This window comes from Lactuca virosa, chromosome 2 (genome assembly GCF_052849685.1).
Source record: "Lactuca virosa cultivar CGN04683 chromosome 2, Lactuca_virosa_CGN04683_v6, whole genome shotgun sequence".
NCBI lineage: Eukaryota > Viridiplantae > Streptophyta > Magnoliopsida > Asterales > Asteraceae > Lactuca > Lactuca virosa.
In genome coordinates this window covers 309,702,409-309,774,497 of record NC_136427.1, presented here as the reverse complement: position 1 = coordinate 309,774,497, position 72,089 = coordinate 309,702,409, and the positions used below count along the sequence as shown (strand labels likewise).

The 72,089-nt window shown below is 35.9% G+C and overlaps 6 protein-coding genes across 9 annotated transcripts; 1 reads left to right on the top strand and 5 right to left on the bottom strand.

Moving 5' to 3' along the window:
• Positions 1-25,619: 25,619 nt before the first annotated feature.
• Positions 25,620-27,014, bottom strand: LOC145158774 (receptor-like protein EIX2). The gene has a single exon (XM_079077620.1). It carries the CDS (start codon positions 27,012-27,014, stop codon positions 25,620-25,622), a length of 1,395 nt encoding a protein of 464 aa, XP_078933746.1.
• Positions 27,015-40,809: 13,795 nt separating this feature from the next.
• On the bottom strand, positions 40,810-44,012 carry LOC145161646 (receptor-like protein EIX1). 2 transcript variants are annotated; one of them, XM_079081212.1, is made up of 2 exons: positions 41,341-44,012; positions 40,810-41,217 (listed from the first exon to the last, which is right to left on the bottom strand). In XM_079081212.1, the coding sequence occupies exons 1-2, from the start codon at positions 43,862-43,864 to the stop codon at positions 40,919-40,921; spliced, it is 2,823 nt and encodes a 940-aa protein (XP_078937338.1). In that variant the 5' UTR covers positions 43,865-44,012; the 3' UTR covers positions 40,810-40,918. The 2 variants fall into 2 exon arrangements, with proteins under 2 accessions (XP_078937338.1, XP_078937339.1); XM_079081213.1 differs by having other exon boundaries at positions 40,810-41,202.
• A 3,370-nt stretch (positions 44,013-47,382) lies between these two features.
• LOC145161644 (uncharacterized) lies at positions 47,383-60,126 on the top strand. 3 transcript variants are annotated; one of them, XR_013738579.1, is made up of 3 exons: positions 47,383-47,577; positions 56,002-56,487; positions 59,449-60,126. XR_013738579.1 is itself a non-coding variant. In XM_079081210.1 (2 exons), exon 2 carries the CDS (start codon positions 56,588-56,590, stop codon positions 57,530-57,532), a length of 945 nt encoding a protein of 314 aa, XP_078937336.1. In that variant the 5' UTR covers positions 47,383-47,577; positions 56,002-56,587; the 3' UTR covers positions 57,533-57,932. The 3 variants fall into 3 exon arrangements, 2 of the variants coding, with proteins under 2 accessions (XP_078937336.1, XP_078937337.1); XM_079081210.1 differs by lacking the exon at positions 59,449-60,126 and having other exon boundaries at positions 56,002-57,932; XM_079081211.1 differs by lacking the exons at positions 47,383-47,577; positions 59,449-60,126 and adding an exon at positions 55,801-55,911 and having other exon boundaries at positions 56,002-57,932.
• Positions 48,215-50,811, bottom strand: LOC145161643 (uncharacterized). Its single transcript, XM_079081209.1, has one exon. It carries the CDS (start codon positions 50,742-50,744, stop codon positions 48,432-48,434), a length of 2,313 nt encoding a protein of 770 aa, XP_078937335.1. The 5' UTR covers positions 50,745-50,811; the 3' UTR covers positions 48,215-48,431.
• Positions 60,127-65,456: 5,330 nt separating the features above from the next.
• Positions 65,457-66,176, bottom strand: LOC145158773 (receptor-like protein EIX2). Its single transcript, XM_079077619.1, has one exon. The coding sequence runs from the start codon at positions 66,174-66,176 to the stop codon at positions 65,457-65,459; it is 720 nt and encodes a 239-aa protein (XP_078933745.1).
• Positions 66,177-66,205: 29 nt separating this feature from the next.
• Positions 66,206-68,446, bottom strand: LOC145158771 (receptor-like protein EIX2). The gene has a single exon (XM_079077618.1). The coding sequence runs from the start codon at positions 68,444-68,446 to the stop codon at positions 66,206-66,208; it is 2,241 nt and encodes a 746-aa protein (XP_078933744.1).
• Positions 68,447-72,089: the final 3,643 nt, after the last annotated feature.

Genomic DNA, 72,089 nt, shown 5'->3' with positions numbered 1-72,089 from the left:
TCTGAACTTGAAAACCCTGGATCCACAGCTCCCTTGACCTCCTCTTGTTGGAAACTACTTCTCTTTTGCTAAAACACACAAGAAATGGTGAATTAGCCTTCCTCTTGCACCACAAACGTTCTCTTTCTCTCTCTAGGGTTTCTCAGGGGTGAAGTGGCCGCAATGGAGGCTATAAAGGCCTTTAAATAGGGCACAGGCCCCGAGAATTAGGGTTTCACTTAACAGCGCGGACTCGCCGAGTCCACGCATCGACTCGTCGAGTCCTTCATTAAATCAGACCAGAAATGCGCGATCCCACTTGGCGAGTCTGAGCGCCTACTCGCCGAGTCCCTCTCTAAAATTCAATATAAATACTTAAAATAAGATACCTGGGAATCCGGATGTTACAAATAGATTATTTAAAATAAATTAAAAATATTATTAGTTTAAATATAATATTAAATATAAAACATGTATCAAAAGATAGATTTAAAATTCATTAAAAATAATAAAGGTATAAATAAAATGTTAAAGGTAAAACCTACGTTGTAATTCCAAATTCATACAAAACCTATATATATATATATATATATATATATATATATATATATATATATATATATAATAGAGTCATTTTTACTCAAATCATATTCATTTAAACCTCCTATTTTAATTAATACCACTCAAAAGTCTCTTAATAATGATTAACATTTCAAAGGTTTTATAACTTATATAATATGTTTAATAAACAAGTAATGAACAGACTACTATAAAAATGCCAATCTCTTTGAGTAGACACACAAATACAAATCACATACAAAATTCACAAAGAAAACAAGTTTAAAGGTTTTTGTGTTGGTTTGAGGGCTTTGAACCATTTTTCGAGCCATGTTATTATGTTGAAGTTTTTAATTTGTAAGTTGTTATATACTAATTCTTTTTTATATTTTCTTGGTTTAAGTATTCTTTTAAGAATATCATTGTATGTTGTGGTTGAAATTTTAATGTAAATTAGAATAGATTCATGTTATCGATCATATGTTATGGAAGGTGATATATATATATATATATATATATATATATATATATATATATATATATATATAATATTTAATTAACTATTGTATACATGTTTGTATGTTCGTGTTGCTTCAAAGCATCAATTAATTAAAAATCATGAATATGTCATATTAATCCATATTATCCATGTAAGTTATTTCATGGATGTAAGAAAGCAATTGCAACTTTTTCAAATATAAATTAATGTAAACTCAAATTGGATGCATGTAAAGTTTTAGATATTAACCAATGTTCAAATTTAGGTATGTTTGTAAATGTATACTTGATATCATTTTTTAAGTTTATTTGTTATACATCTTTCTATAATCACAGGATGATGAAGTGGGACTGATAATTACTTCTCACGAGCTTTTGGTAAATCAACCATCAAGCTATTTATCATTTAGAGCAATTAACTTTGTTAACATGTATGTATCTTTATGTTGTCTCTCTCTTTTTTATGTTAAGAAAATATATTTTATGTACAAGAGAACATTATTCAACATGTATTTTATGCTATGTGTATACTATGTTAGTTTTTATCGCTTATTTTGTTGTAAATAACATCGATGGAGTTTTGTATAATTGATTATGATTAAAGGAGTTTACAATTATTATTCCAAATTGTTGGTGATAATGACGAATTAGAACGAATGATTTTTAATATGATGACTTTATTGTTGAAAACCAATAGTTATGTGTGTTATAAAAATGAATTCTTAATGTTCTATCAAAACTTATATGAATGTACCCAATTTTAAATGTTTTTATAGTAATAAAAATAAATTATCTTATTCCATTTGTCAATTTCTTTTTTCTCTATTCGTTCTTTATCGTAAAAGTAAAGTAAAATAAATAAAATATTAATATTTTCATAAGAAAATATAAGTGATAAAAATATACTTCAAGTGTAACACTCCTCCTCCCCTAACCCACTCTTAATATATATATATATATATATATATATATATATATATATATATATATATAAGATTGGTCGCAGTACATAACAATTATCATAGTTTTGAAATTCAAATCATCATTTTATGTGGACCATTCATTCTCTTCCAATATTTCATAGCTTTAAGGAAAAAAATGAAAGTACAATAAAAAAGTATGATAATTTTTTTTTAAATATAATAATGAAAATTTTCAAATAAATAGATTTTAATTAGTAAAAAGTAATAATTGTTTAAAGTAACGTAAAACTAAGGAATAGATTATACTAAAAAATTATTGTCATTTGAAATAATAATAATAATAATAATAATAATATAGGAAATAAAAAATATTCAATTAAATTGTTTATAAATTAGTTAAAAATGCTTATAGTTTAAAATAATTTTAAATCAAAAACTTAATTCAATTTGATTCAAACACAACTTTTTATATCTTTCTTATCGTATACATAAACTTATCATAATATTAGTTACAACTTTATATAAAAATTATTATTTCAATGATAAATACTTATAATATTGTTTTTATAACATATAATAGTTAATATTTATATTGCATTATTGAGCACAAATCAAGAGTTTAAAACTCCCACTACGACTTCATAGTTTTTTTTTATTTAAATGTAATTATGATTTCAAATTTACTGTAATTTGTCTTTATATTTTACACTACATTCAAAAGTATTTTAAACTAATGGTTATTAATGTGCAATGTTTTTTTATTTTCTACTTATTTATTATACACATTGTAGCTATATTAGTAGTATATAAATAAGTTATGATTAAAAAAATCATATGTTTGAAAAGATTTGTGATTCAAAATGAAAGAGTTGAAAAAATAAGTTTTGTGGCATCAATGGTTATTTCAACACAAATTTTTTATAACAATGTTTCTATATATCAAATGTATGTTGATTTCTAAATATTCATTTTGAATGATTTATAAGTGTTTAATAAGTTTTGTTTGATGTAAATGTTATAATGTTGTAGTGTTTTTATTTTACTAAAAGCTATAGTGTTTTTCATACTATCTGTTATTTGTTTTATATACAAATCGACATATGTTTTATATATAATTTCCAAAAATCTAAAAAACCATATGGACCATTTATGTAATTTTATCTTAATATTTACATAAAAATAGTAAAAACCTTTTACATGGGATATGTATCCCCTTTTTAAGAAAAAAAAACAGACAAATCCATCTTTAACCTTACCGACCTTCATCTCTTTTGATTTTCTCGCCAAAAGCATAGATAACTATATATTGTTTCTTGAATATCCTCAGCTGTTGGTGTGACTAAGGGAGATGCATAAATTCTCTATTAATGTATGTAGGCAGGGGAATGTTAACCCGTTCTTTGTATGGGGAAGGGGAACTCGCCGGTTGTTATCCGGATTCACAATGTTAACTCATGTCCTAATTTCTCTTTATCTGAATATTTTTTTTAACAACACAATCTATATATCGACACTTCTTACAAATAGCAAGAAGGAAAATTACACAAGGGGTTTAAGCCAATCATTCCAAGAAACAAGTTTAGAACATCTAAACTTAAAGTAAGTAAAGAAAAAAAGAACAATACTATTGAAATGTGCGTCTTTCCGTATATTGCAGGAATCGAACATTGTGTTATTCCAAATCCTCCATATGATCCACCACGTTCTAAGCATCACCACTCCCACCTTTTTTTGTTCTATTGTGACGTACGAGCATTAGCAACCCAAGACAATCATTCCTATATTGAAACATAACTTGACATTGTTATACCATACCATAAAGAAACTGACTTCCACAAACTCGATGAAACTTCATAGTTAAAGAAAACTTGCTCAAGAGACTTAACTCCTATATTACACACCGTGAAAGCAATCAGATTCAAATCAAGGCCTTTTAAAAAAAAGTTTAAACGAGTAGGAAGTCTATCATGTATGTCTCTCCAAATGAAAACATTTAGCTTTCTCGACACACCATAGCACCAACATGTAGCCACTCTTAAATCTGGCAACACCAATTCATCTATGTGACTCCTGGTAATTCCGATGGAAAACTCACGTATGCCACTTAAATACCACCACCAAGAATCCAGAGTCGAGTTGACTGTAACCAAACTCAAGCCGAAAGTAGGTCTTGGAATTGATCTTCAATTGCACGACTCCTCCAAGGCCAAATCTAACTCCAAAACTACATACCATTATGCCACCATCGATCTCTTACTCTGTACATTGGATTTGAGTTTATTCTAAACAACAAATTAAACTGATCTTTCAAAGGTTGAGCTCCCAACCAAGGACAAATCTAGGAACATGCCTTATCTCTCTTTCCAACTTTGTATTTTAGGGCCGGGATAGAAACAATATTACCATTATGGAGCTGGTTTATTGAACCCACGATACGTGACTACACACCTTGAATCTTGAATGTTTATCCCAGTACACCTGGCTTCATCACCATGTATAACATTTATCACTTTAACCCAAAGAGCACCTTTCATCATTCTTAAACCTCCATATCTATTTTTGTAATAGTGCACGACTAAACGCTTTTAAACTGCCTACATCTAACCCTCCATTTTTCAAACTTAGTCGCCAAATTTACTTGAACGTTTACGTTCATCATTACCGGTTATGATAGTTTTAAGTTGCCAAATTTATTTAATTTTTTTTCAAATTAACAAGGATTTAGTCTTTATTAGATATGATGTTTTCTTTATGTTTGGAAGATTATTTTACGGTTATTGTACAAATTGAAAAATATTGAAGTTGATTTAAGACTTCAAACTTGTAGGAAGCTTGTTTTGTTGGATCTATATGCTCAAGAATCATTATTTAGTGATATTGCTAATAACCTATAGGACCACACCTTAATCAAGCTGGCACATTTGGAATATTTATTGTTAATATGATTATTAATAATTAATCAACTCTTGTATTTAATTAGAGAATAATTATTGGTTTTTGTGAAAATAATAATTAAAGAGAGCATAAGTAGTTATTATATCATATGGTATGATTTAATAAGTCTTGAACAAAGTTTTGGACGCTTTGGCTAACCTTAGACTTGCTAGTTATTTACAAGTAGTTACCTTTATGTAACTAGAGAAATTAGATTATCATTTTGTCTCCACCCTCTTGACAAAACCGTAAGTTTAGAAGGCATGTGAGGTTGCTTGTCAACCTCCCACTTTTGCTCCCCATGCTTCTAAAGTCTAGCCAATACTTTATAGTATTTTATGGTGTAGCTTTGCTTTTGCATGAGACTATATAAAGGAGTGTAATGCTTGCAAAATGACCACTCTTTCCCATAGAAAAGCTTCATGGCCGAAAGTTCTTTCTTTCACTCTCTTCTTCTTGTCTTTTGAAGTCTAGTGAAGTAATGATGCTTAAAATGTTTCTCATTTAGTGCTTATTTGAGATAAGCACTTAAAGGCTTAAGAAGTACTTCATACAAGATGGGAACTAACATTCCAAATGCCTTAATTTTGATGGTGGATACTGTTGGATTAGTGTCTAAGTCCATAACTATTTTGGTATGTACTTGACCCGATTATGAGCATGGTCCTTTTGGGTTGCCTTCACCATAGCAATATGTAGGATGAATTAAAGAGAGAAAGGTTTAATTATGATTTATTAATATATTATAAGAATAATATATTAAAGGAGAAATCATATTGTTTAATTAATATTAGTCAAGAACTAATTAAGAATTAATTTTGTGACTAAAAGAGATTAATTAAACTTAGGGGACTGGAGTTGTAATTATAGGATAATTACAATTGGGCTATGGATCAGCTAATATTATATAGGTTGGACGAATTCTATGGGAAGCCCATAAGGAATTCGTCCAAGGGATATGTTAAAGGAGTCCATGGGCTGCTTAGGGCCTAAGCAGTCAGATTAGGGTTTCCTAGTTGAAAACCCTAATAGCCTACATGTATATAAAGGACCCCTATGCCCCAAAAACGTGGCTAAGTGTTCCTTTAGGGTTTCCATCCGTTTTTGGTGCCTCCTCTCTCCTCCCTCTTCATCCAAGTTGCTGCGTGGTGTTTGTGACTCCATTAGAGGTGCAACACTTGAGGCACTAAGCTTTCTGAAGCCAAGGATTGATTGTTATTGCTATATAACAATCGAAGGTAAGATCTAAACCCTATTTTCAGTTATAGTTTATTAGATCTAGGGTTTATGGCTTTGGATTATCAATTGCATGTTCAGACAAACTAGATCCAAAGCTATTAGGGTTTGCATGTACACCATATGAATGATGTATTGCTCGAAACCCATCAGTGGTATCAGAGCCTAGGGTTGTTTGTTTGATGTATTTGATGCTATAGTTGATTATTCATGCTTAAAATCGAAAATTTTTGGTTTCTGGGGACTGGACTCGCCGAGTTCATGGCTGAACTCGCCGAGTCCATAGTGAACTCGACGAGTCCAAGCTAGACTCGACGAGTCAGAGTCGTAGATGGAGCAGATTTCGGAATTTTGACCTGTTTTGGCTGTGGATAATTGCCTAAAACGTTTTTTATTAATAAAATCCGATTTTTATCAATATTTGGAGATTATCCTTGCCAAAATAGAAGACAATTGTCAAAATTTAGATAATCTTTTGTTTTATTAGATAAAGATTGATTATTTGTAATTTAGATTTGAATTATCTTGTGAACAAGTTTCAATTTTCCCCTTTAGGTTTTATAGTTTAAATTTGAACTTAAAAGTTTTGTTTTTGAAATTTGAATAGTTAAACCCTAATATTTTGAAAAGTTTCAAAACTTGCCCTCAAGTTTTGGAATTTAAATTTTTGATTAAAAGTTAATTTTGAAATATTTAAATTCTAATCCCAAATGTTTTGAAAAGTTTCAAAACTTGCCATCAAGTTTTGGAATTTAAAAGTTGATTAAAAGTTTGATTTTGAAATGTTAAATTCTAAAACCCTCATATTTTTGAAAAGTTCAAATTACACCCTTATGGTTTTGTTGATTAATTAAAGTGTATAATTAAAAGAGAGTTAATAAATCCATAAAGTTTTGGTTTACATTTAATTAAATTAAAAGTATAATTAATTAAATTAGACCACCTAGTATTTTAAAAGTTTAAAATACACCCTATACTATGTATATATGACATTAAAAGTCTAATATTATATATGTATAAGTAAACAGTCAGTCTTATCGTTAGTAGGCCTCATTCACAAAGCTGGTCTATAAGGGGTGTTTAAGGAAATTGCCTATAAAATGGCGATTGAATGGGTATCCACTCTTACCTACCGCACTCTTGACTAGTGGATGGTCGTTAGCCGAACGGGTAGGATAGGACGAAACCTTCCATTATAAGTATAATGAAGTACAAAGTAACTACATGCTTTTACAAATTCCTAAATTCTAGTTACTTTAGGCAAAATGTGAAATTGTATGCTAATCCATGAAATTACACTTCGTACCCTTGTCAAACGTTAGTGGAGCGTGTGTGGTTAACCGACACACTAATTTGGGATTGACATTGGTGGCGAAGGGTGGCTCGATGTTTATCATAGATCAATGGAGCGTGTGTGGCTAACCGGCACATTGATTAGGTGATAGTAGCATTAGGTGCACCACGTGATTCGTATGGTTATTCACACCTTGTTTGTGATCTTCGGCATCCCAGTCGCAAACTTGAAGGGCATAATCGAGATTAAACATGCCATTGGAAAGTTCAATGAATCTCAAAAGATCTAGGAGTTTCAATTCATTTAAAACTTAAATTTCTTTTTCGTTTTTCATGGTGGAAATTGGTAAATCGTCATTTACCTACCTTCAAATATTCTGCAACTAGATTACGACATCCCTCTTCTAGGTTGTAGAGTATTGTGTTGGATCCTAGCCTTGATGTCTCATTTGGGTGTTACATCAAGGATTCTTATCAACTAACTTGAATTTTCTCCCGGTTTGTAGATGTCTGAATCTAACAATGGTCTTCCCAAATCCATTGGAACAAGCTTTCCAAGTGAAGATGTCGTTCCAAGATACAATCAAGGAAATGAGAGTCATGCTTCACTTCCTCCACCTCCTCCAATTGTTCTCCCTGACCCACAAGTTCAAAGGCTTGAAAAGTTCAAGCTCACTCAATCCCTATTGGCAAGTAAGCACGAAGATGGGAAACCTGTGTGTGCACACGTCTTAGAGATGAAGTCACGCATTGATAGGTTAAGGCTGTTGGGTGTCGATATCTCAGAGATGTTGGCTATTGACTGGGTTCTTCAGTCACTTCCTGATTCGTATAGTGAGTTCGTAAGAGAGTACTATGCGATGGTTCATGACGTGACCCTCATTGATTTGACCTATTTGCTTATTGCTGCTGAATCAGCGATGATTTGGCGCACTGGTCAAGCAAACTTGATTGGTCGATCAAACTCCCATACTTCATTGGACACTAGCTACATTGGAAGTCCAGAAAAGGCTGAGATTGTCCCTTGCTATGTACCAAAGGAGTCCATTTGCTTTTACTGCCAAGAGAAGGGGCATTGGAGACGAAGCTGCCCAAACTACCTGAGAGATCTAAGAGATGGGAGAGTCAAGACGTATGGCTCTACTTCAGGTAAAATCCAATAACTAACTCTATAAGTTCCTATTCTTTGATTTTCAATACATGATGTGATAAGATTACATTTTGATGTTTTGTAGGATCGAAGAAAAGAGAGGAAAATTAAGGGAAGAAGTAAGCTGAATCTGCTCGTGAAGAAATGGATTGCGATCGCATTGCTTGAAGATCGGATTTTTGAGCTACTACTTTAGAGTTAGAATAGATTGCTTAGAAATTAAAATAACATAGTTTTTCATTTGAATTGCATTGTAAGGACAAGTTTTTCCGCAATAAAATGAATTTTGATTTCGTCCTATTTATTTATCCTTGCAATGGCATATGTGAAAATGGATGTTTATGTATTTCTAATTTTAGCAATGTTGAATTGGATGTGATTCTTGATTATGTTATTTGTGAAATGTCGAGAATTTACCAAATAGGGAGAGTTTCTCATCGCCCAAGTTTCAATTGGACAGAAACTTGGAATCATGCAACATGCATTGCGTGATGAATGAGAAACTTCATATTTTGGAAATTAGACTAATTCCTTGACAAAGAGTCAAGTGAAGGGCTAGGAATCAGGTACACTTGGTTGTGTGCTGATCAAGTCCACCACAAGAGTGATAAAGATATTCGTCATGATTTACTAAAGTTTAGTAAATATGATTATACTTATAAGACTAAGTGTAATTCTGAGTTGATTGAAAAGGTTTCAATAAATGGCAGAACGAATAAGAAGAATCAAGAAGGCAGAAAGATAAAAGTTTCTCTGTTCTAAGAAGAAGGGAGAGTACCTTTTATTATGTTTTATGATAAAGTATTAATGATTAAGAACCATGTCTCAATTGATCTCTAAGCGAGTCTTAGTACATTTGTATGTCTAAGAAGAGGAATCGGGAATTATGGAAATGGTTAAATCAAGAAGTCAATCATACTTCGTTCCAATATCGAATCTTAGAGTCATACTCCAAGATTGCGAATTGAGTGACACGTCTTTAGTAGGTTTATAACACTCAACAAATGTGGAATTGGAAAAAGTCTTCTTATTCCTGCACATTTGAGATTGGTAAGTTGTGATGTCTTGGATAAGACAAAGACCAACTAGAACCAATTATGTGAAGTGATAGTCTTGATAAAAACTACACTAACTCTTGAATATTTGTTTTGTCAAGGAATGTTTCTTGACAAGAGAATCTTATATGTCAAGGAGTCAGTGGGGGTCTTAATGGTCTTGAAAGGTTTCAAGAACAAATCAAGAGTTAAACCTAGTTGATCATCACTACACACGACTTGAGGTTTAAAGCCTATCGTGGATGACATACTATTTTTCTGTGCCATTCCAATTGAGTTAATTATGCATGTGAGTTCTATGAGTTCTCATGTGAATGCATAAAGACAAAGCACCTTAATCAATGGAAAGTACATTGATAAGTAAGGATGAGTTGCTAAACCACTTGGAAGACATGGTGGGCACTCGTGTTACCATGAGGCAAGAAATCGAGATTGAGCACGTTCGGTCCATATGAGTTTGGATTTGTCGCAAACTTTTGTTTTGGCAAATTCACATGGATAGGAACACATACACTTTAAAATCTAAGTGTCATGAAGTTTCCCTCCTTCATGAAAATGATTGTGAGGAAATGCTTTCACTAAGAGAGATTTTAAGAAGATAGCAATTGTGATAATTGTATTCTCAAATTCGATTATGATTACGACATCCCTTTTCATAGCTCGAATTGTGAGATTTGGCAATTGGTCTGAACATTTGGGACTTAGTAACATAAATTCTGAATTGTTTAGACACACATGTGAGCTATCTAAGGCAAAGGTGTATGAGCTTAAAAAAAGCTTAGATAAAGGATTATCAAAGCATTAGGTATTAGAAATATGAACTTAAGGAATTCAATAAGCATTGTTTTCTGGAAGTTCAATTGCTTTCTGAATACATGTCAAAGCTAGTGGGAGCATAAGTGTTATGCTGGTAAGAAAATAATCATCATGTTAAGTGGGAGCATGATTATTATGGTAAGTATTGCAAGTTAGTAATATTAATTATAGAAAACAAAGATTCACTTTGCAAAGTTGCAAGGGTTGAAAAGTTGTTTTGCTATAATTAAGGGAGAGAATATTATACTTCGTTTCAAAATTCTAAAGCTTAGATCGAGAAATGTTAATAAATTTAGTCAAGGATACATAGTGCATTCTCAAAATTCGATTATGATTATGGCATCCCTCTTCATAGTTCGAATTATGGGAACATGGCACATAAAATATTATGGCAGAAGGATGATAAAGTATCACGTCTTTATGTGAGACATTATGCATCGTGTCCAATACGCTTCGTGTATAGGATCGATTGCATATGCTATAATATTTGACCATTCTAAAATTTTCCAAATGCCTAGGGCATTAAGAAGGAAAAAGGACTAGAACTGGTTTTGACTAAAATAATTAAACAACTATCAAAGGACGATCTGAGGTTCACTGAGGATTTATCGCTTGTGAGTAATTGGAAGTATAGTACTGGATGGACTATATTGACATTATTATGAATAGATAAGATTCTATTAAGAATGAGTTGTCATATGGCAAATATGGAAATGTTTCCATTAATGGGAGTTGGATATTAAGAAATATGTCTAGATTAGAAACTTTTATGCGAGAAGGATGTTCAAAGGAATGTACTTTGAATGTGACACTTCACGTCTATGGAATTGTCTTGTAACAATTTCCGACAGAATACCTTGTAATTTCATTATCCGGGTCTTGGTGACTTTTGTGCTATGACATTACGAAAGAATCATTGCATAAAATGTTAGAATCTGACATATTCTAAAAGTGGCAAGAATTTGGTATTCTTATACTAATAATAAGGATTGGGGATTGTGAAATGAGTTTCATTGGAAAAGTTTTCAATTGATCTATTTCACAAAGTATGAACCATAGGAAACCAAAGTGTGCATGCTTGGAGCATGGGACAATTGTGGTTATAATTCGAGTAATAAGTTGATTTTCTGAAACAGTAAGCAATGATTAATGAGTAATCAATATGGTGTTTAAATAAAAGTGTTTTTATTTACGCTCAAAAGTTTTGGGGCCATATAGGATTAATATTATTATTGCGTTTCACTTTGCATGTTTTGACTTCCAGAATAACTGGGTTATTCAAACCTCCACAGTCGGTCATACGTTGGAAGTAGGTATGAAGGAAGACTGTCATGAATCTGTCTGCAGATTGTCTAAAGTGTTTAGACATAGCACTAGTTTGCTGCAGAGTTCATGAGTGCTTTGATAAGATTAAAGTATTGGATTAAACCCACGCTCACTTGAATCACTTCATGGATTTATCAAGGGTGATTAGTGAGACGATAACATTGTATATTCTTGAAACCAAGACGTGTGAGTTGTTATTTGCTGGTCGATTGCACATTGATGATAAATAAAAGCACCAGTACCTTGGTGTTATAAAACTTATTGTTGTGTGTGATTCGATTAGTAGGTGCAAGCAAGCATTTGAGTCGAAGTTTATCCATTCCTTTTACCCAAAGTGGGATAAAAGCGATATCTGTGGGCCCCTCGATGATTTAGTGATGACACCCTAAGTGCTTGGCCAAGCCGGGACTAAGTTGATGTGTTCAATTGTAGTCTGTTGTCAGTCGTCATAAATCAGATGTCGGGAAACAATACATAGACATAGAGAATGATTTAAATCCATGTCTCATGTCTATACGATATCTTGTAGAATGGAGGAATATATGATCCCTTATCTAAAGGACACGCGTATCTGATAAGATCAGAGTTGACAGCGGCTTTTGAAAGCAACGATTGCTGATCAGGTTCTGAAGTTATGCAAAATAGTTATTAGACTTATCCAAGTGGGAGACTGTTGGATTAGTGTCTAAGTCCATAACTATTTTGGTATGTACTTGACCCGATTATGAGCATGGTCCTTTTGGGTTGCCTTCACCATAGCAATATGTAGGATGAATTAAGGAGAGAAAGGTTTAATTATGATTTATTAATATATTATAAGAATAATATATTAAAGGAGAAATCATATTGTTTAATTAATATTAGTCAAGAATTAATTAAAAATTCATTTTGTGACAAAAGAGATTAATTAAACTTAGGGGACTGGAGTTGTAATTATAAGATAATTACAATTGGGCTATGGATCACCTAATAATATATAGGTTGGACGAATTCTATGGGAAGCCCATAAGGAATTCGTCCAAGGGATATGTTAAAGGAGTCAATAGGCTGCTTAGGGCCTAAGCAGTCAGATTAGGGTTTCCTAGTTGAAAACCCTAATAGCCTACATGTATATAAAGGACTCCTATGCCCCAAAAACGTGGCTAAGTGTTCCTTTAGGGTTTCCAGCCGTTTTTCGTACCTCCTCTCTCCTCCCTCTTCATCCAAGTTGCTTAGTGGTGTTTGTGACTCCATTAGAGGTGCAACACTTGAGACACTAAGCTTTTTGAAGCCAAGGATTGATTGTTATTGCTATATAACAATCGAAGGTAAGATCTAAACCCTATTTTCAGTTATAGTTTATTAGATCTAGGGTTTATGGCTTTGGATTATCAATTGCATGTTCATTAGACAAACTAGATCCAAAGCTATTAGGGTTTGCATGTACACCATAGGAATGATGTATTGCTCGAAACCCATCAGATACTTGTAGAGAAGATCATCCTCTTTGATCTTTCCATCTTCATCAACACCCCAAAACCAAGTGGGTTCAAAGGCTCTAAAGGTTGTCATTCTAAAACACCATATGTTTGGTTTTAATATCATTCTAACATCTTTAAAAGGATCCTTGGTGGTTTTGTTTTGAAATAATCTCGAAAATAATATTGTTATTTTTTAAAGCTTCTGTTGCGGTTTTTATGAAAAACACTCTTATATTTTGTATCAGAACCCATCATGTTTTTATTATATATCTTCAATTCGATTGTCACACATCAATTATAATTTTATAAAGTCCATAGCTTGCATACTTACAGTATAAAAATAGAAAGAAAAAAAAGTCAATTACTAGATAACTACTAACGATGACCCATTCCACCACCGGTGAACTCCCTTCTCCCACGGTCACAAGCCATGAATCATCGCCCCCTCCTACACAATTTTGGAGTACCGTTCATGCACCATATCCCTTCACCTGTGCATCATTTTATCAGTGAACTCCCATCCTCTGTATCATCGTTGAGGGCGGTTTTCATTAGGTGCCCACAGTTGCAAAAAAATTCTACTATAAATTGTGCCACCGGCAACACCTACTAACCCACATATCTACTGCTTCCACACCCCAGTAAATTACTTGACAAAATCACCCTTTTTACTATTTTAAATTCACTCAAAGCTATTAAACCAATTACTAAATGAAACCGAAAGGCAATTACCCCCCGAATGGTCCATGGCGGACCTTGTTCGGTCTATAAATGCGGACGATTTAAGTAGCCTAGTCAAACTACTTTTTAATTTCATCTATGTTCAGGACATGACTTGAACTTTCGACCTCAAAGATGAAGGAAAACACCTGATACCGCTAGACTACAAGGTGTTTGATTTTTCCATCTTCTAATAACCGGAGATGGATTCCATGTTTTCGATTTTGATAGGGGAATTTGGATCACCGTTTTTACCTTTAGATTTTCAATTTTTTCTAGAGTTTTACTTAGGGGTGGAATTGGTACGGTACCAATTCATTTTTACTTGAACCGTGTACCGTATCAATTATAATTGGTATAAAAAATTTGTTACCGGTACCGTACCAAGTATACTTGGTACCAATATATTTGGCTACCAACAAGTTTGGTTAGTACAAATTGGTAATGATATATACCGACTTCTTTTAATAGTCTATTGTAAGATTTTAAAATAAGCAAATACATCGGGTAATTTTGACGTTTAATAAAGAAATTAGTTACACAGTTCTTTTAATTTACAAAAGAATTCTATTGAAAGTAACGCTAAGATAATGTTTTAATTTTATGGTTTAACGTGGTAATAAGTATTGACTAATGCTACAAAATAACTTATATAACAATCTTAAATTGGTGGCCCCTTCTTTGGCGACTTACAGTGGCGACTTTCTTCCCTACCCATTCGGTTTGGTGGTTTGGGTTTATACTCGGCAATAGAGGCGACCTCATATGTTTTTGTTGCCTCCAGGGCCCAATCTTGGGTGTTGCAAGACCAGGGCCTAATCTTGGGTATTGCAAGACCACATCTTACGGGATAGCGGTATTTACGGTATGGATTCTGATTATGCTTGTGCCTTAGATTCTCTTCGTAACAAGCTTCCGGACATTGACCTTAGCAGTTTTACTACTAAGGACACCCCCCCTAAATCCCTGAATACACTGGCGAGTGCCCTTTTTAGTAAAATTATCCAAGATATGGAGGTGAATTTTAATATGACAGCTCGGCAGAAAGCAGTTTTCCAGTGTTTACGTGCACCACATGCTCAAGATTTTTTTCTAGCTATCCCTATAGATGAGCTTGGCCAACATATGTCTCCGGTGGAGTATCGTACCATCCTCAGATATCGACTCATGATTCTAATATTCCCAGCCGATTGGATATGTCCGGTGTGCTGCAAGGCATGTTTGGACTCTTTCGGCGAGCATGCAGTTCATTGCAAAGAACTCCCGGGGTTCAAATACAGGCACAATATGGTTAGGGATGTTTTGGTCGACATATGTAAGCATGCCGGGGTGTCCGCCAAGAAAGAGGCTCCAATGAATTTCCTGACTGACCCGACAGAAGGAAGGTCAACCCTTAGACCGGCTGACATTTTGATTTTTGGATGGGTTGGAGGGAAACACGCATGTGTGGACCTTACAGGGGTATCCCTTCTCGTAAGTTTGAGGGCCGGGGGTTTCACGGCGGGACATGCTGCATTAAAAGTTGATACATGCAAGATCACCAAACATGAGAAACCGTGCATGGAAAATCAACACAAGTTCATACTATTTGCATTTGATACGTTTGGTTTCCTTACGCCGGATGCGGTGAAGCTTCTTAGTAGACTACAACGGATCATGCATAGCAATGTTATATCCCCTAGATATATGGATGTAGTCTTCAAAAGAATTGGTTTTAACGTACAAAAGGGATTAGCGGCGCAACTTGTTGCCCGTTTGCCTTCTCATTCGTTGTATGATGATAACTAAAATGTTTTTGAATTAAAAAAATCAATCTTAAATATGAAAACATTAAACACAATTAACGATCTTAAATATGAAAACATTAACCTGCGATCCAAATTCTCTATCAAAATGGAAAACCTGGAATCCATCTCCCCACTCGCCCTCTGCTTCATATCGTTTCTCGTCGCCGCAGCCGCTGCTGTCCGCTGTACACCGCCTGTTGTGCAGCTATCGCCACTGCCGGCTGCTGAAACCGCCCAGTCGCTCATTTGTTTCTCGCTTCGATTCTCTTTCTTGGCCAACTGCTCGCCTGACTGAAGCAGTCTGCTCTAATTTTTTGTTAATATACTGGTTCGTGCGTGTTGCTAAAATCTTACCCCATTGTCTGTTGCTTCCTGTTTACAAACCAAAAGAGGTATTTTCTATTTTTTGTTGGCTGTTGCTTAAAACGTATACTTTTAATTATCTATTTAGTTATTGCTTAACGCTTAATACGTATATACGTTTTACTATCCGCCCTTTGATTACTTTTTTGATAATCGTATTAAGTGTAAACTGTTAAACTAGGGTTTGTTGAACGAACCGATTTAGTTGTTGCTTAACACTTGTACGTTAATCGGTTTAGTTGTTTATCGATTTCATATGTTAGGGTTTTATATTTTGTCAATCGATTAACTGTGAGATGTTTGTGTAATCTGTTGCATTCACGAAATCAAGTATTCTCGTTCACATTGCTTAACACTACACACATGTATGACGTACCTCAGAATGTCAAACTTCCATAAAGTTGATTATTTCCATGACCAACTATATATAATTATTAAAAACCAAAATCAGATGCAAAAAGGAAAACGTTAAAATGAAGCCTTAAAAACTTCTCACTACATTTGTGAGATGTAGTTTAGATGGAAGCATTAATATAATTTGTTTCTCAGTTTCACAGTTCCTTGCCGATCCAACCTCCCACATAATAGAAGAGAGCATTTCTCCATCTGTCCACAAGCGCCAAAATTCCCACTATTACCATAAACCCAGTTATGAAACCACTTGTTACACCATAAATCCACATCTTCCAAACATCGTCATCTTCTTGAATTTGATCATCTTCCTCGGTGTTTCTTCCAATTTGCGAGACTCGATAACTCTTGCACTTGTGTGGCAGCGGACCACCACAAAGCTGGCTATTGCCGGCGTATATGGATGGATCAATGAGCGTCTGCAGCTGATCTCCTGTTGGAATTCGCCCTGATAAGTTGTTGTGTGACAAATTGAGATGACTAAGAAACGTCAATCTAGACATGCTCTGAGGGATCATCCCTGAAAGATTGTTTTGAGAAAGATCAAGAGATATTAGGGAATGCATATCACCGATTCTATCTGGAATGCGACCCGTGAGGTGATTGTTTGACAGGTTAAGACCTAGCAATCCTGTAAGAAGTACCAACTCCTCGGGTATTTCCCCGATTAATTTATTGCTCGAAAGGTCCATGTTGACGACCATTCCTAATGTTGTTGTATATTCGAGCGGGACTCCTCCGACTACCTGGATCAAACTCTGGTCGAACCCGCCTGAAAAATAAAGATTGGAATCAACTCTGGTCATTCCTCTCATGTTTTGGAAACAAACCGGGATTGGTCCCGTTAAGTTATTAGCTCCAAGATCTATGATTTGGAGATTGGTGCATCCACACAACGCTATAGGAATTTGACCCTTGAAACTGTTTTTATGCAGCCTAAGAACTCTGAGAAACTCGAACTTTTCATGGATCCATTTTGGTATATTTCCGAAGAGTTGGTTTTCGCCCAAATCCAACACAGTTAAACTTGTGCAGTTTGCTAGAGTGTCGGGAAGTTGGCCATGGAAACTATTGTTGTTTAGTTGTAACCATTCTAGTGAAGAACCAAGATTGCCTAGCGAGCTTGGGATGACACCCGATAACCGGTTGGAACTTAATATCATAGCCTTGAGTATGCGAAGATCCCCGATGCATTCTGGAAGGATCCCAGATAGCATATTTCTAGAAAGATCTAGAATATTTAACTTTGTAGCGTTACACAGTGACTTTGGAATCGATCCGTTGAAGAGGTTGTTCTTTAGAACCAACATATCGGTTGTTTGGGTGAATGGCAGGTTTGTCAATGGTCCGTCGAGTTGTGGGAGAGATCAAAGTTTATAATGGCAGGGAGGTCGTGAAGCCAATCTGGAAGAGGTCCATAGATGCTGGTATTTGAAAGGTTCAGTAGGACAAGAGCTTTCTGTGTTCAAATCCATGGTGGGAATTCTGATTCGATTCTGCAAGATCTGAGGTTAATGCTGTTGGATTAATGTCTAAGTCCATAACTATAATTGGTAAGACTTGACCCGACCCGGCATGGTCCATTTGGGTTGCATGGCATCATGCATTTGGATAGACTATAATGAGAGAAATAACACTTAAGGTTGGTTAATATATTATAAGTTCTAATATATTAATAAGGTTATTTAATTAGTATTGATCAAGAATTAATTTGGAATTAATTAAGTGATCAAAAGGAGACTAATTAAATATATGGGTTGATTGTGTAAATCATTCATTCTTATATATGTGGGCTTGTGATCCAAGATTCCTTATGTTGGACTAAGTCCATGGGGTGACCCATGGATACTCCATGGAGGTTAAAATCCATGGAGCATAAGGAATGGGTAAAGTTATGAGTTACATGATGTAACCCTAATAGCCACCATATAAAAGAATCCCATGGCTCAAGAAATCGTACACTAATGTGTAAGTGTGAAGGCTAGACGATTTCAAGGAGTGTTCAAGTTTCTCTCAAGTTATTCCAAGTGTATTTGGTGTTGTGTGAACAATTTGAGGTGTCACACTTGGGGCACTAGGCACTCAAGCTTCATGAAGACATTCTACATCAAAGAGGTATGTATTCTATCTTGTTATATTTATTATTTTGTATGCTAGATTAGGATAATACCTTGTATGTTCATAATTGTATGTATAATAGAGAAAACATAGATCCAAGGTATTTAGGGTTGCATGTACACTTAGGAGTGTTAGAATGCTCATAACCCAACAGTGGTATCAGAGCCTAGGCTTGTTTTCTTGTTATACTTGCAAAAGTAGCTGAAAAATCGAGTTGGATGCATATATTCGATTGTTTTGGCTGGAATTGGACTAGGAACATTACCCTAAGATGTTTTTGGACTTATAAACTTGTTTTTGATGTGGTAATGTTCATGCTAATCCAATTTCTAAGATAATTGTCATAATTTCAAGATTTGTATTAGTTTGTATGTTCATGCTAATTTCTTGAAGATTGATGATTTGAATTATCTTGTTCTTATGAGGTTCTTAGATTAATAGAAAAGTTGTGTGAAATAGTTGTTTTCAATCCATTTTAATCTAAGAGTTGATTCCAAAGTGTGTTTTTGTAACTTGTCCTCAAGTTATATGAAAAGTCACATTTAAGAATCATAAAACTCATAAAAGTTGGCAAAGGTTACAAAATGAAGAGTCTAGTTCTAATTAAATGGTTTTATGACTCCATAACGTGTCCTCAAGTTATGGAGGTTCAAGAGTCTCTTCATTAAATTAAAAAAAAAGTGTAACCTTAATTAGTTCCATAAGTTACAATAAAAAAAAAGTTATTTTTTTTATTAATTAGTTTAAAGTCTTCCATAACTTGTCCTCAAGTTATGGAACTTGAAGAGTTTTTTTTTTTTTTTTTTTTTTTTTTAATTAAAACTACTTTAAACTCATAAGTTATGGAATTAATTAGTTTTGAATAGTTTCAAAACTTGCCTTCAAGTTTTGGAATTTGAAAAGTTTTCACTTATGAATACTTTAATTCCAAGTTAGCTCTTAGAATTTTAAAAATTAAAATTCAACCCTTATACTTTATAATATTATAAGTTAATAATATTTATATATATGTATAAGAGTAAAGTCAGTCTTACCGTTAGTAGACCTCATTCACGAAGCCGGTCTATAAGGGGGGTATAAGGTTACTGCCTATAAAATGGCAGTTTAATGGGTGTCCACTCTCACCCACCGCTTCCTTGACTGGTGGAGGGTCGTTAGCCGAACGGGTAGGACAAGGACTATAATTCTCCTTTCATTAAAAGTATTAATGATAAATACTAAGTAACTAAACTCTTATTAATACCCAATCTTAGTTACTTAGGAAAATGTGAATTTGGTGCTAACCCATGAAATTACACTTTGCACTTTGCTTAAGTCGTTAGTGGAGCGTGTGTGGTTAACCGGCACACTAACCTGGACTTAACAAGGTAGGCAAAGGGTAACTTAATATTTATCATAGTATCGGTGGAGCGTGTGTGGTTAACCGGCACACTGATTAAGGGGTAAATATAAGGGTACCAAGTATATTTGCATGGTTATTAACACCTTGTTTTGTGATCCTCGGCATCCCAGTCACAAAACCTGAAGGGCACACTCGAGATTGAAACATGCCTTTGAACAGTTCAATGAATCTCAAAGATCTAGGACTTTCAAATCCAATTAAAACCTAATAAATTATTTCGTTTTTCATGGTGGAAATTGGTGAATCGTCATTCACCTACCTTCAAATATTTTATAGCTTGGATTACGGCATCCCTCTTCTAAGTTATAAAATAGTTTGTTGGGTCCTAGCCTTAATATTTCATATTGGGTGTCATATTAAGGACTTTAAATCAACTATCTTGAATATCTCCCAAAAAGATGTCTGGTCTAGACATTTATGATCTTCCCAAATCTCTTGAAACAAGCTTTCCTAAATGAAGATGATGTCCCATGGATATCATACTTCTTTCACCTCCTCCAATTATTCTCCCTAACCCACAAGTTCCTAAAAAGTTTAAGGTCACTCAAGCCCTATTGGCAAGGCAAGGTCTAGGTGTGATCACATCTTGGAGATGTAGTCACATATTGACAAGCCGGGAGAGTTGGGTGTCAAAGTCTTGAGAAAGTTGGTGGCTCAACTACTTTCTAAGTCACATAGTGAGTTCTTTTGGGAATCCTATGAAACAGACTAAGACAAGACCCTTAATGATCTTATCTATTTGCTAAGATCAACTTCCTAAAACGCTATGGACATTGACAATGATGTCATTGGATATCCAGTAAAGCTCTCTCTTCCCAATGGAAAGGGATCGGCCATAGTCAACTCGGTTGACCCAATGGTAAAGAGAGAGGCGAAGTCTGAGATAGTCCCATTATCAAGGGTCCATAGGTGACTATTGCCAAAGGAAGGGGCATTGGTTGCGAAGCTGCCAAATTTACCTAAGGATGTTAAAGTCAATAAGTTTGGCTCTACTTCAGGTAAAGTCCATTGTCTAACTCTATTAAGTACATGCTGATTCTGATCGCGAAGATGGATTTCAATCGCATGGTTCGGTGATCAGAATTTTGGGCTATTACTTAAGAATAATAATATTTATATTGCTTAGGAATAGATAACAACAAGGTTTTCATATGGATTGTAAGGATAAGTTTTTCCGCAAAGTTTTAAAATAAAAGAAAAAGGTTTTGATTTTATTTATTTTAAGTATCCTTACAATGACATTTGTGAAAAGTTGTTGCTTATAAGATTCCATTGATAGCAATATTGGAAAAATGGATTTGATTCTTTCGGTTGTGGTAGTGTCTAATATTACCAAATAAGGAAAGATTCTCATCACCCAAGGTTCAATTGGACCGAAACTTGGAATCATGCAAGTTGTATAGTATGATGAATGAGAACTTTCAGCTTGGAAAATTAAGACTAATTCCTTATGTGAATAAGGAAAGGACTAAGGGATCGAGTACACATTCTTGTGCACTGGTCAAGTCCACCACAAAAGATCAAGAAGATTATTCGTCATGATTTATTTAAGTTCAGTAAATATGGTTATACTTATAAGTTTAAGTATAAGTCTGTAGCATTGGAGAAGTTTCAATGTGAGACAGAACGAATAAGAAGAATCAAAGTATGGCAGAAAGATAAAAGTTTCTCAAATCTGAAAAGATGGGAGAGTACTTTAGTATCATGTTTATGATCATCTTAATGATTAAGATACCATATCACAATTGGTCCTCTAAAGTCATCTTAGTGCATTCTTATGACTAAGAAGAGGAGTCATGAATTGTTGAAATGGTTAAATCAAAAAGATGAGTCATACTTCGTTCCAAAACAATTCTTAGAGTCATACTCCAAGATTGTAACTTGAGTGACATATCTTAAAGAGGGTTTGTTAACACTAGTCAAATGTAAGAGTAAAAGGTTATCTACTCTTGTACATTTGAAATTGGTAAGTTGTGATGTTTTGGATAAAACAGAGACCAACTTAGGCCAATTGTGTAAAGTGTTAGTCTTGATAAAGAATCCGCACTATCTCTTGAATATTTGACAAGGGAGTTTTATATGTCAAGAGGACAGTGGGAGTCTTAAAGCTCTTGAAAGTTTCAAGACTTAATCAAGAATAAAACCTAAAGTCCTTCACAAGCACATGACTTGAGGTTTATAACCTATCGTGTTGAAATTTTTGTGCCTATTCAAGTTGGCTTTGCATAGGAGTTCTGAGAGTTCTCAATTGGTTGCACAACTACTTGGAAGCAATGGCAGGCACCTGAGCTACCAAATGGCAAGAATTTAAGATTGCACAAGTTTAATCAATATGAGTTTGGATTTGTCACTAACCTTGTCTTGTGATTATGGTTTTGACAAATTCACATGGATAAGAACACATACACTATTAAATCTAAGTGTCATAAGGTTTCTCTCCGATTCATGAAAATGATGGTGAGGAAACACTTTCACTAAGTAGATTTTAGCTAGATAGCAATTGTGATATTTGCATTCTCAAAGTCGTTAGTGGAGCGTGTGTGGTTTACCGGCACACTAACATGGACTTGTGAGAAGTGGCAAAGGTCTAAACAATTGAGACTATGATTACGGCATCCCTTTTCATAGTTCTAAAATTGTTTAGACACACATGTGAGCTATCTAAGAGAGGTGTATGATTTTGATAAAGTTTTATCAAAACAATCTAGTATCAGAAATCTGAACTTTGGTAAGAAAGTCAGCTGATTTCTGAGTACATGTCAAAGCTAGTGGGAGCATAAGTGTTATGCTAATAATCATCATGTTAGTGGGAGCATGATAATTATGACAAAGGTTGCAAGTTAGCAATGTTAATTATAGAAAACAAAAGTTTCAATTCGTGAGGTTGCAGGGGTTGAAAAAGTTGTTTTGCTATAATTAAGGGAGAGGAAATTATACTTCATTTCAATTCTAAAAGCTTAGATTGAGATTTTAATCGTATTTAATCAAGGATATATATATATGTATATATATATATATATATATATATATATATGAATTTCATGTTGGAATGGCTCAACATAAGGAAATTCTATATATGGGTCCATTATTTGCGTTCTAAAATTCGATTATGATTACGGCATCCCTTTTCATAATCTGAATTTTGAGAACTTGGCAAATTGAAATGGAAATATTATAGCAAAAGACTGGTTTAGTCTTTATGTGAGACATCATGAATCGTGTCCCATATGCTTCGGATATAGGATCGATTACATGTGCTATATTCATCCTTTCTAAAATTTTCCAAATGTCTGGGGCATTATGAAGGGAAAAGGTCTAGAATTGGATATGACTAAAATGATTAAGCAATTGTCGAGGACAATCTAAGGTTTACCAAAGATTGGTTGCTCAAGGACAGTTGGAAGTATAATGTTAATTCTGGAAGGACCATATTGACATAATCTGTAAGGAGGCAACTCTTGTTCAGAAGTGATAGTCAAAATGGAATATGGAAATGTTTCAAAGTTAGAAATTATTCAATCTTTGTAAGATTAGGAAACTTAATGAAAGAAGGATGTTTCCAAGGAGCTGATCTCCTTTGGAATGCTCTGTAATGATTGTTGTCAAGTCTTTCTGACTTTGTGCATAATCATTAAGAGGATCAATGCATATAAGTTTAGAATCTAACAGATTTCAGTAAATGGCATGAATTTGGAATTCTTGCATTTGCAGTAAGGATTTGGGACTGTGAAAAGAGGATCATTGGAGTGATGTTCAATTGATCTATTTTACAAAGTAAAGAACATAGACAAACATAGTATGCATACTTGGTGTATGGCATGACTAGTGTTTAGAAAACATAGTGTACATGCTTGGAGCATGGGACAACTATTGTTTTAAATTCAAGAATAAAGTTGATAGCTGAAACAGTATACAATGAATAATGTGTAATCATATGGTGATAAATAAAAGGTGTTTTATTTATGTTCATAGGTTTTGATACCATATTGGATTCAATTATTATTGTGTTTCACTGTGCATGTTTTAACTTCCAGAATAACTAGGTCATTGTTCTGGATGACTAAGTTATTCAAACCATCCACAGTCGGTCATATGTTGGAAGTAGATATGAATCAAGACTGTCATGGGTTGGCTTGTAGAGGTCTAAGATGTTGGACAAAGGGCTACAACACTCATGAGTGCTCATAAGTTCTGAGTATTGGATTCAAACCGCGCTCACTGGGATCACTTCATGGATTTTATCACGAGTGATCATGAGACGATAATATCTTATATTCTTCAAACCTAGAGATATGAGTTGTTACTATGAGTTGGTTGTGCATTGATTGCACGAAAACGCATTCGGTAACTCGATGTTATAAAACGTGCCTTTGTGTATGATTCAACAAGTAGTAGAACAAGCCATATGAGTCGAAGTTTATCCATTTCTTTTACCTTCGGGATAAAAGCGATATCTGTGGGCCCCTCGATGATTTAAAGATGATACATGTGAGTGCTTGGCCAAGCCAGGACTGATTTGATCTGTTCAATCAGTCAGTCATCATGAATCGGAAATCGGGAAACAACAAATGGACAGAGAGAATGATTTTAATCCATGTCTCAGTCCATATGATATCTAGAATGGAGGAATATATGATCCCTTATCTAATGGACAAGTCATTGACAAAGGTCAGAGTTCATCGACAAGGTCAGAGTTCGACAGAAGCTTTTGAGAGCTATGATTGCTGATCGGTTCCTGAAGTCATACGCAATAATAGTTTTAGACTTATCCAAGTGGGAGACTGTTGGATTAATGTCTAAGTCCATAACTATAATTGGTAAGACTTGACCCGACCCGGCATGGTCCATTTGGGTTGCATGGCATCATGCATTTGGATAGACTATAATGAGAGAAATAACACTTAAGGTTGGTTAATATATTATAAGTTCTAATATATTAATAAGGTTATTTAATTAGTATTGATCAAGAATTAATTTGGAATTAATTAAGTGATCAAAAGGAGACTAATTAAATATATGGGTTGATTGTGTAAATCATTCATTCTTATATATGTGGGCTTGTGATCCAAGATTCCTTATGTTGGACTAAGTCCATGGGGTGACCCATGGATACTCCATGGAGGTCAAAATCCATGGAGCATAAGGAATGGGTAAAGTTATGAGTTACATGGTGTAACCCTAATAGCCACCATATAAAAGAATCCCATGGCTCAAGAAATCGTACACTAATGTGTAAGTGTGAGGGCTAGACGATTTGAAGGAGTGTTCAAGTTTCTCTCAAGTTATTCCAAGTGTATTTGGTGTTGTGTGAACCATTTGAGGTGTCACACTTGGGGCACTAGACACTCAAGCTTCATGAAGACATTCTACATCAAAGAGGTATGTATTCTATCTTGTTATATTTATTATTTTGTATGCTAGATTAGGATAATACCTTGGATGTTCATAATTGTATGTATAATAGAGAAAACATAGATCCAAGGTATTTAGGGTTGCATGTACACTTAGGAGTGTTAGAATGCTCATAACCCAACAAATGCCACTTATTTGGAAAGGAGGGTTCCAATCATGAGAAATCTTGAAGCTCAATCTATGGTTGGAGGTTGCATACAGGCATTTTAACATTGATGTGTTGGCAAAATGGGCTTCGGTGATTACACCAGATAAAGAAGCATTGGATATATATATCAAGAAACTCAAGTTTAGAAAGCTTTCCGATGGTATCTGGAATTGTCCCGTTTAAAAGGAGGTTGGACGATAAATCCAGTTTCTGTAACATCATCAGGTTTCCTAAAGACACAGGAATCGAACCTGTTAATTGGTTCTGAGTTAGATACAATTCCTGCAAACTCGTTATATATCCAAGAGCTGCTGGGATTTTTCCTGTTAACTTGTTGTTATCAAGATACAAACTTGTCAAGGATGTAAGCCTTTGTAGTGATGTTGGGATTTCCCCACAAAACCTGTTATAGCTTAGTCTCGGAGTCTCCAGAGCAAATCGGGAAACATTACTTGATGGCCCTGGCCCCACGAGTTCCTCTTCCATATCATTGAATGAAAGATCCAAACTTTTTAAACGACTGAAACTCCAGACCCCAACATCATGAATACGCGGAAATTTATTTTCCGAGAGATCAAGTTCGACGATGTTGTTCATGACTGGAATCGAAGAATTGAGTTTGTTGTTGGAAAGATCGAGAACTCGTAAAGAGGTCAAATTTTGTAAAAAGTGAGGGAAGTTGCCTCCGATGGAATTCAAATGAAGATCAAGCGTTTGAATGGTAGAAAGCGTAAGATTCAGATGATGATTGAAATGAGAATTAGAAAGCTTGCATTCCGACAAACGTAACTCTATCAAAGAAGGGATCATAGATAAGAGTACCTTGTCTAGATTTCGAGCTTTACCAATACCAAGGCTCAATCCGCTCAGATCAAGATGTTGGAGCGACAAAAGATTTGAAAACCATGCGAAATCATCAACCACCAATTCCAGGTTGTAACTGAGGTGAAGCACACGCAAACTCGACAGGTTTCCAATTACAGGAGGAACTACGCCAGAAAAACCCGCAGAAGAAAGATCTAGAAATCTGAGTTGTGTCATGGATCCAATGAAGTCAGGAATCCGGATGCCACGGAAATCATTCCCACTCAAGTCCATGTAACTCAAATGAGTCAACTCGGCCAAACACGAATCCAACTTGTTTCCATTTAACTCCGGTGTAATATCCAAAGGATCTCTTCCGAGATGAAGCCCGGTAACATGTCCGGTTGCATTATCGCACTCCACACCTTCCCACTCGCAACAATTCTTTTCTCCATTCCATGATGAAAGTAGACCAGGAGGTTCCGATGACACGCTGCGTTTGAATCGGAGAAGAGCCCGCCACTCATGATCAAAGCAACCAGAACAGGAACAACAACTGAGGTCTGTGGCCGCTAAAATGAACAAGAGAAAGAACCCATCAACCCATAATAGCTTCTGCATGATTATGTGTTCCTCTTGTTTATTCAAATTGTATGAGGCCGGAAATTGTAAATATAGATACAGACCTTTAAGCAAATCATTAATACAAGAGACCATATTGTCTTCAAAATGTACTCTAAATAGTAGACAATTATACCAATTCATTTCAATTAAACGCTATTGTATACAGTTAGTTACTCACAAACTTAACCAAAAGTTAGAGGTCATGTAACTTTTGAAAATTTTTGAGTTATTTTTTTTTTTGCGAAAACAATTATCATACTGTGTTTACTTATGCAACTAGGGAGGATGTTGTTGTGATTGAATCCATTCCTCCCTGATTCTATCAATCAATGTGTGACTTTTGAAAAGTTGCTTCATTCAGTTCTGAAGCTGCATGTCTTTGTTAGAAGATTTAGCATTCGTGCCGAGCATAATTTCTGTGCATGTCATTAATCAAATCCCACCTTTGATATTCTCTAGTGAGTGTATGCTTATTGAACAAAGGAGAAAAAATAATTAGTGAAAGTTCAACATATGTAACTACGGAGGATTTTTTTTTCTAATGAATTGTTAAAAAAAACCATAATAAACATATTGATGAGACGTTGACCATTCAGATTTCAGATCAAGCTTGATGAGACGTTGACCATACAGATTTCAGATTTCACATGCAAAAGTAAAGAAAAGAGGACAACTTAATGACAAAATAAAGCAAGCACCGAGGGGCGCATGGGACAACCATTCCCCTTTTTCCCACATCCAACTGTTGCCCTTGCCACCAAATAGTCGCCCACTCGTTTCTCTCTTCGTTTCTCTTTATTTCTTGGCCAACTGTTGAAACATGTATTTTTCACTTTTGTTGTTGCCTTGATGCCTGATGCTCACCCCTTGTAGATTAATCCATGTTTTTTCTTTCTTTCTGTTTTCTTAATTGATTTTTTGTTAATTGTTATAGTTATTGAACAATTCAATTTAGTTGTTGCTTATGTCTTATATGTTACTCCGTTCAATTGTTAATTGCAAATCGATTTCATTGTCAACTATTAAGGTTTTGTTTTTCTGTTGCTGCTTTGCATTTTCCATTTGTTAATGGATTTTTATAGAGAAATTTCATGAAATAACCCTATCTTAAAGGGTGTTTTCACATTCAACCTCAAGGAGGGAGGACAACACCGGATACCGCTGGGCTAGAAGCCCTTTGGTTGTTTTCACATTTTAACCATAAAATTTTGAAATTTGTAAAATGACCATCAGATCCGCAGAGGGTGCTCTGCGGATCTTTTTAGCCTTCTGAGGATCTTAGCACACCTCTGCGGAAATGGGGTGGCAGCACCAAAGGACAAAATTTTTCGAGGGTTTTTAAAGTTCTGCAGAGGTGGCTTTGAGGATTGCTTAATGGCTTTGAGGATCGGCTAATGGCTCTTGAGGATCTGTTCTTGAGCAAAACATAGTGCCAAAATCAACAAGTCTATTTTTTTAATAATTTTTGTTACTTAATAATCATTTTTAATAATTTTTGTTACTTAATAATCCTTTTTGCATATAAAATCAAAATAAAAAAAAAATTAATAATTTCGCAGAGATGAACATCGATCCTCAGAGGGGGATCTGTGGATTTGTTCTTCAGCAAAACACCTCGGCAGATTTGTTCTTTGCAAAAACGATATTTCCATGGCAATAATCGGGCAAAAATTTGGGATTTACTAATCACTAAACTATCATACATTCATACAAACTATCATACACCCTAACAACATATAATTAACTCAAAAAACGGGCAATTATGTTTTCATACCTAAAAATTTGGCACTATGTTTTGCTCAGAAACATATCCTCAGAGCCATTAAGCGATCCTCAAAGCAACCTATGCGGATCTGATGGTCATTTTACAAATTTCGAAATTTTATGGTTAAAAGGTGAAAACACCCCCCTAAGATATGGTTATTTTATGAAATTTCTCATTTTTATAGTGATTTGTCAAGTGTAATGGTTAATTACCCTGCTAAACCCTTCTATTGCATGGAATCATGTTGTTGCCGAATATGTAACCTTTCTGGAAATGTTGCATTTGAGTTGTGCTGTTTTTCCGTTTAGTTTCCACACATGCAGCTTTTCTTATTTTTGGCTTTATATTTTTTATTTTATTTCATTCTAAGTACAAAAATATCAAATAATAACGACTAATTAGATGATATTTAGGAGTCAGAAACATTCCTTATTTTTATGATTTTAGTATTAGGCTATAGGATTCTTATAAGACTATTATATAAAGTCATTTAGATGTGAATTTTTAATCATTTCTTCCTCTTCTTTCCCTGATCTCTCCTTGGTCATTTATACTCCTTGTAACATTCTCAATAAGACTGTTCGGTTGTGTATGTTTTCTGTTGATCTTTTTATAACAGTAATCTGTTGAATCCACCAAATCAAGTAGTCTTGCTGTTGTTGCATCCACCAAAACAACTAAACAAGTCAATTCTTGCTTAATTTGTTGCTTTCTGGATGGTGTAGTTTCGAAGAACATGAACCACAAGTGATCCTTCTCAAGATGTGTTTGATTTCCAGATCTATTTAGTTGTTCATACTTGTTAGTAGCTTATATTGAATTCTTAATTCTTCTAATTAATAGTTACGAGGTAATTGTGTATTATTTTATTATATTATGTATTATATAGATAGCTCATTTAGGATGGCAATTCCGTCAAGTTCCCATGGCGAAAGTCTTTTCACCTTTTATGTTTTATGTTTTTTTTTCTTTGCATACCAACCTCTAATGTCCCTTAATTCAAGTTAAGTCTTCTTTGATTCCATTAATTCTAGTTTAGTTTACACATATTATATAGAACATTGCAAAGCCCATTGGTGTTTTTTATATTTTTTCAGTCGATTCAAATCTTACTTGAGTTATTTGTGTATGCTATTGCATTCATGAAATCAAAACAAGTCAGACAATTCTTTTAACTTGTCCATTCTATGGATGGTGCAAGTAAATCCCGATTGATTCTTTGGTGGGTATAATTATAAAGTTGGTTGGTTCCATGACCATAATATAATATATGCAGACTATAACTATTGAAAACCAAAAATTTTAAATCAAGCCTTAAGGACTTGTCACTATATTTGTGGGAGTTTAGGTCAAAGCATTGTAATTCATTTCTCAGTTTCATAATTCCTTGCCAATGCAACCTCCTACAAAATTGAAGAGAGCACGTCTCCATCTGCTCATAAGAGCCAGGATTCCCAATATTCCCATAAACCCTGTTATGAAACCACAAATCCACATCTTCTCAACACTGTCATTGTCTTCATCTTCCTCAACGTTTCTTCCTAATTGCAGAACTTGATCACTATTGCACCTGATTGCTAGCGGGCCACCACAAAGCTGGTTATTGCCGCCGGTGTATATGGATGGATCATTGAGTGTCTGGAGCTGACTTCCTGTTGGAATTCTCCCCGATAAGTTGTTGTTTGACAAGTTGAGATGGCTAAGAAACGTTAGTGCAGACATACTCTGTGGGATCATCCCTGAAAGATTGTTTCCTGATAGATCAAGAGATTCTAGCGAATGCATATCACCGATTCTATCTGGAATGCGACCCTTGAGGTGATTGTTTGACAAGTTTAGTCCCCGCAATCCTGAAAGAAATTCCAACTCTTTGGGTATTTCCCCAACCAGTTTATTGCTCGATAGGTCCATGTTCACAACATATCTTAATGTTGTTGTATACTCGAGTGTGACTCCTTTGATGACCTGGTTCAAACTATGCTCGAAGCTGGCCAAAGAATCAAAATTGGGATCACCTCCTCTCATTTTACTAAAGTTCATAAAGCAGTGAGGGATGGTTCCTGTTAAGTTATTATCTCCTACATCCATGATTTGAAGGTTGGAGCTTTCACACAACTCTACAGGAATTTGACCCGTGAAGCTGTTTTTATGTAGCCTGAGAACTCTTAGCATCTTGAACTTTTCATCGATCCATTTCGGTATGTTTCCAGAGAATCGGTTTTCTCCCAAATCCAGCACATGTAACAATGTGCAATTTGCTAGAGTGTTGGGAAGTTGGCCGTAGAAACTATTGTTGTTTAGTTGTAACCAGATTAGGGATGAACAAAGATTGCCTAGAGAGCTTGGAATGACACCAGATAGCCTGTTGGAACTTAATATCATAACAACCAGTTCCCTGAGATTACCGATGCACTCTGGAATGCTCCCGGATAGCTTATTTTTAGAAAGATTGAGAATAACCAAATCTGTAATGTTACAGAATGAATCTGGAATTGACCCGTTGAAGAGGTTGTTCATAAGAAGCACTCTAGGGAAATCTGCAATCCTTGAAAGTGGAAGATTTGTCAATGGACCCTCGAGATAGTTGTGGGAGAGATCAATTGAATTGTTGATAGGGAGCTCGCGAAGCCAACCTGGAAGAGGTCCGAAGATACTAGTATTTGATAGATCCAGTGTATAAAGACTCCTTTGTGTTCGAATCCATTGCGGAAATTCTGATTGGATTGTGCAAGATCCAAGTAGAATGGCTGCTAACTGGAAAGGAGGCTTCCAATCGGGAGAAAACTTGAAGCTCAACCTGTGGTTTGAGGTTGCATCCAATTGTTTTAACAATGATGTGTTTGTGAAATGTGCTTCAGTGACTACACCAGACAAATAGTTGTCGGACACATTGAGAGCCACAAGTTGAGAAAGTTGTCCAATGGTATGTGGAAGTGGGCCTTTCAAGATGTTTGAAGATAAATCAAGGGACTGGAGTCGTGAGAGGTTTCCTAGCGATATTGGAATCACAGACAACAGATTGTTTTGGAGATTCAAGGTATTTAGATTCGACAATCGTCCCAGGGATAATGGAACTGTTCCGTTTAACATGTTATGAGATAAATCTAGCGTGTGTAACGACCTCAGGTTATCCAAAGACGTAGGAATCGCACCTGTTAGTTGGTTTTCAGATAGATCTAAAAACAGCAAACATGTTATATTTCCCAGAGCTTCCGGGATATTTCCGTTCAACTTGTTTTTATCAAGACCCAATTCTGTCAAGGCCGTTAGCTTTTCTAGTGATTTCGGGATTTCACCACCAAACTTGTTGTCGCTAAGAAACAGCGTCTCCAGAGCAAATTGAGTGCATCCGGAAACATTACTTGATGGCCCTGTGAGTTCCCCTTCCATATCATTGGACGAAAGATCCAAACATTTTAACCGGCAGAGTCTCCAGACTTCTTGAATACGTGGAAATTTATTTTCCGAGAGATGGAGTCGGACGATGTTGGACATGAAAGGAATTGAAGAGTTGAGTTGGTTGGTTGAAAGATCAAGAACTTGTAAAGAGGTCAAGTTTTGTAAAAAAAGAGGGGAGTCGCCTTGCAACGAATTCCCTCTAAGATCCAACGTATGAATGGTGGAGAGTGTAAGATTCGGATGAAGATGGGTGCGGCGGAAATGAGAATTGGAAAGCCCGCATCCTGACAAGCTTAACGATCGTAATGAAGGGATCATATACAACAATGCCTTGTCACCGACGCTCGATCCGCTTAGATCAAGATATTCGAGTGACAAAAGACTTGAAAACCATGTGAAATCATCAACAACAAGTTCCATGCCACGAAGGTCAAGTACGTGCAATCTTGACAGATTTCCAATTCCATGAGGAACGACGCCAGAAAAGCCTGCAAGAGAAAGATCCAGAATTTCGAGTTGTGTCATCGATCCGATGAACTCAGGAATCGGGCTGTCACGAAAATAATTCATACTCAAGTCCATGTAACTCAATTGAGTCAACTCGGCCAAAGATGAATCCAACTTGTTTCCCTCTAACCCCGGTATAGAATCATAATGATCGTTTCTGAGATGAAGCCTAGTAACATGTCCTGTTGCGTTATCACAGCCCACACCGTGCCATTCACAACACTTGTTGTTTCCGTTCCAAGATGAGAGTAGACCAGAAGGGTCCGATGCAAGGCTGTGTTTGAATCGGAGAAGAGCTCGCCTCTCGTGATCAAAGCAACCGGAACAACATAGGTGTGTGGTTGCAAAAGTAAACAAGAGAAAGAACCACCTACCAACCCTTAATATCTTTTCCATGATTTTGCTTGTTTATTTAAAAACGAGGCTAACACCTATAAATATAGGCACAGACCTTTTCCATATAATACATATATGCGATGTATAATGCTCTTGCTTTTGCACAAATCGTCCACCATATGTTGCCGCGTAAAAACATAATTTTTCTCTTCAAAATGTACTTTACAGACTACAATAGGCGCCTACCATTTTACACGTGACACGTTTTAATACTAATTCTTTTATAATAATTCATTTCGGTTAAATAACATTATATAGAGTTAATCACCAAAAAAAAAAAAAAATCAAATAAGAGAATGTCATAGTACAAAATAACTATATATTTTGAAATTTTCACAAAATCAACATTTATTGTTCGAAAAACACCCCCTAATTCACAAAATTGTTTTTTCAATTGTCCCCACTATTAATAACACCATTGATGACGTGCCCTCCAGCTTGCGCTCAGACGCGCCAAGAATTCCCCAAGACAGACTACGCCTGGTATAGCTAGCCTGGCGGAACCCCGCTCCCGCGCACACCCTTCAAGCATAGGGCCCCCCACGCCCGCGGAGAAGGCTCGGCCTCGACCGGGGCGCCTTCTATTCCGCGACAAAGCATAACAGCTCCAGATGACAAAGGGGATACTCAACGCATTACCACCTGAACCAATTGTTAGCTCTGACAGATTGAAGAGCACGATTGCCCAATCAGCATGCCCGGTCCTGTCGGGTTTGACGCCCTTGTCTCGTACGACAGTATATAAGGCCTCCTCCCGTGCCCGGAAGGGTAAGTCGTTTTTCCCTCAGCTCACTTCAAACAATCCAAGTGTATCTACTGAATTGACCGTCAGAACGTTTTTCCGGGATCCCCTCCCGGAGAACGGCTGACGGTTTCTCCCTGTTGCGACATTGCAGGTTCGCCTAAGTAATCAGAACCCTTGAAGAGCATCGTCGGAGAACCAGGTCACATCAATCATATTTTGCAAAATTGTATTTTTTTTGGAAAACATATCAACTTGAATAAAAAGAGACTAACAAATTGCTTTCTTTTTTAAGTGCACCACTTGACGAGTAAAGAAAGATGCCTTTCACCTTTTGTCTTCCTCATGCAAACTTTTTAGGCGAAAGATGTTATTTTGTAATAAATTTTCGAAACATGGTTGTTTTTTATTGTTTTTTAGAAAATTATAAAAATGGTCAAAATGAGGATCTCCTTTTAACAAAGAGTTGTCATTCTTTTAATTTCTTTTACACAGAATGACCATTAATTTCGTAATAGGGTCATCATATTTTGCAGCGAAATTGTTTTTTATACAATAAATAAATAAATAAATAAATATTACAATGTTTTTTTTTTGTATGTAAATATTGAGAATTTGTTTATATATTGCAAAATTGTCAAGTATATTGCGGAAATATTCATATTATTACAAATATAAAAAAAGATTCAAATTTTGTTTGTCGTGGGCCTTAAAAAACAAATCTGGTCTAGCTCAACCAAGAACCCACTCATTTGGAGGAGCAAGCACATTCGAATAAAATATCATTTTATACGTGAAGTAGTGCATATATAGTGGAGAAAGTGTTGAAGTTGTTGTCTGCAAGACTTGCCGACATCCTTACTAAAGTTTTGTAGGTTGGGATCTTTAACAAGTTCAAGGATAAAGTAGGTTTTGCAGCAAAATTAGGGGGTGTTAGGTATTGTTTTTTGAACTTTAAAAGTATTTTTGGACAAAAATGTTTATTGACTTATTATGGGAATTCAATTGAATCGTATATTGATTTGTGATAAGTACATTGATTTAAATACAGGAAGAACAAATTTGTCCCTTCTCTTCCAAAGAGTATACTCTGGATTTGGACCAGTTGTCGCCGGTATAGCAGCGACGGCAGGAGTGGTGGGAGTAGCTGGAACGGCGGCGACTGCAGGAATATCGATCGTCTTTGATGGAGGCTTAGTATCAAGAACATAATCCTCCAAATCAAATGTCTCTAGGGCTGAAATAATGGTTGTACGCCAGAGAGAAGTTGTTTCTATCAAGTTTGATTGAAATTGGTGGTATTTGGAAATTTAGGGCAGACGAAGAGATGGTGGTAGCGAGATTAAGAAGAGAGGCAGAACCAGATGCCATTTATCGAGAGAGAGAGAAAAAAATTCAGAGTTTTGATAAAGGAAGTAGCTCTGATACCATATGCGAATTCAATTGAATCGTATATTGATTTGTGATAAGTACATTGATTTAAATACAGGAAGATAGTAAACTGAAAAGAGATAAGATCTCCTATTCCTACTCTACAGGAGTTGACTAATAGACTAAATCAAATACAACAATTTACACGTATGAAAATATACTTTGGCTATTACTTATGGTATGACAAAAGAAATTAAAAAATATTTGAATTAGCTTTTTGTGGTGACAAAAAGTTTTATAATTATAAAATGACTAAAACGGCATGTAAATGGAAGAGAGAATAAAAAGTGAGTAAGGAAGTTCATTAAGAATAGTATTGTAATTTTAAAAAACCATAAACACTTCAAAAAGCAAAGATCTTTTAATTTTTTGAAACATCCATTTTAAAACATGTCAAAAAGTCACTTTGAAAAACGTTTATGCAATAGTCCAAACACTTTTTTTTAGACTTAAGTCAGTTTTGAAAAGCAATCCAAAACACCCTCTTAAAAGGGTATGCAAGTTAGAAATAGACAAATATGCATAAATGGTCCATACGGTTTTCTAGAATATCAAGTCAATTTGGTCCTTAATTTTTTCCGGTCTTATTGAAGTGACCAAGTGGTTTCAATGTCTATCGTGGTTGGTCTTTTATCCATTTAAAAAGACTTGTATACCATTTTAATTTATACTATTTATTTATTTAAATAAAATTATTTTAAAAAATGAAATAAAAATCACTCTCATCCTACTTCAAGCACACCCGTGGCTAGCTAAATCACCACCGGAAACCACCCAATCTCATCCCCTCCAACAGTAGAGTTGGGTTGCAATCGTCACCAACGGCTCTCGCGGCATTGACAAAGCCATCTCCCTCTACCTTGCATCCCTTAGCGTAAAGCTCATCGTCAATTACAATTCAAATTCCTATAAAGCAGATTTAGTCGTTACGAAAATTAATTCTAAATTTTAATCTGAATCAGAATCCCCACAGGTTGTTTCCATCAAATCCGATGTATCAAATCCGATCCAAGTAAAAACCCTCTTTCATGCAGTTGAATCCTTATTCGATTCCCCATTATATGTTCTCGTTAACGCCGCCAGAGTCCTTGACTCCTACAATTTGATCCCTAACTCCTCCATCGACGGATTGATCCCTAACTCCTCCATCGACGGATTCGATATGACGTTCGTCATGAAATAAGTTCTCAAAGCAAATCACAAATATCCATGCTCAACCATGCTCAATATAGAAGAACAATGAGGTTTCATTTTCTAAAGCCAATTGGTGATAGAAGGGAATACCCATTGCCTTGTATGCTAGCATATAGTTTCTCTTTTTACCGATGTAGGATTGGGTTTGCATCCTAACAATCCTCCCGTCGAACCCAATTCCACTATTGGCCTCCTCTTCAATGACTGTTCATCAAATCCAATCTTTTTTCATACCGCCGATACTCTCCGGACACGCCCACCTGACCTCAGGAAGACTTTCGATACAAAGCTTCAGGATCAACTTCGTTGGACCGGGAATTACTGGGGATTACGCCACTTAGGGCTACGACCGTAGATCTAATACCATTTGTTAGGATCGCTACTAGTCCAACCATGCTCAACATAGAAGAACAATGAGGTTCCATTTTCTAAAACAAATTGGTGATAGAAGGGATTACCCATTACCTTATATGCTAGTATATAGTTTCTCTTTTTACCGATGTGGGACTGGGTTTGCATCCTAACAGTAACTTATCACTCCATATAAGTTTCCTATGAACTTCAACCTCATCAAGTCAATCTACGCCTTGGAACTAGTACCTGAGAGGCTAAGATACATGGCATTAAAAATACTAAATACAATAATGTCTCGGGAGATACGCGGGTTTATGAACCAAAACATTTAACACATTTCTATCAAAGAAAACATTTCATTAAACATAACATATTTCAAAATACATTTTCCAATATTCCATTCCTTCTAGCATTTTCTTCCCTACTAAAGAAAACATTTTCTCATATTTACGGTCTTTCTTTACATCCCTTTGGCCTTTTTTCTCAAAAGGTTTCTTGTAGTTGCGGTTAGAATTGTACTATTGTTTACCCTTACCTCTATCGTCATAAAGTGTTTCATCTTCGGTTTTCACAGAAACTGTCCCATCTACTTTGCAAGGGCCTCCTGCCCTACTAAGAGGTTCTCAAACTCGGCTATAGATGGTTGTACTGGCCAAATTTGGATCACAGCTACGAAGCTTATGAATTTAGACTTCAAACGATGTATAATGATTCACTTCATATGAGTCGCCCCGATTTGAGACTGTATATAAAGTTCCGAAATTTCTCTACAAATGGACTTCACTTTGTGGAAAAACTAGGGAATAGACATCTAACATTTGAAATGCTGACAACAATTCATTTTCAAGTAATTTCAATCTTGTATCATTCTTCTGAGAACAAAATGTAGAGATTCACAGGCTTCTTTATGAGTTGTCGCATATCTGATGTGTTCCAGCACGCCCTCTTCAACTTTCGTTTTCAAGATGAACATGGCTTTCCCGAATTTAATTTTCCACTTTCTTAGTACCCCAATTTAATCCTCTGCTTTCCGTCTTCTCACCTCTACACCGTTAACAACCTCTAACAAATCTTGTCCATGTAATTATATAAGAATGTAGAAAAGGATGTGAAGTTTTGGTTGTATAGCTTCTTGATACCGCCTACAACTTGAAGATCTCCCATGTGTTTGGCTCTTATACCAATCTGGTACCTGATATGAAGCCACACACTTGTACACAACAAGATACCTCTAAATGTGAATAGAGATTAGGAACAATATGAAGCACACACACAGTTACACAAAGTTATGTATTTTATGATTAATAGAAGAAGAAGACAACAAGTGCCATAAATGGCTTACAATATGATAAAGAAGCTAGGAAAGTGTTCACTGTTAGCCTAATTAGATTATGAGCTTTATGTTGGCCCATTAACTAGAAAACCCTAATTAGCTAGCCTATATATTCTGTCTTTTCCTTTCTTGTATATTGTACTTCTCATTTGATAATAATATAAAAGCCTAGCATGGGACTTTCGCAATTTTAGGTATGGTTTTCTTGCTCGTTTCAGTATTCTGTTTGATTTGATTCGTTCGTTTCGTCGATTTTGATGGTTTCGTTTCGTCTGTTGGTTTTGTTGATTTAGAGATCTTGATTGTTGCTGCTGCTACTCGTATTTACTGTTGTTTTGGTTATTCTTGTTTGACTAACATTGGAAATATGACCCCAAGAGATGATTCTCTTCGGTTCATTAGTATCCAACTCGATGATAAGAACTATGCCTATTGGAGTTATGGATATAATTTGGAACATTTATATAAATGAAAGGGCTAAAAGAAGATGTTAAAATAAAACATGGATATAACTTGGAACATCTATACTACTTAGGGGGCTAATAAGAGATATTAAAATGAAACGTCCAAATATAACTTGGATATCAATTTATTTATTATAATATGAATCTACCTCTTCTAATAAATGAAACCTAAAAATGACACGTGTCAGTTTTTTAGAATGTCTCTTTGACACGTGTCATTTTTCTATGATTTTTATTATTTCCTTTTTTTGTAACAAATCAAATTCAATTCAAATTTTGAAAATACAAAATCATATCCTAATAACATTATTATGTTTATTTTGCTTAACAAATTAATTCATAATTACTTATAATCGACAATATCTTGATTTTTTTTACATTTATTATTTTTTTTATCTATATAAAAATCTCTACTCTAATAAATGAAGGTTTTTTTTGCCACATGTCGCACTCTCATTCAATTTGCCAAATGTAATTTTGTGGTTATTTTGAATTAATTTCTTTTCCACATGTCATTTTATGGGTTTTCTATTTTAATAAATTTTACATAATATTTTAATGTAATAGTTACAATAAATGTAGTAATAAATGAATATCAATTTCATTAATGGACTTACATTCTTATTTCAAAATTTCCAAATTAAAGCTCGTTAGTTTATTTTGTTTATTTATTTAAATTTAAAAGATAAAAAAAATCAATTTTAATAATTCATTATTTTTCTTATTTTCTTATAAATCCAAAGTTTTAAATATTTAGACTTTTATATTAATTTTTTTTAATTAACCAATGTAACACATGGGTCTTACACCTAGTTTTAAATATACCGACCGTAGTTTCCACGGGTTATAACCTAGTTTTTTAAATATGGATGTCAACCACAAAATAGGTTATAATTCACATAATGATTGACAATTTTGGATGCCAATAAAATCCCCTATGACTAGGTCAATAACTGAAAAGTAAAAAGCAAGACAGTAAGGCTGAGGGGTATCCTTACGCGTGAGAAAGGAGTGAAAGCATGCCATGTCATTATTTTTACCATTCCACAACCAATCCACTAGGATGTGGAAATGGTGTTCACTAGTGAGGTGGTGGTGAAGAAGAGAGAGAATGTAGAGAGAGATAGACACAAACAAATTTTCCACCAATCAAAGCCCACGTCTTCTTCCGTAGCTGATACCACGCCACAAGACACCTACTCCCCATTGGGGCGGTGTTCACACGTGGGTAGAGGTGCCACGTAGGCACCACGCGTAGCCAAACCCAATCCATACCGCAAAGCCTAAAATAACTTCCAAGCTTCTGGAACCATGTGCATAGTGTTGCCACGTCAATATAAAGCATCGTTTTAAAACTCGTCAGAAGCGTACGCCTTGAGGCGCGCCTTAAGGCGAAGTGGATCATGGTCGAACCAGAGGCGCCGCCTCTGTGGTTGGATTTGAGACGTACGCTTCGTCCAGGTGAAGCGTAGATGAATCGGTAGAGGCGGTGCGTTTTTCAGAAACGTACACCTTGATTTTTAGTCTAATTTTGACTTATTTTCACTTAATCTAATTTTGACGATCCCATCCCATGGCTAAATTGAATACTGGAACGTGTTTTTACCAAACGGAATTGCTTCAATTTGCAATTGGGATCGTCAATTTGGATTTTGGAATGCCGAATTGGAGATTGACAGGAAATTGATTGCCGACTGAAAAATTGACCACTTACCTACAAATTCCAGTCTTATGCTTTGATGCTTCGATTACCTGGTACTTTAATGGATTCAAGTGACATTCCTATTATCCTATATTCCTATTCTATGTATTCTACAATTCCTTCTAGTATTCTATTCTGCGTATTCTACACTTCGTGTAGAAGATATTGAAATAGAAGCACCATAAAACTTTATTGGTAGTGGTGAGGAGAATGACGACCAAAGACAATCAGGTGCATTAGGAAGCCAAAAAAGTTCAGACCCTTGGAGATTCAATTATATATTATTGGAGATCGGAGATTCAATTATATGTTTAGTATTTTATTTTTTATAAGATATATAGTTTTTATATTTACTTTTTAATTCCGCCTCGGGCTTACGCCTAGTGAGGCGAAGGGAAAACGCATCGAGGCGCGATTCCGTTCTTTTAAACCTTGATATAAAGAACCTGAACATACTATCTATCAGTGAAATGAACAAGAGAGAAAAGAAGACGGGCAGGACAAATAAACCAAGACCTCTCCATTTTAAATGATGTGTTTGAATCTCAAATGTTCATGGCTAAAAAGTTGAGATATCTAAATAGAACAAACTTGAAACTTGGTAACTTACGAAATTAAGTTTTCCAACCGATGAAACCTCCCATAAATTTAAACAGAGCAAGTCTCCATCTGTTGTTAAGCGCGAGAATTCCCAGAATTCCCAAAAACCCAGTTGCGAAACCACTTGTTGCACCGTAAACCCACATCTCCTCATGGTCGTCTTCATCTTCCTGAGCGTTTCCTGCATTTTCTAGTTGGACTTGATAATTACTGTTGCAGTTGATCGGAAGTGGCTTACCACAGAGCTTGTTATTGCCGGTATATATTGATGGATCAATGAACGTCTGGAGCTGACTTCCTGTTGGAATTCTCCCTGATAAGTTGTTGTGTGACAAATTTAGATGACTAAGAAACGTCAATAATGAAATACTCTGTGGGATCATCCCTGAAAGTTCGTTTCCAGAAAGATCAAGAGACATTAAGGAATGCATATCACCTATTCGATCCGGAATGTGACCTGTAAGGTGATTGTTCGACAGGTTAAGTCCCAGCAATCCCGCAAGAAGTACAAAGTTTTCGGGTATTTCCCCAACTAGTTTATTGCTGGAAAGGTCCATGTTGATGACGTATGTCATTGTTGTTGTATACTCGAGGGGAACTCCTTTCATTCCCTGGATCAAACTCTGCTCGAACTCTCTGTAAAAATAAATACTGTAACCACCTGATTTGATCATTCCACTAAAGTTCTGGAAGCAGCCAGGTATCTTTCCTGTTAAGTTATTATCTCCAAGATCCAGGATTTGGAGTGTTGTGCATTTACACAACTCTACAGGAATTTGACCGGAGAAATTGTTCTTATGTAGTCTGAGAATTGACAGAGACGTGATCTTTTCACCAATCCATTTCGGTATGCTTCCAGAGAACTGGTTTTCACCCAAATCCAACACATTTAAACTTGTGCAATTTGCTAGAGTTTCCGGAACTTGACCATGGAAGCTATTGTTGTTTAGATGTAGCCAATATAGAGAAGAACCAAGATTGCCTAGAGAGCTCGGAATGAAACCGGATAGCCGGTTGGAACTTAATATTATGACCATCAGTTGCGAAAGGTTTCCCAAGCAATCTGGAATGGTCCCGGAAAGTGTATTTCTGGAAAAATCGAGAATAAATAAATCCGTAGCATTACACACTGAATCCGGAATCGTTCCGTTGAAGAGATTGTTCTTAAGAAGCAACACTCCTAATTGTTCACCTTCATAATTTGCGAACCTTAAATCGAACGGAGCAGGACTTGAGGACTCGGTTGTTTGGTTGAATGGAAGATTTGTCAATGGACCATGGAGAAAGTTGTGGGAGAGATCGAGTATCAGAAAGATCGGGAGCTCATGAAGCCAATCCGGAAGAGGTCCGAAAATGCTAGTTTTGGAAAGGATGAGAATTCGAATACTCCTTTGTGTTTGAATCCACAGTGGAAACTCTGATTCGATTTTGCAAGATCCGAGCATAAGGTTTCTTATTTGGAAAGGAGGCTTCCAATTGGGAGGAATCTTGAAGGTCAATCCGTGGTTTGAAGTTGCAGCGAAATGTTTTAACATCGATGTGTTTGCGAAATGGGCTTCTGTGACAACACCAGATAAAGAATTATTTGATATATCCAGAAACACGAGTTTAGAAAGTTGTCCGATGGTATCCGGAAGAGGCCCTTGTAATAAGTTTGAGGATAAATCAAGAGACCGTAGTTCTGAGAGGTTTCCAGTCCATGATGGAATCGATAACAACGAATTGGAGTTAAGATACAAAATTTCTAGTCTCGATAACTGTCTCATGGAAAATGGAATCAAACCTGTTAAGTTGTTCGAGGAAAGATCCAACTCCTTCAAGCTCTTTAAGTTTCCTAGAGATTCTGGGATCCTTCCTGTCAACTGGTTGTGATCAAGATACAAGCTTGTCAAGGCCGTAAGGCTTTCTAGTGATGTCGGGATTTCACCACTACACTTGTTCCTGCTTAGATATAGTTTCTCCAGAGCAAATTGGGCGCATTCGGTTGATGGCCCTATAAGTTCCCCTTCTATATAATTGTCTGAGAGATCCAACACTTTTATCCCGCAGAGTCTCCACATCCCAATATCTTGTATACGTGGAAATCTATTTCCCCCAAGATAGAGTTCGAGAATGCCGTTCATGACAGGAATTGAAGCATTGAGGAGGTTGTATGAAAGATCAAGGACCCGTAAAGACGTCAAGTTTTGTAAAAACAGAGGGAACTCGCCTTCGAACAAATTTGCACTAAGATCAAGTGTTTGAATGGTGGAGAGCGTGATATTTGAATTCAGATGGGTGTGACTGAAATGGGAATTAGAGAGTTGGCATCCTGACAAGCGTAAAGATCTTAAAGAAAGAATCATATGCAATAGTACCTTGTCTAAATTTGGAGCTTCACCAATGCTCAATCTGCTGAGATCAAGATGCTCGAGTGCCAAAAGACTCCAAAACCATGTGAAATCATCAATGACCAAGCCCCTTTCACTGAGACTAAGTTCGCGCAAATTCGATAGATTTCCGATCCAATGAGGAACGATGCCGGAAAAGCCCGTGTCAGAAAGATTCAGATATCTGAGTTGTGTCATGGACCCGATGAACTCAGGAATCGGGCTGCTACGAAATTTGATCCCACTCAAGTCCAAATAACTCAAATGAGTCAACTCAGCCAAAGACGAATCCAACTCGTTTCCCTCGTCTTGCCACTGGTTTCTGCGAAAATCGATTCGGAGATCAATCCTGGTGATATGTCCGGTTGCATTGTCACAGCCCACGTGTTCCCAGTGGCAACAATTGTTTCCATCCCAAGATGATACTCGACCAGAATCCAAAGGGCCTAATGCAAGGCTGTGTTTAAATCGGAGAAGAGCTCGCCTTTCGTTTTCCAAGCAACTATTGGCTCCGGAAAAGAGGGTTGTGGTAGCACAAACTAAAAAGAGAGAAATCCCACCAACCCATAGCTTCCCCATGATTATGCTCATTCTGATTCTAATCTATTCAAGAAGACTCCATCGATGATAACTTCAAGAATTACTGCTCCATACATGGAATCCATGAAAGTCAAAATCTTCTTAGGTAGAAACTTAGAATCATCTTAGGAAAACCATCGTTAAACGTGTCACTCACATAGGTCCAAAATTCCAAATAACATAACGACTACAACGTTATTGAAAAAGTGCTTCGTAATTTGAAATGCATGTTTTTCTAAATTTTTTATTTTGATTATTTTACCAACCTTAAATATTTTAAGTTATCACTTTTCCGTTTTATATTTTTATTATAGAGAGCAGTTTGTAACTTTGTCTTATATCTTTGTTTTACATATGGATTATTTTTGAATATTTTTGTAATTTTCTTAAGCATAAGGATTATTAGATAATTTTATAAAATCATTTCTATAATTTTTTCAAATATAAAAACCTGGAGATAAAACAATTTTTATACATTGTCAATTTCTGTATTTTTTTCAAGCATAAACAACATTAGATAATTTTACAAATATTATTTTATACTTTTGAAAAGATCATTTCTATAATTTTCTCATAGGAAGTAGGAACCTAGTGGCGGAACCAGGGTCAAAGGAAAGGGGTATCCTCGACAAAAAAAATCGCATAATATACATTAAGAAAAAATATATTCGAAAAAAAATTACACTTATGACAATTTTTTGAGGGGGATCCCGGGCTACCCCGGGATGTATACTAGATCCGCGTATGTAGGAACCATTAGACAATTTTAGTAGGTAAAAGTGAAAACCACACGTTTTTTATTAGATAAAATTTCATACCAATAAGGGCTATTTCTGTAAAAAAATTAATATAAGGATTATTTTATAATTCTTATAAAGAAATTGAGAATATAAATTTAATATACCAATAAATATAAAGATAAATAGACTTATCTTAAAAAAAAAGACTTATCTTAAAGCAAACATTTACCCTTAGAGGCTCACATGCGTAGAAATAACATAGATATATCCGTATATATGTCTACCCATTTTACATATGCAAATTTTAAATTATACCTCTTGTGTTTCTTATATCTTTATTATTTTAATATATGATAAAATATATTAGAAAGATATGACAAAAAAACACATATTATCTTTGACCATTAGTCATTATTATTTGTAGTATTATTATACTACTATGTTCTTATGCTAATTTAGATGGTGTTTGTTTTAGAAAAAATAAAATATATTTGGAAAGTGTTATTTTACATCTTTAGTGTACATTTTTTTTAATCTTTTTGGAAAAAAATATAAGATAAAAGTGTTATTTTACATCTTTAGTTTTTATGAAAAAATATTTGTTTTTTAAAGTTTGGGATACTGACATAAAAACTCTTAAATTTGACATAAATATATGAAATTATTATTTTGTAGATTTTAGATTCACTAATGTTGGATACTTACAAGTTTTTTATTTTACTCTTTTGCAGATTTACTCGGAAAATCGAATATTTCTACCAAACTTAAGGGCTTTAATGGATCAGTAATCAAACTTAAGGGCTTTTATGAACTGAAAAAAGGTAAAACTAAACAAGACTGTCAAACGTAACAACTTTAATAACCTAGAAATACACATAAAAGTTAAAATAAAAAAAAGGTGCAAGTATCCGGTATTAATGAACCTAAAATACAAATAAATAAATAAATTGCTCTAATAAAAAGAAGCTCATATGCCAAAGACTCTCATTCTCTGTTCGTCGGTTTATCAATGGACTAATAACCAATTAGTTTCTCGTTAAACAATATGTTTTTTTTTCAATTATATTTCAATCGGTTTTTTAAAATTTTGAATCGGTGGCGCCTAATCGGTTTTAACCGATTGAATTGGTTGGTCCAGTTTTTTTAAGGTATACGATCCGACCCGACCCGACCCCCACAAATATTGATTTTTTTATTGGCTTCATTTAATTTGGAAACAACGTTATTTTTTTTTCTAAATTCATCACTAATTTAAGTGACAATTTTCTTCCAACATGACGTTTGTTTCGCCTAGGTGGACTAAAAACAGCAGGCTTACCTTGTTGTTTTTTACAAAATGGTGTTTTAAAATACCAACAATAGACTTCATTCTATGAAAATAAAAAATTTTAGTGACCTTTTAGAAGAAATGGGTTGGGCTACATCACATTTACCCATTTGTAAACTCTAACTTAATTAATCTGGTTGTCCGGATAAAAAGAAGAGATGCCCCACGGCCACTGTTTTGGCCTACATGACATTTAGCCATTTGTAAACTCTAACTTAAATAATTTGGTTGTCGTAATAAAAAAAAGGATAATGACTTAAAAGGGTAATATATTTTTCGATTTGTATATATTTGGTCGCTGAGTTTTTTTTCGTCCACATTTACCCCTTCAACTTGTTAAACTGTATACATTCGGTCCTTATGACCGGTTATTCCAGGTTAGCCGGAAAAAATGACTTAATAGGGTAATATATTTTTCATTTTGTACACATTTAGTCATTAATATTTTTGTACACATTTAGTCCTTAATATTTTTTTGTTTCAAAATAATCATTTTTGTTTTTGTATTCATTCAGTACTTATGAATGACTTCTTTTGGTTTTCTCACGACATCTTACGTGAGACAATCATTGATGAAGTGTATGGGGTTGTTGATGTTTATTTGTAACGTCTCCTTTTCACAACCAAAAATTTTTATTTTTAAATAAGGCAAAACTCCCTAATTATAAATTTATTATTAAGAAAAAACGTTTATTCCAAAATACATTTATCGAAAATCAGAGTAATATAAGAAACGCGGAATCCTCAATACTGCTGATGAGTGTAAACAGTCATGCCTTCGCCTTCTCACGATCAACGATAGAACCTGAAAACATAAACAACTGGGTAAGCACAAAGCTTAGTGAGTTCCCCCAAAATACCCCATACAACAAACGTATTATCATGCATAACGGGCCCACACTCATCAGATTGGAATACCTTGGCCCAATCAGTTATCGGACTAGAATGCCAACATGCAACAGGTCCAGTCAGTCATTAGACTGGAATACCCAGTGTTTGTTGACCTGCCGCATCAACCAACCGCTCTTCTCGGGCCTCCGTGCCTACGACTTACAGTCGGCCCGCACCAAGTATATTAGCCTACAACACATAGCATGACCACCTCAACCTATCCCACCACGTATGATGTCGTGAGAAAAACCTAAAGAAATCATTCAAAAGTACTCAATGAGTACAAAAACAAAAATGACTTATTTTGCAACAAAAAAAATATTAAAGGCTAAATGTGTACAAAAATATTAAGGACTAAATGTGTACAAAGCGAGAAATATATTACCCTATTAAGTCATTTTTATCGACTAACCTGGAGTAACCGGTCATAAAAACTAAATGTGTACAGTTTAACAAGTTGAAGGGGTAAATATGAACAAAAAAAAACTCAGTAACCAAATGTGTACGAATCAAAAAAATATATTACCCTTTTAACCCCTGAAATCGAAAATATGATAAACGGAAATCCATCACCCCTGCACTTTTGTCCTGCCACTCTGCCACTGCCTGCTGCCCAGTTGTCGCCCGTTGTGAGCTGCTGCAACCGCCCAGTCGCCCACTCGTCTCTCACTTCGCTTCTCGTTCTTGGCTAACTGCTCGCCGGACTGATTCCGGCTGCTCTCATTTTCTGCTGTTGCTTAAATTTTGTTGTTTACGAACCTAAAGAGGTATTTTCAATTTTGTTGCTGGCTTGATGCTCACCACTTGTACATTAATCTGTGTCTTATTTTCTATTTTGTTGTTGCCTTTTTATTTTGTGTTTTCTTAATTGATTTAATTGTTAGTTGTTATTTGTTAGGGTTTATAACAATTTGACTTAGTTGTTGCATATCACTTATACATTAATCAGCATTCTTGCTAATTGTTAATAGATTTCATATTTAGGGTTTTGTATATTGTGTCTGCTTTGTATTTTTTAATTTGTTAAAGGATTTTATTATGAATTGATAGCGTAATCTTTTGCCTTCACCAAATCAAGTAGTCTCTCTTTTCATTCACCAAAATAAAGTCACTCAAGCTGTGTTTCATTTGAAGATCTATTTAGCCGTTCATAATTAGGCTTGCTAGTTCTAACTGCTCATGGTGAAAATCCTTTCATTTTTTTTTTCTTTTTTTTTGCATAACAACCTCTAATGTCCCCTAATTCAAGTTAAGTTCCCTGTTAGATGTCTACATTTACCAATGATGTGTTAAAGGCATAAAAAGGTTAGTACTTAGTATCATAGATGATACATGCAAAATGCTTTTGGTTAATATCTAGTTTCCACATATTGTAGATAATGGAACACATGAAAGACAAATTCATACAAGATAAAACGTTCAGTGTAACTCAAAATCAAACTACAAACTCCAGAACAACAAAAAGTTAAGGAGGAGAAAACATCTATACAAAATCATATCATAAACAAAATTTGAAATTTCTGCATTTGCTAAGGTCCCATCAGCCCATGAGCTTTTGGTTGTTGAAAACATGAAGCAAATGCTGAACATTTGATCAATCATTGTAATTTGTTTCTTAGTTTCACAGTTTCTTTCCGATGTAACCTCCCACAAAATTGAAGAAAGCATGTCTCCATTTATTCTTAAGCACCAAAATTCCCAAAATACCCATAAACCCCGTTGTGAAACCGCTCGTTACACCGTAAATCCACATCATATCAAAACCATCATCGTCTTCATCTTCCTCGGTGTTTCTTCCAACTTCCAGGACTTGATCATGTTTGCAACTGGTAGGTAGCGGACTACCACAAAGCTGGTTATTGCCGCCGGTGTATATGGATGGATCAATGAGTGTCTGGAGCTGACTTCCTGTTGGAATTCTCCCTGATAACTTGTTGTGTGACAAATTCAGTTGGCTAAGAGATGTCAATGCAGACATACTCTGTGGGATCATCCCTGAAAGACTGTTGACAGAAAGATCAAGAGAAAATAGTGATTTCATATCACCGATTCTATCTGGAATGCGACCTGTGAGGTGATTGTTTGAGAGGTTAAGACCAACCAATCCTGCAAGAAGTACCAATTCCTTGGGTATTTCCCCTACCAGTTTATTGCTTGAAAGGTCCATATTCACGATGTATTTTATCTTCGTTGTATACTCGAGTGCAACTCCTTTCATTACCTGAGTCAAACTCTGCTCGAATCTGCCTAAAAAATCCATATCGGAGTAGCCTCCGGTCATTCCTCTCAACTTCTGGAAACAGAGAGGGACTGTTCCTGTTAAGTTGTTGTCTCCAAGATCCATGATTTGAAGTTCGCTGCTTTCACACAGCTCTACAGGAATTGGACCTGTGAAGTTGTTTTTATGTAGCCTGAGAACTCTCATAAACATGACCTTTTCACCTAACCATTTTGGAATGCTTCCAGAGAATTGGTTTTCACCCAAATCCAACAGATCCAAACCTGTGCAATTTGCTAGAGTTTCTGGAAGTTCGCCATGGAAGCTATTGTTGTTTAGTTGTAACCAATTTAGTGAAGAACCAAGATTGCCTAAAGAGCTTGGAATGACACCCGATAACCGGTTGGAGCTTAATACGATACAATTCAGTTCAGGGAGATCTCCGATACAATCAGGAAGGGTCCCAGATAGCATATTTTTAGAAAAATCTAGAACATAGATCTTTGTAGCATAACACAATGACTCAGGAATCGATCCGTTGAAGAGGTTGTTCCTAAGAACCAACAATGAGGATCCTCTCCCATAACCTACTAAGCGTTCGGTAAAGGGAAAAATCGTGAAGGACTCGGTTGTTTGGTTGGATGGAAGGTTTGTCAATGGACCTTTGAGAAAGTTGTGGGAGAGATCAAGGATCATGATGATAGGGAGGTCGCGAAGCCAAACTGGAAGAGGTCCAAAAATGCTAGTATTAGAAAGGTTTAGAATCACAAGACTCCGTTGCATTCGAATCCATGGTGGAAATTCTGATTCGATTTTGGAAGATTCGAGTAGAATGTTTCTTATTTGGAAAGGAGGGTTCCAATCAGGTGAAATCGTGAAGCTCAACATGTGGTTCCACCTTGCATCCAAGTGTTTTAACATTGATGTGTTGGCGAAATGGGCTTCGGTGATTACACCCGATAAAGAAGTGTTGGATATATCGAGAAATTCAAGTTTAGAAAGCTGTCCGATGGTATCCGGAAGAGGGATTTGTAATAAGTTTTTTGATAAATCGAGAAACTGGAGTTGTGAGAGGTTTCCTATCGATAACGGAATCTCAGACAATGAATTGGAGTTGAGATACAAGATTTCTAGATTCGATAGTCGTCCAAGGGAGAATGGAATCGGACCGTTTAACAGGTTCAGAGATAAATCTAGTTTCCGAAGCATCACCAGGTTTCCAAAAGACGTTGGAATCGAACCTGTCAATTGGTTTCCAGAAAGATCTAATTCCTGCAAACTCGACAGATTTCCAATTCCATGAGGAACAATGCCAGAAAATCCCGCGAAATAAAGATATAGAAATCTGAGTTGTGTCATCGACCCGATGAAGTCCGGAATCGGGATGCTGCGAAAAAGGATCCCACTCAAATCCATGTAACTCAAATGAGTCAACTCGACCAAATACGAATCCAACTCGTTTCCCTCTAATTGTGTGTAAGTACCTGAAATATTGCTTCCGAGATCAAGCATGTTAACATGTCCGGTTGCATTATCGCATCCGATGCCTTGCCACTCACAACACTTGTTTCCTTTCCATGATGATAGTCTACCAGAAGGTTTCGGTGCAAGGCTATGTTTGAATTGGAGAAGAGCTTGCCTCTCTTCTTCCAAACAACCCAAACAGAAGTTTGTGGTTGCAAAAATTAAGAGAAATAATAACCATAGCTTCCCCATGACTATGACTGTAGTTTCTTCAAGAACAGCTACCTCATTGACGAGGTCAAGAATTATAGATATAAATACTCTTTTTTTCAATACACTGAATATATAATATTTAAAATTTGCTTTTGTCTAAAGTATCCACTATCCACCAAACATTACCGCGTAAAAAAACATCTTTTTAAGAAATATATATATATACTTTACATGCCTATAAGGTATGCACAACATGTTTGTTTTTTTAAATATATACTTATATTAAATTTCGGTTTATGCTGCGTCATTTTAACACCAATATTTTTATACTAAATAATTAGATTTACCTAATAATTAAATTCAACTAAACAATATTATTTTACTAGATTTAAAGACAAATTATGCTTTATACCTTCTAGAAAGTTTATATTTGGGAGACGAATTATGCTTTATACCTTCTAGAAAGTTAATATTTGGGTTTTAGTTAAGGTGGTTGTTATTGGCCGAAATATACATGCCATATATTTCAGATTTCTATATTGTATACTATGTAATTATTGTGCATGATCTGTACCATATTTAGCTCTATAGTTTGTTAGGCTTTCCCCTTTCTCTCTCTATAATTCTCTGAATATATTAAGTGGAATATCAATGAGATGAGCATTCGAATCTCAAACAATTACATGGTATTAGAGCCAAGGGCTCATTACCGATTTTATTCTCCTTCCACAGCCATGGCCGTGCCATTTTCTTGTCCATTTCTTTTTTAGTCTTGTCCGCCATCTCCTAGTATTCCAAGATGTCCGACAAATCTTAACCCAACCCCATCAAATCAATCCACCCAGCTTACACTGTAACGAACATACAGAACAAGGTACGGATTCTAGATGGCACTAAGGTCACGTACTCTTCATGGGTAAGACTGTTCACACTTCACACTAAAGGTTACAAAGTCCTCTCCCACATCGATGGTACAAATCCTCCGGCTAAGACATATCCAGCCTACGAAGCCTGATCAGAAATCGATGCTATCATCCTACAGTGGATCTATGGGACAATTTCTATTTCTGATGACCTTCTCGCTCGAATACTTGAACCAGACACCACTGCATACGAAACTTGGTCCAAAGTTCAAAACATCTTCCTCAACAATAAGGGCTCTCGGGCTGCAACCCTAGAGCACGAGTTCAACAACGTGACACGCTGAGCCATGACATCCCTTGAAGCATATTTGCCAACGCCTCAAAGACCTGTCTAGTCAACTTAACGATGTGGAATGCCTAGTCAGCGAGAATCGTCTCGTTGTACAACTGGGTCGTGGTCTAACCTTCGAATTCGACACCGTGGCCGCCTACATCAACCAACCTTACTTACATGGGATACCGCCTGCTTCATGCTACAACTTGAGAACCAGCGCCAAAGTGCCCAGGACAACCACTCGCCTACGGAGGTTGTTGCCATCGTTATCATGAACCACCGTCCAACTCTATGCCATGATGTGATTCTGTTAACAAGAGTCGCCAATCTCATCCACGTAACACTAGTCGACGATTTTCTCCATCTGGTTCTCAAAACAGGCAGAAATCAGCCCACTCATTGCGGTCCTTCGTCTGGTCAAAAATCGACAGCCCCTCTCGTATTTGAACAATCGGTGCACTCATCCGGTCAAAATTGACCCCCATGGTCCAATTTCCCATCACCTTTTTGGGCTACTCCTTGGTGGGCTTCCCCACCACCTTGCCCATATCCTACTTAACCAGGATGGGCCACACCTTGGGCCATTCCTACCTAACTGATCGACAACAACGGACCTTCCTCACAGATGTTACTTGGTGCAACTTTCTCTACCATGACTCTTGACCCCAACGACAACCAGTGGTATATGGACCGAGGAGCTACCACTCACCTTATTGCGGACGCAAGTAAAATTTCTACTCCCTGTATGTCTTCTATTAAGTCTGTGTTTATTGGAAATGGTAATCAAGGATCAGGTCACACCACATTACCTCACCCATCCAAACCTATACACCTAAAAGACATACTTCACACTCCAAATGTTCTCAAAAACCTTGTATCCGTATGTATGTTTTGTCGAGATAATATTGTATCCGTTGAATTTGATCTATATGGTTTTTCTGTAAAGGATTACAAGATTGGGAAGCATCTGACGAGACATAATAGCTTCGGTGACCTCTACCACTTCACTAATCAAAGAAATTAAGAAAAAAAAAACATAATTTTCGAAAAAAAAAGAAACAGATTTTCCAGCAATATAAACAAATTCCAGAAAAAAAAACAGATTTTTTGAAGAAAAAAAACTGGTTTTTCTTTAAAACAAAAATTTTCTGTAAAAAAACTGATTTATTTGTAAAACATAGAAAACATGTAAAAAAAGACTTACATGTTGAAAAACACTTCAATTTCTTTCACAACTTATAGCACTACAAGTGAGACTAAGAACCTTTATAGCAAATTTTTTTAGATTAGGAGTTGAAGATCCACATGCTCCCACCAATCAACTATAAAAAAAAACATAAAGTCAAAGACTATAAATTAGAATTTAGAAGAAAAAAAATTAAGTAGGAATTTACATGGTCATTTTGTTTCCCGATGTCTAACAGCCATAGGATTACCAAATAGTCTTTGTGCATTCTGATATTTATCCAATTCCTTTGAAATCTTGTCTTGATCTTGTTGCTCGGGAACAAGCCTCATAATGCAATCATACAAACCTTTTTCTACTTCTTCACAAGCTACCCCACTTACATCTTTATAAAAAGTTGTGTTGTAGTCATCCGGTTTCGAAAAGCTATCATGAATGGCCTCCTTATCCATATCCATGGCCTCATAAATGCAGCCCATGGCCGAATATTTTTCTCCATCAACAATCCTAAGAACCTTAACTAGGGGACTCGTTAACTTAAGAGCATAATGTACATTTCTCCAAAATGTTTATTGCATAAAGTAGCCTTTAACTTTTATCCCCTTCCCGTCTGAAGACCACCTAGATGTTTCCTACTCTTTAGAAATCACCATATTCCTCAAATTGGTTCTCTGTTTGTGGATTAGTGCAAGAGTGATGAATGATGTTGCAAATCTTGTGATAGCCGGCCTATGTAAGTTTCTTTGGTTTGTGAACTTTCTCATCATGTTCACAAGAGGCAGATGGTTATATATATATATATATATATATATATATATATATATATATATATAATTGCTAGAATTGACTTCTTTAATGCACTTTTCACTCTTGGAACTTGTTTGCCAATATCTGCCAACATCAAATCTAGGCAATGTGCAGCACATGGTGTCCAATAGAGATTTGGTCTTGCAGCTTCCAACAACTTCCCTACAAAGTTTATAGATAAAAAGTAGATGCCATTAGACAAGATATTAACATTCATAAAAGATAAAAGACTAAGGTTAAAAGTTAAAAATCTTACTCGCCTTCTCATAAGCTGATGCATTCATTATCGGTCACCACTTGTACCACATTTTTTTCACCAACTTCCTCTACCATTTTATCAAGAACACGGAACAACAAATCTGCATCTTTTGAAACATCGAAAAATCAAGTGACCTCTTCAATACCGAACCCTTTTGGGAGCTCACATGAAGTTGATGATGTCTTTTTGCACCACGGATCCATCCGATAACATGGATCAACCTTTTTCAGCCCATTCTTCTTCATGCTCCAACAGCTGTTTTTGAACATCTTTTACTTCGTTATTTAGTATAGGCACTCTTAACTCGTAGATAGACTGCGGTTTCAACCCGGAACCAAACTGTCCAATAGCTTCAATCATAATTTTGAAGCTATCATATGTCGCAACATTGAAAGGAATGCCCCCATCGAAAAACCATCTCCCAATGTGACAACAAACTTTATCCCTAAGGTCCTTTCGACAAACTTCGTTGATGATTTATTTCCCATCCTTCTTACCTTTCATTGCGTCTTGCGGGTTAGGAGGATAATACATGTTTTTTATCTTGGTTTTTTGGGAGGGGGCATGTTGCTACTACCGCCTACCTCAATATCTTCCTCTTTATTTTCAACGCCCTCGTACCCATAAGCTTGTTGACTTGCTTCCATTTGTTGTTGTGCCTTTAATGATTGCTTCTTTTCTATGAATGCCCTACATTCTTCTCGTACATGCTCGGGAAAATTTGGGCATTTCTTTGCGTCTTTATGACCACCAACCAAGTGTTGTTTGAGGAGGTATACTCCTCCTTTCAGAACTTGTCAACAAAAAGAGTAAGAAAAGTTGTTTTTATTACTTGGATCTTGTTTACCATATCTCCTACCTGGTCATCTGAAGTTGAACCCATTCTGTAAACAGTAACAAAACCGATGTTAATTAACAATTTAACACTTTAACAACATTACAACATAAGTTCATAATAGTTAGAGATAAAGTATAACATAACTGTTCAACAACACAAATTACAACATAACATAACTACAATACTCCATAAGTGTAACAACATGAATCAATGAACAACTGAACATTCAAACAAGTGATTACGTGAACAACAGTAAAAAAAGAGTATAGTAGATTGATAGTATACTAGTAAATAGTAATCTAGTATTAAATATTAATACATTACAGGGGGAAATTATAGAATACAGATTACATAGTTTTTTTTATTTATTTATTTAAACCTAATGGCCCGCCATCTAATTAAAAGCACGTAATTCATCAAGGCACGCTTAAGCGCCGCTTACCGTGTCACCGAAAAACGCCAAAAGCGGTCCGAGTCGAGTGAGTTAAGGAACGCATCACATTATAGGGTCTGAAGCTCTTAGGCTAATCGCATTGGCGCCTAACACTTAAAGCACGCTTACTCAGCGCTTTTCTAAACCAAGTGTGGGATACACAAATTTGATTTTTTTTTATTTTTTTGTTATTATTTTTTTATTTTTTTGAGAAAAATGAACGGCTTGTGTGTCGGGTCCTGATTCTCTATGGCAAAAAAAAAAAGGCCATGTGTTTTGATGTACCACAGTGCCATTTGGTCTTGTGATTATTAAACACGATATCGACACTCACATAACCCTCGTGATGATTCCTAAACCCTAATAATAAACTTTCGATTTTCTTTCAATCTCTTTAATCAATCCGAGATTAAAGCACCACAGTATGCAATTTTTTCATCCTAACTTCACCTCCTTCATCATCTAGGTCGAATTCTTCCCATGAAGGTGTAAAAATTGGATCTTGCATAAAACCCTAGTTTTTGATTTGTAAATTTTTATTTGATTCTTGTATTATATTTCAAAATTCTTGTGTAGGGAGCAAGCTTGGGGAGGTGTTTTGGAAGAAAGATTGAAAGCTTTCATCTGTAATTGTGCATTCCACCATTGATGAGTTCAAACTCTTCTTGAGGTTGAAGATGAAGTGAAAAAGTCAAGAACACATCACCAATTCAAGCATTTGACTGGTACATTCCTTCCATATCTCAAGTTTAATGCATGAATTTTAAGATAGTTTGATTAGAATTGTTGAAAATTCGTTCATGTGCTTCATATAGTTATACATTCCTATCTCAATAGTTATGCTTTCGCTTTTGGTCATACTTTGCCTAGTTGTGCTTTAGCTTTTGATCATACTTTGCCTGTCATATACATTTGGCTTGTTAGCACCATGACAAAACACAAGAATCCAAAGCCAATGGAGGAATGGGAATCCAAGTATGGTGTCACCACCATTGTGCATCGTTCTCTGGAGGAGCGTGACCGTTACCGTCACCTAAAGGGTCGTGAATACTCTTAACAACGGTTTGTACACATTCCCACTCTCCAAGAAATAGGAGTTTATGATGGTGTCTTTCGGCTATTTAGCAATATCGGGTGGGAGAGTATCCTAACTTTAACACCTATGGATTCATTCAAAAACACAACTCTTGAATTCTTACAATCTTTGCATTTCAATGATGATTCCAAAAGACTCTCATTCCGCCTCATGCAATTGCAATTTTTTCCGAGGCTAGACGATCTTAGTGGGTTTGTAGGGATCTCTACGGACTATACTTATGGTCCTCATTTAGGATTTAAGCGAGAAAAAAATACCCTCTTCAAAGCTAAGGACTTTTGGATGAAAATCACGGGGTTGGATTCTTACGAGGCTCGATCCGCCAAAGCTTCTCAAATCATTCATCCGGTCTTAAGGGTGGCCCTCCGAATTATCTCTAATGTTGTCTTCCCCCAAGAAGATACAAGCAAAACTAGTAAAATGGAGCTAGAAATTCTTTGGTGCATGGTCACTGGCCTTAAAAGACCACATTTTGGCGCCTTTCTTGCCTCCAAACTTGTCAAGATTTCCACTAGTGATTCCGGCCCCATTCATTGTGGCGGGATAGTCACTTATCTCGCCACTCGCCTTGCTTGTGCCGAACTTTTTGAGGAGAAACGCCCTGATCTCGAGAAAATCACACAAGGCTCCGATGCCCTCACGTCTAATGTCCTTGAAACCTCATCTTTCTTCCGCAAAGAGAGTGAAGGTAGTCTTACATGGTTGGTGCAGAAAAAACCTCATTTCCGAGTTCCTGCTGGGGATTTCAGTTCCCTCCAACTCCAACAGGACATCACTCAGACACGGTGGTTATTGCTAAATAACATTTCTGCTAAGCCCATCTCGCGATCTCCTAAGCGGATAATCGTCGACCACGAAGACGAAACCAGTGCTACTCCTTTTGTCCCCCTCGCTCACTCTACTCCTCCCACTGCAGGGGGATCAACTTTCTGTTGCCCCGGTAAAGACCACCCATTACATCTACACCTGCCGGGCGACTCACTACCACGACACATACATGAGGCGTTTTGATCTCCTTGATCAAGCTGTTGCAGACATTCACGCTGATTTATCTGCAACCAACACATCCATTCAGCAATTGACACAAACAGTACAAAATATTCATTTTGAGTTTATGCAGTTCTTGCAGTGTTGGACCCCTCGCGGTCAACCTCCGCCTCATCCTCCCACCACTCAGTAGGCCTCTCTGAGCATCGATGACAATGCTTAATCTTAAGCTTGGGGAGGGGTCTTTGTATATTAGGTTCTAGTTTCCTCATGCATTTCATCAAAAACATTTCAAAAATCCAAAAAGATTTTGCTTTTCTTATTTTCATTTTTTAAGTGTATTCATTTCAAACCATCCAAATAAAATTACAAAAATATTTTAATTTTTTATCTTATTTTATTTCTTTGCATTTTGCATTTTTAATCACCAAAAATTACAAAAAAAAATTAATTTCAACTTATATATATATATATATATATATATATATATATATATATATATATATATATATATATATATATATATATAATCGATACATCAAATCATAAAGGGTGCGAGTAGTTGACCACCTTGAAGTCCAAACAAAAAAAAATAAAAAAATAGAAATTAAATAACTCCTCACTTTGAATGTGTCTCGCACAAACAGAGAATGCTAGACCTGACGGTGTCATCTTCGTCGTGGGTTTGGTAACTCAAAAATAGAGGGTAGATGATTTTCTGTGTTGAGTTATGGAGTAAAGGAGGGTAAAACAGCTTTTAAAAATACCGCGCTCTTTAAAACTCGATATTTCACGCCAACTCTTGTTTGAAATGACCGAACAACCATCTTTAGAATCACTTTTGGGTAGACCTCTTGAAGGGAGATTTTGTTGCATCCACCTGTTCACACATCGTCTGAAGTATTGAAGACTTGGTTGGCCATTACACCTAATCGGGCCAAAATCTATACAAGCAAATGATTCAAGAACCAATAAAGCTACAACAGAAGAAAGAATCCACAAGCCAAGTCTTACACCAAAGAGATTCAGAAGCAAAGCAAGTCAAATAAAAAGAAATCAATCTCAAATAAAAAAAAGCAACTTGAAGAAGCGAAAGACAAAGTTTATCAAAGTAAGTCAAAGAAGTCAAGTTGAAGGTTAAAGACGCGAACAACACAAGATCTCGGGAGGATGCAATGATTGATACCTTTGGCAGTAAGCCTGAGATGAATAGTGAGCACTGGGATGGATTGACAGGTTGAGTCAACCGGGAGTACACCAAGAGAGTTTTAGAGGAGCGGTCCCTTTTTAGAAATATGATACCTTCCCAAATAAAGTAATTTGGCACCAGGGTTGTCTACATTTTCAAAACTACTGAATCGGTGACTTTCGTGTAAAGTCTCACGACCCTCTGACTTTGAACTCCGGACCCATGATTGTCATTTAAAAGATGACGTCCAAGGCTTGACTATGTTGACACTTACTTAAAGTGAGAACAATAAATGGATAACATTTTGTGTTTGGATAATTGGTAATTGACTTTCGTACCCCTGATGATCGAACAAGTAGAATTATGAAATTCGAAAAAAAAATCCTTTTATTTTTTTGAAACTTTCTTAAGCTTATTTTCTTAGTTTCTTTTGTAAATAATTTATTTTCATTGTTTTTGTTGCATGCATTCGTTCTTAGCTCATTTAGGGTCTTTTTGTCCCTTTTGCTTTATGTTTCTTTTTGCCATCTAGAAATCTTGTTTTGCCCGATTCTCGTTCTTTCTTGAGGACAAAAAAGGTCTAAGCTTGGAGAGGTTTGTTAGGTGCATTTTGTGCACCTATTTTAGACGTCTATTCCTATCTTTTCATTGCGTTTTACTTCCTAATTCTTGTATTTAATTAACTATTTGGGCACTTACATATTTTATTCAGAATGTCTGGTACTTTACTATCTTTTGATTTATTTTGCAGGCTTATATGATGGAGCTTGGAGCATGAAGAGAAGATGGATTAGTCGTGTTACATTTCATCATAGCAAAAGACCACTTTTGATGCACGATCTATGTCACACCGACACGGGTCGTGTTTGTCCTTTTTATCTGAGCAACATGACTCGGGGTGAAGCTAGATCGAAGATAGATTTGAAGACTTATTTGAGTTTTAGCAAAAAACACGTCCATGCTGAAAACACATGGCCATGCTAAAAACACATTGTCATGCTAAAAAGGCATTGTCTTATGGCAAGCATGCGAACAGTTATTTGTGGGGCTAAATAGGACGAAATCGTCATTTTAAAAGGAGGAAACGGTTTTGAGAACAACTTGTTAGGAATTAAGACAGGGTACACGCAGCAGAAACACTATCACACACTCACAAACGAAACGAGAAAATAAAGCAATAAAGAACACAAGGATTTTACGTGGTTCGGATTCGGTGTAAATCCTACGTCCACGGGCTGCAACTAGAGAATTTTATTAAAACTCACAAGATTACAATTGGCTTGACACTCTACACTTGATGTTCTCTCAAGTTTTTGCACACAAAATATGCAAAACATACATGCATATATATAGGTATATTTGTGAGCCGCAATATGCACAAGATTGCCGCATAGTTTGAAAAAATAATTCTCATGCATGTGTTTGACAATTTTTTCCACCGTCCAATTATTTGCCGTCCAAAACTTTGACAGTCCAACAAATGAATTCAAAAGGTGTGCTCCATAATTGCATCGTCCATTTCATATTCAATTGTTTAATATTTCCAAGTTTCATTTATGGCCCTTGAACTTTTAGGAACTTGTCAATTTGTTCAAGACTCCATAAATCTTAACAATCTCCCACTTGGAGACTTGAACAAATTAGTCTTTCTCCGCCATTCAACTCTCAATTACTCCAGTAATCTTAAAAAACAACCAAGTCTTTCAAGCTTCCAGTTTCAAAGAACAAGCTAAAACTTAGTCTGATTTCTCTAATTGCAGCCGCCCCTCATCTTCAAGTACTAGAAGGGCCAGTTGAAGCTCCCACTAGCTCCAACTCAGTCGTGGCTAATCCCACCACCGACTCATCCTCTGTCTCAACCGGTTTGGACACTCCACCAGATCCAGAGATACACCGAGGACCACTAACACTCTCCAAACTTTGCAAACTTCCAACAAGAGAGAATTTTCTAGTCTTAGTCTTCAAAACCCAACGACTCTTTGTAACTGTACCCGGGACACACCCCGTGCTCCCACTGTCACAGAATCCCCTGAATGGTTTAGAATTTCCGACTCGTTCAGCTAACATCCCCTTGGCTCCAGAATTCATGTTTGCAAAATGAACTCTCTTAGCAGTAGATTTAGCGAACCAGATTTTGTTTTGCTTAATCGGGATGGTCATACTTCCCTCAGCAGGTACCTCAACCATATACAATGACCCACGCTTCAAACCTTGAGCAATCACCGAATTACCATTAACCACCATCCATTTACCACCACCAAACCTTACTTCCAGTCCTTGTTTATCCAGCTGACCAACAGAAATCAATTTTTTCTTCCGCTCCGGAATAACCCTGACATTCTTCAGGCTCCATGTAGTTCCTAATGAAGTAACTAGATCAATATCTCCCATGCCCATTACTTGAAGCATCTCGTCATTTGCCAATCGTACCTTCCCAAAATCTCCTTCTTTTAGATTCACCATCGTTTCCCCGTTGTCCATGGCGTGAAACGAAGCCCCTGAATCCATGACCCAAGAGTCCACAGAACTTTCCATACTGAGTAACAATGCATCATCCCCAGAAAAATTCTCAGCATCAGCAATGTTCAATTCTTTCTTTGGACATTGACTCTTAACATGTCCCACTTCTTGACAGTTCCAACATTTCACATTCTTCAAAGTTCTAGAAGAACTTTTTCCCCGACTCCCACTGCTCCCACTATTCCTGCTATTCCCTCTACCTCTTCCGAAATTTAATAAATCAGAAGAGGAAGATCCACCTTGATTCTTGCGTCTGATATCCTCGCCTAGAACCAAATCTCTAACCCCTTCAAAAGTCATACCACTGGTCCCCACGGAACTTGTAACAGCAGTAACTGTTCCGGACCAACTATCAGGTAGAGAAGCTAGTAGCAGCGAAGCTTGAGTCTCATTATCAAATTTAATTCCCACAGATGATAATCTGGACAGAATTGAATTTAGATTGTTAATGTGAACCGTAACTGAGCCTTCCTCATTCATCCTTGTAGTGAACAACTCCTTCATCAAGAACACCTTGTTAGCCGCCGATGGTTTCTCATACATATTTGACAGAGCCTCCATCATACCACGCGCCGTGGTTTCATTCATGATGTTGAAAGCAACGCTCTTTGTCAATGACAATGTAATAACCGCCTTGGCTTTCTTGTCCTTTGAGTTCCACGCATCTTCAAAAGCTTTTTCCATTTTCTCCGGTTTGTCTCCGAGTACCATGTCCAAGTCTTTCTGACATAGCAATGCTTCTAATTGCATTTTCCACCAGCTAAAATCAGAACCGTTGAACTTTTCGATTACAACCTTGTCTTCAGCCATTATGACAAACAAGAGACAAATCAGGTACACTCGTGTGTGATAAAAAAAACGATCGTACCCTCCAAACCTTGCTAACCAGGCTCTGATACCAGTTGTTAGGACTCGGACCGGGTACACGCAGCGGAAACACTATCACACACTCACAAACGAAACGAGAAAATAAAGCAATAAAGAACACAAGGATTTTACGTGGTTCGGATTCGGTGTAAATCCTACGTCCACGGGCTGCAACTAGAGAATTTTATTAAAACTCACAAGATTACAATTGGCTTGACACTCTACACTTGATGTTCTCTCAAATTTTTGCACACAAAATATGCAAAACATACATGCATATATATAGGTATATTTGTGAGCCGCAATATGCACAAGATTGCCGCATAGTTTGAAAAAATAATTCTCAAATTTTTGCCGTCCAAAACTTTGACAGTCCAACAAATGAATTCAAAAGGTGTGCTCCATAATTGCATCGTCCATTTCATATTCAATTGTTTAATATTTCCAAGTTTCATTTATGGCCCTTGAACTTTTAGGAACTTGTCAATTTGTTCAAGACTCCATAAATCTTAACACAACTGGAGGCGATTTTTGGAGAATTTTGGAGCTTTTGAAGATACCAAATCATTGCAAACATTTTTTATTTCCATTTGTAAGCATTAAACAATTCCAATTTCATCTTTTTGTTGGTTGATTTGTTCTTAACCATGTGTGGTTTAGAAACCCTAATTTATAGTTCTTGTTCAAAACATGTTGATTGCTTGAGTTGAAGCATATGACTTAATATTTGATTTATGATTATATTCTAGTGATTATGTTCTTGTTTCAACTAAAATCATTGAATTTGATTTATGTTTGATTGACCACTCATATAAATTGAATTCTTGTGTAGTTAATTAACTTTTAGGACACCTAATCGTTATATTAAGTTAATGATTGGTAACAAACAATAAGTTTTCTTATTGTAGAACATATATCACATGTTTTCACACTTACGAGCGTATGAGAAGAAATGAACATTGTTAGGAAGCTTGTATAAAATTTAATGCTATTTTTCAATATAATCTAAGAGTATGTTTCGGTTAAATTTGTAAAGCTAGGTCTAGTCAAAGCGTGTTTTGGTTAGATAATTTGGCAAATGAGAGGTATCAGAGCGTATTAATATCTTACAGTACCAACTTATAATAAAAATCATGAATTACATCAAGTCATAATCAAGTTAAATGACAACATTGATAACTAGAACTAGAACAATAGGTTTTCTTATTGTAGAACATATATCACATGTTTTCACACTTACGAGCGTATGAGAAGAAATGAACATTGTTAGGAAGCTTGTATAAAATTTAATGCTATTTTTCAATATAATCTAAGAGTATGCTTAGGTTGAATTTGTAAAGCTAGGTTTAGTCAAAGCGTGTTTTGGTTAGATAATTTGGCAAACGAGAGGTATCAGAGCGTATTAATATCTTACAGTATCAACTTATAATAAAAATCATGAATTACATCAAGTCATAATCAAGTCAAATGACAACATTGATAACTAGAACTAGAACAATAGGTTTTCTTATTGTAGAACATATATCATATGTTTTCACACTTACGAGCGTATGAGAAGAAATGAACATTGTTAGGAAGCTTGTATAAAATTTAATGCTATTTTGCAATATAATCTAAGAGTGTGTTTAGGTTGAATTTGTAAAGCTAGGTCTAGTCAAAACGTGTTTTGGTTAGATAATTTGGCAAACGAGAGGTATCAAAACGTATTAATATCTTACAGTACCAACTTATAATAAAAATCATGAATTACATCAAGTCATAATCAAGTTAAATGACAACATTGATAACTAGAACTAGAACCATTTCAACTTGTTTACAAATTTATAGACTTTCGTCCCGTATCTCTAAGGATCTACCTTGCTTGCCTTGTACTACCTTTTTGTGCATTGACGTAGTATATTTGGAGTCTATAGTACCCATATTATTTGTTGGGTTTGACACCCTAATAAAAAACTACATTTAAAATATACAAAAATTAAAAGAAACGATACATGCTTACCAAGGTGTTGGCTATCCGTACAAACACATTTTTTTTCGCAAACGAAGCCTTCTTTTGAAATCACTTGGCTGGTAGACACAATTTTCTGCAAATAAATCGTGAGCTAGATGCTCGTATCCTTCACAATTTTTGTTTAACATTGCACGCCTTGTTAGTAGAGAAGTTGGATTTTGGTTGTAGTAACACGTCCATGCAATACTCGTACATCATACTGACGAAGATATCATCATCATCATCGTTGGACAGGTCGAACATATCTATTTTTTTGTAGAAGTATTGAAATTTTATAAAATATAGAGAAAAAAAAGGATGGTGCGAATGAATTTTATATAAATGGTATGTATTTATAGGTAAATACAATTAATTATTTTTTTAATTAAAATGGCCGTTAATTGGTCAAACCCGTTCAAAAGCGTTCAAATTCAACGTGTTGCATGGCGTTACCATGGCAACGCCGGACACCATATCGTCACCCTAGGCGGTGTTCCGAGCGTTACCACGCCGTTGAAGGCCCTCCACGTAGACAATAACGGCGCAAAACGGCCCCATACCCCATACTCTAAAAGTACAGTAAGTTGCTGAAATTGTGAGTATGAGACCTAAATGATCTTTGCCATTTACGAATCATTGTGATATGATGTATATAGTATTACCATGATATTAAACTATGTATAAGGCAACTAGTTAAAGCTTAATGTGAAAAATTAAGTAAGTTGGCTGGATAGTATTATGTTATTATAAAAGGGTTATGGAAATGATATAAAATTAATACAGAACCATTTAAAAATCACAAATGTAATTGTCGATTGTTAACAGGAATGCTGCAACATTGGATTACAAGGAAAGTGGATTAGAGACTTGATGCTAACTAATCTCCCCATGTGAGCACATATGAATTTTTCCTATATTATGGTACATTACAATGACACATGATATTATAGCATAAAAGACTTTGTGAAAATAATACTTTTTTGATTTCCAAGCGTGCTAATTGTTTTATTTATGAACTTTTTAAAGTATTTGATTAAAGATTACTCGGTTGACTTTCAAGCATGCTAAGTGTTTTGGGAAGTGGTTGCTTGTAGCTAGTCAATTTGTAGGTGAGTTTCGATTGCCACAAGAAGCAAAGAAATCGAGGATGGAGGCATGTTCATTTATTCTATAAATACAAAATAATCTCTAGCAAACTAATAAATCAATTAGAATGAATTGATGGAATCAGTCAACATGTATCACTTGATATGTAAAGTGAAACTGATTTGTTGTACGTAGCACGTGTACCTAACAATCTGATATACAAAACTGAAACATAATTCATAAAGTTCAAGACATGAAGCAAAATTTGCAAGATTGACCATTCGAAGTACTAAAGTTCACAGTTTCATGCCGATGCAACCTCCAAGAAAATTAAATAAAGCAACTCTCCACCTGTCCTTAAGCGCCAGAATCCCCAAAATTCCCAGAAACCCTGTCGTGAAACCGGTAGTTGCAGAGTAAATCCATATCTTCTCAGAATCATCACCGCCTTCATCTTCCTGAGCATTTCCACCATTTTCTGGGACTTGATCACGATTGCAGTTGACCAATAGTGGACTACCACAAAGCTCGCTATTGCCAGCATAAATGGATGGATCAATGAGCGTCTGGAGCTGACTTCCTGTTGGAATTCTCCCTGATAAGATGTTGTGTGACAAATTCAGATGACTAAGAAACGTCAATGATGATATACTCTGTGGGATTGTACCCGAAAGATTGTTTCCAGAAAGATCGAGAGAGAATATCGAATTCATATCACCGATTCTATCAGGAATCCGACCCGTGAGATGATTGTTTGACAAGTTAAGACCCAACAATCCAGAAAGAAGTACCAAGTTTTCAGGTATTTCCCCAACCAGATTATTGCTCGAAAGGTCCATGTTGATAACGTATACCATTATGGTTGTGTAATCGACTTGGACCCCTCTCATTACCTGAACCAAACTCTGCTCGAACCCACCGGCAAAATAAAGATTGGAGTTGCCTCCCATCATTCCTTCCAACTTCTGGAAACATAGAGGGATGGGTCCCGTTAACTTATTATCTCCAACATCCATGATTTGGAGCTCGGTGCATTCACACAACTCTACAGGAATTTGACCCGAGAAGTTGTTCTTATGTAGCCTGAGAACCACCAGATTCTTGAGCTTTTCACCAATCCATTTCGGTATGCTTCCAGAGAATCGGTTTTCGCCCAAATCCAACACATCCAACTTCTGAAATTTGCTAGAGTTTCTGGAAGTTCGCCATGGAAGCTATTGTTGTTTAGATGTAGCCATCGTAGTGAAGAACCAAGATTGCCTAGAGAGCTTGGAATGACACCCGATAGCCGGTTGGAACTTAATATCATATTACGCAGTTCTTGGAGGTTTCCGAAGCAATCCGGAATGGTCCCCGATAACATATTTCTAGAAAGATCGAGAATAAGTAAATCCGTAACGTTGCACACTGATTCCGGAATCGATCCTTTGAAAAGATTGTTCTTAAGAAGCAAAAATCTTCCCCCAGTTTCGTAATCTGTGAACCGTTCGATAAATGAAAAAGAACTCGAGGAATCGGTTGTAAGGTTGGATGGAAGATTTGTCAATGGACCTTCAAGAAAATTGTGGGAAAGATCGAGGATCGAGATGATCGTGAGCTCGCGTAGCCAATCTGGAAGATATCCTGACATGCTAGTATTTGAAAGTATCAGAATCTCAAGACTCCTTTGAGTTTGAATCCATTGTGGAAATCCAGATTCGATTTTGCAAGATCTAAGGAAAACGTTTAGTATTTGGAATGGAGGGTTCCAATCGGGTGAAATCTTGAAACTCAAATGGTGGTTTGAGGTTGCTGCCAAGTGTTTTAACATCGATGTGTTTGCGAAATGGGCTTCCGTGACTACACCGGATAAAGAGTTGTTAGATATATCAAGAAACTCAAGTTTAGAAAGCTGTCCAATGGTATCCGGAAGTGACCCTTCCAATAAGTTTGCTGATAAATCAAGAAACCGGAGTTGCGAGAGGTTTCCTAGTGATAACTCAATTGAAGACAAAGAATTGAAGTTGAGATACAAGATTTCTAACTTTGATAATCGTCCCAGGGAGAATGGAATTGTCCCGTTTAACAGATTCCAAGATAAGTCTAGTCTACCTAACCCCATCAGGTTTCCTAAAGACGTAGGAATAGAACCTGTTAATTGGTTCCCTGAAAGAACTAATTCCTGCAAACTCGTTAACTTTCCTAGAGATTCTGGGATACTCCCCGTCAACTCGTTATAATCCAGATACAATCCTCTCAAGGCTGTAAGCCTTTCTAGTGAACTCGGGATTTCACCATTAAACTTGTTGTCGTTTAGAATCAGTGTCTCCAGAGCAAACTGGGCGCATGCCGATACATTACTTGATGGCCCAACGAGTCTCCCTCGGATAGAACTGAAGGCAAGATCCAACCTTTTTAATCGACAAAGTCTCCAGACCCCGGTTACTTGAATACCCGGAAATCTATTTCCGGCAAGGTTCAGTTCTGTAATTCCGTTCATGACAGGAATCGAAGAATTAAGACTGTTGTATGAGATATCAAGAACTCGTAAAGAGGTCAGGTTTTGTAAAAATAGAGGGAAGTTTCCTTGGAATGAATTTCTACTAAGATCAAGTGTTTGAATGATGGAAAGCGTAATATTGGAATCGAGATGTGTGCGATTGAAATGGGAATTGGAAAGGTCACATCCTGACAAACGTAAAAATCGTAAAGAAGGAATCATATACAACAGTACCTTGTCAAAATTTCCAACTTCACCAACACTCAATCCGCTGAGATCAAGATGTTCGAGTGCCAAAAGACTCGACAACCATGTGACATCATCAACGACTAAATCCATATCACTGAGATCAAGCACGCGCAAACTCGACAGATTTCCGATTTCGTGAGGAATAGCGCCAGAAAAGCCCGCGGAAGAAAGATTCAGAAACCGGAGTTGGGTCATCGACCCGACGAACTTGGGAATCGGGCTGCTACGGAAATAGATCCCACTCAAGTCCAAGTAAGTCAAGCGAGTCAACTCGGCTAAAGACGAGTTCAACTCGTTTCCCTCGGGAGAACCTAAAAGATCACTTCCGAGATCAATCCTGGTGACATATCCGGTTGCATTATCGCAGCTCACGCCTTTCCACTGGCAACACTTGTTTCCGGTCCAAGATGATAGTCGTCGAGCAGTAGAGTCTGATGATGCAAGGCTGCTTTTGAACTGAAGAAGAGCTAGCCGGTCGTGTTCTAAGCAACCGGAACAGAGGTTTGTGGTTGCAAAAATAAAGAAGAGAAAGATCCCACCAACCCATAGCTTCCCCATGATCGATCATGGATTCAAGCTCAATCTGACTTTAATTTATTCAAGACACCGTTGATGAAGTCATTGAATTATAGTTATCACTCTTTCATTGAATCATTTCCATAAACGGAATACATAAAAGTCAAATTTTGGTGTCCGCTAAATTTTATTTCGTAAAAGAAGCGTGTTTTTCTAGATATATTAAGGCCGGCCTAGACTAGTCAAATGACTATGTCATATGTCTACAGTGAACGTTTTCTTATTGATTAGTTATATTTTGTTCTTCATACTAAAATAATTACTTTGGTGTCAAGTTTCATTTTCTAATCCTTTTCCAATAACAGTGAAATACCAATTTTACCAATAAGTTAGGACGAAATCTTATTCAAAACTGAATCGCATGACATATTCAAAATTGCATTGCACAATTTATATTTACAACATCGAACCTTAAAACAAAACCCACCCTCTTCATTTTCTCTATACTGCTCCGCCACTATGCTTCTCTACTACATTCATGTCCGGCGGCAATCGATAGTCTCACCGATCCAATGGTTCTCCGCTTCTCAAACGATATCTATCAATTTACTGTGGATCAAAGTGTTGATTATTAATTTAATCTGGATCTTCATCTCATCCAGGTGCATATGTACCTCGACCTCCATCATACCAAATTCTTTTGCTCTTTATTTTTTATGTTGATTTATGTTATGAGAACCCCTAATCTTAAATGTGACATTCGAAAAAGGTTAGCCACATACATGGGTGGTTTTGCTTGATATCCAAAAACGGCACCGGCAACCCTTGCTTGTCTATACGTCTTTATATGCAGTGCAAAAAATTTCGAATTTTTTGTTTTTTCTACTATTGTGCAACCCATGACCTATTATAGGAGTTGTACTCATGGACGGACCTAGTGCATTATAAGGGTGCATTTGCATACCCTTAATTTTTTCGTACATACATAACTTCTTTTATAGAATTATAAATTATTATATGTAAGATATTAGGAATGCATACCCTTGAACCAAATCTTGTATGCCTTGACCCACACCAATGTAAACGTCCTTATACGTGTACCTTCAATTGCATAAATTTATAAAATTTAGAAATATTTTGAAACCCCTCCAAGTCAAATACAAATACAAGTTTAATATATATCAGAAAAACAAAACCCCTTTTTAAAGGGATACCACAATGCGTCCTTCAGCTCCCCGAATTCACTACCATGAATCCCGTCCCCGCTCTCACACTATTCCCCACCCATTGGCCCATAGCTGACTCGTTGACGACTTTAAGTGCTCTAGGCTATGTGCCTCCTCCAATTAGCTAATAGGTCCAGCAGAGTCGATCGTCGGTTACGTCTTGACGGTCGTAGGTTACCTCAACGGATCTACCTCTCGCCGGTCTTCGATCAACAAATCAGTAAAGTGGCTCTGCCTCCTCTCACCGTGTGCATAGTTGGTAATGAAAGCAAGCTAAATAATTGTTCATTGGAACAAGAAAGAGTGATTAATGTTTTCCATTTTTTAGTTCTTTTCTAATAATATCATGATTCTTAAGTAAATGTTGATAATTTATGTATTAATTAGTTTTGCATGGTTGGTTTTTGAATATATATATATATATATATATATATATATATATATATATATATATATATATATATATATATATATATATATATAGTTTATGTTTACTACATCGAAAAATCAATTTCTTCGTTTTTATTTGTTAATATATATTGATATAGTCTCTTTTTCGGCCTCTAGTCCGCCATAGGTGCTAATTTTTATAAGCAGTGAAAAAATTATAATTATTTACCGGAAACTGTCGTATACTCTAGTTTTATTTTCTATATATTGTTGGAATCCTAAGTCGATGAAGACTTGGAGACCAAGCAATTTAATTTATGGAAAGTTTAGTTTATGACAAGTTGGTCATAAGTTTTCTAGTCTAATACAAGTTGGTTTATTAGACTATCTATACATGTTCATAATCGAGTTTATGATTATGAGAACAGATTGTAAAACATCGGTTTTGAGTTAGTTTCCGATTAATCAAAGAGTTATTTTGGTTATTTTGTTTTGCATTCTTGTTTTCTAAACTTTATATATGTCACGGGTTATGGGTACCAAAACGCAATGGAGAACCGATGTGGCACCTCCACAATGGCATCATGGCCAAATGAACACCACCCTTAACTTGTTATGGCACAACTCGTTGTGGGTATAACGCAACTAAACGCCAGTTAACAAAGAAGAAACTAATCAAATTATTTTATTTTATTTTATTCTATTCTTTTTTCCTTTTTAAAACGGTGTTGTGGTGTGGTGAGTATTTCATAGCCTAAATGGTGTGGTGTTAAGGATGATGTGAGATGTGATGTAACAATTTTTTGATGTTATAACACTGACCCATACCCACCAGCTTAAGGAGCTACATGCAAATTTGAAAACCACTTTTTAGGCATCTAGAAGCACGGTAAAGTGCGAAAATGTAAACAAAATATCCCCTTTTAACCCGACATCATAAAAAAAGTGTAATGAATGTTGAATAACAATGACATCCAAAAAATCAGTTGCGTAATTATGATTTTATTTTAACATAGGCCAAATAATATACAAAATATGAACGAGTGACAAAATTTTTCAAACGATAACAAAATATAACTACATATGCATTCTTAACTAAATTGTTTATTTAAGTTGCATACGATGTTGTCTTACATCATTAAAATAATCTAAAATGGAGTCAAATCGACATAGACAATAATGTATTCTCTTTTATTAATTTCAAGTTTTGAATGGAATAGGTCATATCACAACCCTAATTCCTTTTATTTAACAATATATATATATATATATATATATATATATATATATATATATATATATATATATATAACTTTAATTTTGTATGGGTGGGCCAAGGCCTACTCTTGCTTTATATTGGCTACGCCCCTGCAAAAAATGGTGGTAAACTATTAATTGCATCAAACACAAAAAAAGCTAAACCTATAAATTTTCAAATATTTACTATAAATAAAAATGGATTACCATGTTGCCCGTTGTGTCTTACTTGATTTGTTAGGATAGGGAGAGGGGCTTGACATAAGCTATTGTGTTGAGTTGTTCCGTTCAAAATTTTGTCGCAACTCAAACTATTGGTCTGATTCCTGTTTGAAACACCAATGATTCCAACTCGAATCACCTATGGAGACCGTGGAGACCGGAGAGGTACGAGGTACTTACCCAAACTCTTTCCCACCATAGTTATTTACCATAAATATTAAACGTTCATATACAGAAAATATACATCATCATAATTAAATATGATATTCATTTATTTTTATTTACATTTACAATTTGTTCCCATTATTATAATAAATTTCATATCCTGCAAATATAAGACTCCAAGATCAGCACATAGTGTTTTTAAAAATTAATTTTGCAATCTAAAAAAGGTTAGCAGCGAAACTTGTTGTCTATTTATTTTTCAATCCAGAAAGGATTAGCGATAACACTTGCTTGCCTGTTTATTTAAATGGGCAAACAAGTATCAACGAAACTTGATGCCCTCCTACCTAAGATCTTAAAAATCGATATATTCATTTGGCATTACGATTGAAAAGTCATATTTTCCTCGATGTACACAACTCTCG

What these genes read in the sequence shown, in the direction of transcription:
- LOC145158774 (XM_079077620.1), bottom strand. Translation starts at nt 27,014, where the DNA reads ATGCAGAAGCTATTATGGGTTGATGGGTTCTTTCTCTTGTTCATTTTA.
- LOC145161644 (XM_079081210.1), top strand. Translation starts at nt 56,588, where the DNA reads ATGGATTCATTCAAAAACACAACTCTTGAATTCTTACAATCTTTGCAT.
- LOC145158773 (XM_079077619.1), bottom strand. Translation starts at nt 66,176, where the DNA reads ATGGATGTTGGAGATAATAAGTTAACGGGACCCATCCCTCTATGTTTC.
- LOC145158771 (XM_079077618.1), bottom strand. Translation starts at nt 68,446, where the DNA reads ATGGGGAAGCTATGGGTTGGTGGGATCTTTCTCTTCTTTATTTTTGCA.
- LOC145161643 (XM_079081209.1), bottom strand. Translation starts at nt 50,744, where the DNA reads ATGGGGAAGCTATGGTTATTATTTCTCTTAATTTTTGCAACCACAAAC.
- LOC145161646 (XM_079081212.1), bottom strand. Translation starts at nt 43,864, where the DNA reads ATGAGCATAATCATGGGGAAGCTATGGGTTGGTGGGATTTCTCTCTTT. An exon ending in TCACATTCCGGATCGAATAG is followed by an intron (nt 41,218 to 41,340) that starts GTGATATGCATT and finishes ACAACTTATCAG; the next exon opens with GGAGAATTCCAACAGGAAGT.